The following is a 71,838-nucleotide window of genomic DNA, read 5'->3' on the forward strand; positions in this document are numbered from 1 at the left end:
TATTTCTAAGGCAATACATAAGTTGACCCCTCCACCACAAGAAAGCCCTTCAAACATTTGAAAACCAATATTGTATCTCAACTTAAATGTATTTCCTTATAGCATAAGGTCCCTTAACCTCCTCGCATTGAGTGGAGTTGCCAGATAACCTCACTCTCCTCATCCCTGCCCCCAAGGATGCTGCATGTCTTCATTGTCCCTCTGTGTGGCTTCTACACCAAACACAGGAGAACTGCTTTGACTGGACAGGGGAGAGGGTGGCAGGACACTTTCTACTTGTGATTTGAGAGGTGTCACTCCCTGTGGTCCCAAGGCACTCTCTGCTTCCTTTTGTATTATCTTATAATAACACTGTGCTTCTCAGATTGGCTTGAGCTGACTTCCGGGGAGGCTTTACTGCACACAGAGACAAGGAGGCGCAATCTCAGCTCACTGCAAGCTCCGCCTCCCGGGTTTATGCCATTCTCCTGCCTCAGCCTCCCGAGTAGCTGGGACTACAGGCGCCCGCCACCTCGACCGGCTAGTTTTTGTTTGTTTGTTTGTTTGTTTAGTAGAGACGGGGTTTCACCGTGTTAGCCAGGATGGTCTCGATCTGCTGACCTCGTGATCCGCCCGTCTCGGCCTCCCAAAGTGCTGGGATTACAGGCTTGAGCCACCGTGCCCGGCCCTCCCTTCCTTTCTTTTCTCTTCCCTTCCTTCCTTTCTCTCTGCCTTATTTTCAATTCCTCGCAAAATCTCCTGCTTCTAAAGTAAAATGGATGTCTGTTTATATATATACATATACATATATTTATATTTAGAATGTGTGCATGTGTGTATATATGTGTGTATGTATATATCTATCTAGATATTGATATCTACAAAATGGATTTTGCCTTTTTATCTTTTCCAAAAAATAAATACAAAATTATATGATACATATTGCTTGGCTATCTACTCTTTTCCACTTAATAAAATATTATGAACATCCCTCTGAGCTAATGCACAGACAGATCTAACTCATATTTTTAATAGCTATATAATATTCCATGGTGAGGCTGAACATATGTTCTTCAGCCATTCCCCTTGTCCAATTTTTTCCTGTCACTCTGAGCACTGCCACAATAAACAGCCTTCTGCATGCATCCTAATTTGTTAGAGCCTTTATGGCTCTATATGAGGTAGAGAGTCCCACTGAGATGCCTGGATGAAAGAGAACATGTATTCCTAATGCTCATATATCTTGCCTGATGACTTTCCCCAAAAGCGGCTGTGGCTTCCACCCTGTCTGAGAATGTCCATTACCCTGTGTTGATCAGGCTGGTGTTGATCCTTTGAATTTTTGCCAATCTTGTGGGTGAAAAATGACATTTTTACCACCTTAATCTCTTGGTATATTTTTTGTTTTCAACTATTTATTTTTAAATAAAATTTCCCCTCTGTCACTTGTCTATCCATATTGTTTGCTCACTTTATCAAGTTATTCATCTTTTTTTCTATCAGTTTATAGGTGCTCTTTAAATAAATAGAGAAAGTGACGCTTTGTGCATTGTCACTGTTTTTCCAACCAGATTATCATTTTTTTAATCCTTGATTACCAAGGACTTTTTAAAGTTTTTATGTAAGTGATTTTTGTTCTTCTTTTTCTTTAGAGTTTCTAAATCTCATGTCTTGTTTAAGAATGTCTTCTGCTGGCTAGAAGACAGCTATTCTAATTTTCTTCTAACTTTCTATTGTGTCAATTTCTTATTAGATATGTAATCAAACTGGAATTGATATGTTTATGGTGTATGTGTGTAGGACTGTGTGTATGTGTGTAAGACTGTGTGTATGCATGTGTAACAGAAGGATGAGGTAGGATCTAACTTCATTTTCTTCCAGATGTATAGCCAATTATGTCAACATAATATATCAAATAAATCACCCTAATCACACTGAGTTGAAATACCATTTTTTCACACACAAATTTCCCCAAATAAACTTGGATCTGTATCAGGACTTTCTAGTTTATTCCTCGGATTCCTCTCTTCTTGCATAATATACTGTTTTAATGACATAGCTTTTAAAAATATTATTTTATTTATTTTTGAGACAGGGTCTCACTCTTGTCACCCAGGGTAGAGTGCAGTGTCATGATCATGGCTCACTGCAGCTTCGACCTCCCTAGCTCAAGCAGTCCTCCCATCTCAGCCTCCCAAGTAGCTGAGACTATAGGTGCACACTATCAGGCCCAGTTAATTAAAAACAAAAAAATTTATGAGACAGGATGTCAGCATATTACCCTCCTAGCCTCCCAAAGTGCTGGGATTACAGGTGTGAGCCGCCACTCCCAGCTGTAACTACCGAGCTTAAAAATAATATTTAATATTGAGAAAGTCATCTTCTTCACTCTTCCTTTTCAAATTTTCTTGACTTTTCTTGGATATTAATTCTTCTATATAAACTTTAAATTAATTTTGCCCCATTGAAAAGACACAGCATTAGGCCTGGTGCATTGGCTCTTGCCTGTAATCACAGCAATTTGGGAGGCTGGGGCAAGAGGATCACTTGAGGCCAGGAGTTCAAGACCAGCCAGGGCAACATAGTGATAACCCCATCTCTACAAAAAATAAATTAAAAAATGAGCAGGGCATGGTGGTGTGTGCCTGTGGTCCTAGCTTGTTAAGAAGCTGAGGCAGGAGGATTTCTTGACCCCAGGAATTTGAGCCTGCAGTAAGCTATGACCGTACCACTGCACTCCAGCCTGGGCAACAGAGGGCGACTCTGTCTCTAAAAAGAAAAAAATAATTAAAAGAAAAAACATGGCATTGTAATTATAATTGCATTGAATTCACATATTAGTTTTAGAAGAATTCACGTTTCTATTCTTTCTTCCTGTGTAGGACAATAACATATGTCTAGAGTTAATTCAAACTATTATTTTTATTTATAAATGCATTTTCATACAATTTAAAAATATCAGCTCCTACCCTCAATTCAGTAAAACCATTATTATTGAATATTAAAAAATATATTTTTTCATTGTGGTATGGCATGTAACTCTTATACAGTTTTTAAAAATAAAATGAAAGACTTCAAAATATGTTTGCTACTTCTTTTCCATCATTATGGCAATGGAAAAATTAAAGAAATCCTGACTAAGCATTTTATATTGAAATTTATCAGATGATTGTTCACACCTTTTTCTGTCATTCAGCATTCAGCTCCTGTCTTAGTCTGTTTTTTGTTGTCTACAATAGAATACAGAAAATGGGTAATACATAAAGAATGAGAATTTACTTTTTACAATTATGGAAGAGGAGAAGTCCAGGTTGAGGGACTGCATCTGGTGAGGGCCTTCTTGCTGGTTAGGACTCTCTGCAGAGTCCCAAGGCAGTGCAGGGCATCACATGATGAGGGGGCTGAGTGTGCCAGTTCAGGTCTCTCTTCCTCTTCTTATAAACCCATGATAATTCATTCATCCATTACCCCACTTATCCATTAATCCATGAATGGATTAGTCCATTTATGAGGGCAGAGACCTCATGACCCAATCACCTGGTAAAAGTCCCACCTCTCAACACTGCCACATTGAGGATTAAGTTTCAATGTGGATTCTGGAGGAGATAAATATTCAAACCACAGCAGCTCCCATTCTTTAAGACACAGTTTAGCATGCAGTAGGTGCTTAATAAATGCTTGTTAAATTACCTGAAATAACTTTTCTGTTAGTAAAATCTAAGATCCTATTTATTTTTGATTCATATCAAAGCTATAATATCCATGAGGATAGGAAACATATCTCTGGTTCATAGTACTTGGCTACACAAGCAAAATATATTAATTTAATAAATGAACAAAAGTCATGCATGACCAAATATCAACTAGATCTTTTCTCTGAATTACTAAGTTTCATCCTTTACTAGTGAAAACGGTGTGATACTAAATGTGGGGTTTTATCTCTCTTGAATTGTATCTTATCAGTGCACTATAGCCCTCTGTCAAGATTGTTCTGAATTTTGTTCTTCCAATTTTGAGTGAGAAACAAACAGGTAAGCTGGACTTCTGGGTCTCCATCCAGAACATGGATAGAAATGTCCATCATGTCCTTCTTATCATGTTAAAATCCCAACCTGCTGCAGGGCTCCCATAAAGACATTTCTGTGTATCAAATGCTTTGGAGAATACCCTCCCCAAAGAAGTCCCATCTCTCCAGCTCTGATCCTTCTATTTCAATATGTCTAATTCCTCAACACCTGAAGACAGAGATGTTTCCAGTCCTATTTGCAGTAACCTAAAATCGTAGGACTTCCTGCAGGGATCCCTTTTCATTGTCCAGTGGATCATTCAATTAAAAGATGCTTCCCCTTCCCACATACCCTCAAGCCTCTTTCTTTGTTCATCTACATCCAGCCCCAAATGAAGTCAGCCACTTTCTTGCTGAATTTATAATTGATTCAGATGAAGAACCTAGGTAGTTTTTCTTTGCTAAGATGTTATTATATTAATCTGGGAGGATTAAGCGCTGAAATATCCTTTGTAATTAAGCTACTTTGCTCAGAACTGTATCCTTACAGAGTTCATGAAATAAGGTTCATGAACTTAGTTAATGAACCTAATTAATATCTAAGGTTCATAGGTTTTAACTTGACCCTATTAAGCCCTCTGAAGATTTATCAGGCTACAAGAGGCCATGTTATATAGCATCACCCACTGGTTTAAGAGTGGTATTTGCAATACACCTCTTGGCCATTATAATGATCAAAAATTCCAGTACTGGTAAATGTACAGTGAGGCAAGAATCCATAGACATGGGTGATATCATAGGGGAAGTTCTGGGAGGAAGTAAAAAAAGAAAGGAGACTCTTGAATTGTGAAAATATCACATAGTTCAGAGGATGGCCTTTAAAAAGTAAATTTAACACTTAATCTGGACAAGTCTTCAACTGAGTATGTTGATGAACTTTTTTTTTTTTTTTTCAGGGCATTCTACTTCTTGTTGTAAATTGAAGTCAATATTAGAACTAAATTGAAGTTTTCACTTTATAGCCAACTTTGCTAGAACACAGTTATGACATTTCCTTGACTAGTCCTCTGTGTTCTCTCAAAAATATTTCGCTCATCAACTTCCAAAGGATTGATTTTTGGGGGAGAAACCAAGGCAGTAACACTGCATGAAGCTCCAATTCATGACATTAGAAAGCTCATTAGGGAGAAAAGGTAAAAATTCTGCAAAGGTCTGGGTTGGAGAGGGGTTCGTTAATGAGTTAGGGTTCACCAACATCTTTGTTTCCCTTTTCTTCATGGTAACAGAGCTAGGGGATTTTTTCCCCAGTCCCCTTAACCGCTAGTTGGAGCCATATGACCGAGCTAAGGTCAATGGAACAAACGTGCCTGATAGCAATTGTGTGACTCCTCCAGGCCTATCCCGTGATTTTCTGCACTGCACACTCCTCTTATCTCTCTCCTTTCTACCAAATCTTGGAGGCTACATATTGAAGACGGCAGCATCGCAAGATGGAAGGACACTGGAGCCTTGAGTCAACATTTATAAGACAGACACCCAACTTGCCATGGATTGTGATATGAATGAGAAGTAAACAATTATTGCGCTGTCACTAAAATCTCACAGTTATTTGTCAGAGCCAGGTATGACCATATATGGTGCTACTTGCTCTAGCAACTCTAGAAATTGATAGCTTGAAATGACATGCTGCCATACTAAAAATGGAAATATGGAAATATTGCATAGCAGGTGAGGGCCCTGACATTAGGAGGCTGAAGATGATCATTGGTGTTATGATAATTGGTCAACTGGGCCTATGATATTGAGGATAGCAGGCCCCATGCTATCTACCACTGAGTCAGCGTGCCTAGGGGCATCTGTTAGAAATAAGCAAAGTAGCGGTGTGTTCTCTGCTATTGCCTGTATTTAACGAAGGAACACAAGGAAGAGAAAAGTGAAATAATTGACTGGTTTGCAAAGAGAAGTGAATGGGAACAAAGTTCGGAAAATTTAAGCCTAAAGGGAAGGAAAACACCAACTGCCTGTAGATCTCAGATAATAGAAGTAAATTGCAAAACTTTCCAGCAGCCAAGGCCCTCTTAGACTTAGCCAGGTGGAATGATTAGATTAAGGATGTGGCTTTTCCAGTCAACTCTTGTAGCATCAATGTAGCTGACTGCCCTTAGGGAAAGAGGCCTGGGGGAGAGGAAACAAATGAAAACAGTAGGTTTAGAAACTACAGCTAGGAAAAAACTCTGGGTGTGGTCACCGGCCCATGGAATGGACTAGAAGCAAATAGATGAGATTTTGCTAAGTGTTGAGGGACTATCATTGCCCAAAACCCCTACACGTCCAGACCTTCACCTGTGCCTTTGAGGTAGGAAGTGGGACTTGACTCCTGAGATGGGGCTTGAACACCAGACCAAACTGAGGACTAGCTAAAACAGGGGCGTGGCAGAAGGAACTTCCCATAAGACATGCCCATCAGGATGCCATGTCAATTTACCACTGTCATACCAGCACCCAGAAGTTACCACCCCTTTCCATGCAACGACCTGCAACTCAGAAGTCACCGTCCTTTTCCTAGAATTGTCTGTATAAACCACTCCTTAATTTGCATATAATTCAAAGTGGGTATACATATGACTGCAGAACTGCCTCTGAGCTGCTAATCTGGGCACACTGCCTGTGGGGTAGCCCTGCTCTGCAAGGAGCAGTCCCTCTGTTGCCGATGTGCACTGCCATTTCAATATAAGTTACTGTCTAACACCACCAGCTCTCCCTTGATTCTTTCCTAGGTGAAGCCAACAACCCTCCCAGGCTAAGCCCCAATTTGAGGGCTCACCTGTCCTGCGTCATCCTGACTTGTGGAGGTAAAAAACAACCTTGCTCCAAAAAGAAGTGGGCTGTGAGAAGTGAACAGCCCTCAGGAATGACTCATTCCCCAACATCCACTTTAGATGTGCACAAAGAGGGTGATACACGAGGAAGCACCTTCCAGAGGTCATGTCTAAGGTGTCATGGACAAGAGAATTCTTCCAGAGATCTGCATCAGGGCCTAAACAAGCAATTTTCCCCACCCCAGGGTTAGAGATCTTTACAACATCTGAGGGATCTCAACATTTCTGTAGATCAGTAGCAACTCTGTGTCTTTCATTCTTCCATTTTCTAAATGGGCATTTTGATTGTGATTATCAGATCCATATTCCTCCCATTTTATATGGGAGCTACAGGCTGACCTGACGAATAAGGATCACACAGAGAGCCTGGACTTTGATCTCAATGCAATGACCAGATGGGACTTTGAGTTGCCTCCATGGTGAGGGGTGAATGTGTTGTATGTGTGAAAACAAAGGAGCGAACAGGTATTTGGTGACCAGGAAGGTGAACTATGTGGAGAATGCTGGTACCCCCTGATCTGTGTTTCTTCTCTCCTTCCAGGACATATGGCTGCCTCTGTTTTAAAGTCCTCTTGCTGTTAGGTTGAGCCCAGTTTAGTGGGCTCTGGCCAATGGAATGTGGGTAAAAGTGCTGTATCCCACTTCCAGCCCAGTCCATAAAATTCTCCTATGCATGATCCTCCATTCTCTCTTCCATTTTGCAGCAACCTTAGGGGCCATTTGTTACAGATAATGGTATTACAAGATGGAAGAACCCTGGGTCCCTGAGTTATCATTTGGAAGAGAACTGCCTAACCCATATTGAATTGCAATGTGAGTGAGGAATAAGTTTTCATTGTATTAAAGATAACGGGGTGTGGGGATGGTTGCTACAGCAGCGATTGTTAACTTACACTAACATAAGGGTAGGGAATGCCTGTATTTAGAAAACACACCAGCTGGGCATGGTGGCTCATGCCTGTAATCCCAGCACTTTTAAGGTGGGTGGATCACCTGAGGTCAGGAGTTCTAGACCAGCTTGGCCAACATGGTGAAACCTCATCTCTACTACAAATACAAAAATTAGCTGGGCATGGTGGTGCACGCCTCTAGTCCCAGATACTTGGGAGGCTGAGGCAGGTGAATCACTTGAACCGGGAGGCAGAGATTGCAGTGAGCCAAGACTGTGCCACTGTACTCCAGCCTGAGTGACAGAGTGAGACCCTGTCTCAAAAGAAAAGAAAAGAAAAGAAAAAAGAAAAGAAGGCAGGGTATGGTGGCTCACGCCTGTAATCTCAGCACTTTGGGAGGCTGAGGTGGGCTGATCTTGAGATCAGGAGATCGAGACCATCCTTGCTAATAAGGAGAAACCCAGTCTCTACTAAAAATACAAAAAATTAGCCGGGTGTGGCGGTAGGCGACTGTAGTCCCAGCTATTCGGGAGGCTGAGGCAGGAGAATGGCGTGAACTCGGGAGGCAGAGCTTGCAGTGAGCCGAGATAGCACCACTGCACTCCAGCCTGGGTGACAGAGCGAGACTCTATTCCAAAAAAAACAAAAAAACAAAAAGCAAAAAGGAAGGAAGGAAGGGAGGGAAGGAAGAGAGGGAGGGAGGGAGAGAGGATGGAAGGAAGGAAGGAAGGAAGGAAGGAAGGAAGGAAGGAAGGAGAAAGAAAGAAGGAAAGAAAGAGAAATAAAAAATATGCCAATAGGAGAAGCTAACAGCGAAAGTCAAAGAAGTTTAGAAGGAGGACCAGAAGTATGTAGGATCAGATAAGCCAGAAAAGCGTCAAGAAGGAGCTGTCAATGGAGTTTGTGATGGGTAATTTTATGTGTGAACTTAGGCCACAGTCCCCAGATAGTTGGTCAAGCACTATTCTAGATGTTTCTAACATGAAGGTATTTTTTAGATGAGATTAACATTTACATCAGCAAACTTTGAATAAAGTGAATTACCTTCCATAATGTGATGGGTCTCATCCAATCAGTTAAGGGACTTAAGAGAAAAAAGATGTGGTCCCCTGATAAAGAGAGAATTCTGCTTCCAGACTGCCATTAAACTTGAGCTGCAACATCAGCTCTTTCCTGGGTCTCCAGCCTGTCAGTCTGCCCTGCACATTTTGGACTTGCCAGCCTCCATAACTGCATGAGCCAATTTCTTAAAATATTTATTTCTCTCTTTATCTATATAATCTTTCTCTATACACCTATATCTGTGGATATGGATATATATATAAAGAGATGCATACATAGCTATATACATATGTCCTATTGGTTCTGTTTCTTTGGAGAACCCTCACTAATGGTGTTAAATGCTACAAAATGGTTGAAGAAGTTGCAGGTTTTTGAGAAGGGTATTATATTTGGTAACTACGAGGAAGAGATCCCACCACCACGCCCGGCTAGTTTTTTTTTTTTTTTTGTATTTTTAGTAGACACGGGGTTTCACCTTGTTAGCCAGGATGGTCTCGATCTCCTGACCTCATGATCCACCTGCCTCGGCCTCCCAAAGTGCTGGGATTACAGGTGTGAACCACCTCTTTGCGTTTGAGTTATCATAGCAACAGCCCAGGATGCCCACACCCTTTAACACCACAGGGGCAGGGTTAGGCCATTTTTCCCACCAACTAAAGAAAGCTTGGATTAAAAGGAGGGTCATTTTTTATTTCTTTTTTTGTTTATGATGTAAGCTCTAATTTTATTTATTTTTTTCTTTTTGATATGTCATAGTTGTATATATTTAGGGATACATGTGATATTTTGAGGCATGTATGCAATGTGTAATGGCCAGACCAGGGTAACTGGGACATCCATCACTTCAAACATTTGTCTTTTCTTTGTGTTGGGAATACTCCAATTTTTCTCTTTCAGCTATTTCTGAAATACGCAATGAATTGTTGTTAACTCTAATTTCCCTACTGTAGTATCAAATACCTGTTCCTTCTATTTAGCTGTATTTCTGTACCCCTTAACCAACTTCTCTCCCTCTCCCCACCCACCTTCCTTCCCGGCCCCTGGTGACCACCATTCTACGCTCTACCTCCATGAGGTCCGTTTTTGTAGCTCCCTTATGTGAGTGAAATCATGCAGCATTTGTCTTTCTATACCTGGCTAATTTCACTTAACATAATGACCTCCAGTTCCATCCATGTTGTTGCAAATGACGGGGTTTCATTCTTCTTTATGGCTGAATAGTATTCCATTGTGTATACATGCCACATTTTCTTTATCTATTCATCTGCTGATGGACACTTAGATGGATTCCATATCTTGGCTATTCTGAATAGTGCTGCAATAAACATGGCAGTGTTATTGCAGCACATTTTCTTTATCTATTCATCTGCTGATGGACACTTAGATGGATTCCATATCTTGGCTATTCTGAATAGTGCTGCAATAAACATGGCAGTGTTTATTGCAGCACATTTTCTTTATCTATTCATCTGCTGATGGACACTTAGATGGATTCCATATCTTGGCTATTCTGAATAGTGCTGCAATAAACATGGCAGTGTTTATTGCAGCACATTTTCTTTATCTATTCATCTGCTGATGGACACTTAGATGGATTCCATATCTTGGCTATTCTGAATAGTGCTGCAATAAACATGGCAGTGTTTATTGCAGCACATTTTCTTTATCTATTCATCTGCTGATGGACACTTAGATGGATTCCATATCTTAGCTATTCTGAATAGTGCTGCAATAAACATGGCAGTGTTTATTGCAGCACATTTTCTTTATCTATTCATCTGCTGATGGACACTTAGATGGATTCCATATCTTGGCTATTCTGAATAGTGCTGCAATAAACATGGCAGTGTTTATTGCAGCACATTTTCTTTATCTATTCATCTGCTGATGGACACTTAGATGGATTCCATATCTTGGCTATTCTGAATAGTGCTGCAATAAACATGGCAGACGTCTCTTGGATATGCTGATTTCCTTTCCTTTGGGCATGTACCCAGCAGTGGTTGCTGGATCATTCAGTAGTCTATTTTTAGTTTTTTGAAGAACCTCCATACTGTTTTCCACAATGGCTGTACTACTTCACATGCCCACACTTTTTGTACTTTCGGTCAACAAATATTTGAGCACCCTCTGAGAGACAGTGTGGTGGACCGTGTCTTAGCACACAGGCATTGGGTTTAGCCTGCCTAGGTTCATATTCCAAGGTCTCCACTTACTAGCTCCGTGGTACTAAGGACATTATTTACCCTCTCCATACCTCAGTTTCCTCATCTGAAAAATGAAGGCAATAATACTGCTTACTTCATAGAGTGGACATGAAGATTAAATAAGTTAGCATACAGGTAACCTCCAAGGTAAATAAGTTAGCATACAGGTAACCTCCAAGGTGAGTATCTCCCTGGTGTTTACAAAACAGCTCTCCTGATCCATGCCCTAGTCCTGGGAGACTCAGATCATGTGGCAAACTCAGAATCCAGATACAGGTGACAGGAGCGCATGACTGTCACCAGGCAGGCAATGCCCTCTCTAAACCTCAGTCTCCTCATCTGTAAAATGGGCAGCACAGTCCCTGGGATACCTCCCTCAGGTGAGGTGTTGTGAAGTTCTGCTGAGATCATGGAGAGAAGGGACTTTGCAATCTGTAAACTTGCCATGGCAAAATGGAGATTAGAGAAAACACAGCATCACCCTGGCTGATCTGATGGGATCTACAGACAGGGGTGGCTGTCCTTGTCCTTTTCTCTACTCCAGGCTTAGGAGACACTTTCTCTTCCTCTTGGGTCTCACCTGCTTCACTTCAGCATTAAATAGGGCTTGGAGATGGGGAGATGGTGCCGACTGTGGCATCAGGAGAGACCAGGCTGACCTGTGCCACTTTGTGGTCCCGTTTCTCCCAGAACTTTTCTTCTTAAAACATTCATCCCACTTCTGCACTACTACTTGTTTCATTACCGGCTTTCCTAACCAGACTGGCCATGTGACATGTTCCTCACACTTCCAGAGCTTGGGGCAGAGGCTAGTCCCTTGTAGTGAAACCGATTTGATATGGTCTGGCTGCCCTGTTTGCTTTTGGTTGCTTGCTTTTTGTTTTTTTGGTGTTTTCTTTTTCTTTTTCTTTTTTTCCCTTTTTCCATGAAGCTGAAGGCTACATCACTGAACACTGAAACTTAAAACTTAACCTTCATTCGCTACTTGATAGGTAACATTCATAGGTCACCAAGGTAATGATCTCTTCAGTTGTTTTTTAGGAACTTGGACCAGCTCCTGTCCATCTCAAACTGGTGAGACCATTGGTCCTTCAACTGGGCAAGTGCCCCGAGAGGTGGCCTTTCAATGTCAGAGAGCCAAAAAACTCCACCCGTGGATCATGCTAACACTGCCATTTTCTGCATACATGTCCTATGAAATACCATGAGCTCAGACTACACTGGCATGGAATGAACCTGTTTCTTCATTTGTCCCCACTGCCAATCGCCTTTCCCCATGGCTTAGACCACTCTACTTCCCTAACCCATAAATATCCTTAAGTCTTACCTTCTGGGAGGTGGATTTCAGAGCTGTTCTCCTACCACCTCTCTTGGTGCCCTTGCCAATGAGTCTTTTCTCTTTTCTAAAATCCATGTCACCTGATTGATTTCCTGCAGGGGCAGCTTGTGGGGTGGGCAGAGCAGACCTAGACCTGGCCGGCAGCTGGGAGCTCAGTAAATGTTTGTTCAATCAATGAAAAATGACACGTGAGAATTCAGAGGGGCACGTATGACCAGTCTCAATTCCCTGCCTGCAGTCACTTTCCTTGGGTGTCACTAATTACCCCAGAGGCCCCTCCACCAACAAAATCACAGAATTTGATGGCCAGGTGCAGTGGCTCAGGCCTATAATCCCAGCACTTTGTGAGAATGAGGTGAGTGGACCACCTGAGGTCAGGAGTTCCAGACCAGCCTGCCCAACGTTTTTAGTCTCTACTAAAAATAAAAAAAAATAAAAATAAATAAAAATAAAAAAAATTAGCCAGGCGGGGTGGTGCATGCCTGTATTCCCAGCTTCTGGGGAGGCTGAGGCAGGAGAATCACTTGAACCCAGGACGGGGAGGTTGCAGTGAGCCGAGATTGCGCCACTGCACTCCAGCCTGGACGGCTAGAGCCTCAAAAAAATAAAAATGAAAAATAAATCACAGAATGTGGCGCACTGCAGGTCCAGTTCTCCCATGTAGAAAGCGGAAGCTTGGAGATGTGAACTGGATGCCCAAAGTCACTCAGCTTGGCAGAGGCAGAGCCAGGGTGCTCACAGGGTGGCCAACCTTCCACATCTGCCCTGGACGCGCGACTTTCAGCACTAAAATGTGCGGTCCCGGACGTCCTTCTCCCAGGTCCTCTACACCATCGATGGGTGAGGAAAAACGTGCAGGGCTAAAATTTGGGGTCCCCACCCCTGCCCCAGCCACGTGGCAGTCCCGATTGTGAAATTGACTAAGATCAAAGAGCTCTCCCAGTGAGTCCCCCATTGCAGTCACAGCGCGGGCAAGGAGGACGCGGCGGGGCCCGGGTTCGAGGCGGGGCTCTGGGGCTGCGGGGGCGCATGGGCGAGGCGGGGCGGGGCGGGGTTGGGGGGGTGCCCGCGGCTGCACAAAGGGGCCGGCCGCGGCAGTTTTGAAAATACCAAGGAAGTTGATCTGGGCCAGGGCCCAAGAAGTGACGAGGAGGGAGGGAGGCTTGTGAGCGAGGGAGGGAAGGAGGGAGAGGGAGAGGAGCAGGCGGGAGGGAGGAAGGGAGGACGCGCTGGGCGAGGGGCGGCGGCAGACCTCGCGGGGCCCCAGCGGGAAGCGCGGGCGGCGGCGGGATGCGCGCTCTGGGCGGCGGGGCGCGGCGCTAGGCGCCCGGCGGGGCGTCCCCAGGCTGCGACCCCGCGGGACCCTCCACTCCGCCCGCCGCCTCCGCAGCCCGCGCACCGGAGCATGAGTCCGGGCGGGAGCCCCACGGCCGCGGGCGGCGCCTAGGACGGCGATCCGCGCCCTGGAGAACCCGCCGGCTGCCCGGCTCCACTACAGCTCCAGCCGCCTGCAGCGGGGCCCTCCTGAGGCCCCGAAGGAAGGGACCATGAAAGGTAAGCGCGGCCGGTGGGGGGCAGCTCAGAGGGGGGCCGCCTGCACCCCTGCTCCACCCAGGGCCTGGGGGCGCCTTTTCTGCAGTCGAGGCTGAGAGGAGGGCAGGGCGCCTCTGGCTTTTCCCCTGCCTTTTTGGTCATCCTGCAAGACAGGACGGATCCCTGAAGACCGGAGGAAGCAAAGAGGAGAAGGGGGATGGGGACACTCACACACGCCCCTGCAGTCTTGTTCTCATCGGCCGTTGCTCTAACCTCACAAATAATTTTAAAGTCCAGAGAAGTTTCTGATCCCTTTAACCAGTAGGCGCAGAAAGGTATCACCAACCCAAATTTCCAGCAGTGTAAATTTCGACCCTGGGGACCCATCAGAGAGGCCCCTGCAGCCCCCGCCCCCCACCGAGCCTTTCAACCGGGGGCCGGGCTTAGGATTCTCCCCTAGGACCTCCAGCCCTTCCCCAAAAGAGACCTGCAGTGTCAGAGCCCCTCAGCCCAGGCCCTGCCCTTCCCAACCCCTGAACCCTGCCTGACCCACCCTCTGACCTCCTTGTGAGGAAGCTGCTGGGGAAGCCCCATGGGCCAGGACTGAGATCTCCCAGGGTGATGAGCCAGCACCAGGGTGGCCCTTGCCGCCAGTTCTTGGGATGGAAATAAGAACCAGACATGATCCCAAGTGGCCATTTCCAGGGCCTGGGTGTCTTTAGGCCCCTACTTGGTCTTCAAGGTCATTTTAAGGCTAGAGGAGAAGCAGGCTTTGGAGTCATGAGGTAGGGAAACTTTGAGGTTTTTAACGCCATTCCGGGTGTCTTTCAGTAATCCTCCTGTAACACCCCCGGCAGATGCTTGTGTTCCTAGCAGTGAGAACCTCACCACCTCATCCACTTATGGAAAGTAGAAACTGAAAAGGGCCTTTGAGATCATCTACAGGGCTCTCAGCCACACTCTCAGGTGCCACTGACAGGTATGGAGGTGGAAGAGGTGGGGTCAGAGCTCTCAGCCTACTTCAACCAGAGCAGCTGTTTGTCTCTTATATGTAGAACGGCCTGAGGGTTCATTGGAAGAAAGGGCTCCACCGACAAACTTCTGACCAGATGCAGCCTCCACATTGCATAGTTAGGGAAACTGAGGCCCAAGCAGGTAGGGTTGGCTTCATGGATTCGGCAACCAGTGCCATCCTACAAGGTCCCACACTTGGTTTAATGCTCTGCAGGTGCTATCTTAAACTTTTTAAAAATGTATTTTATTTTATTTTATTTTATTTTATTTTAGCGACAGGGACTCACTCTGTTGCCCAGGCTGGAGTGCAGTGGCATGATCATAGCTCACTGCAGCCTCAAACTTCTGGGCTTAAGTGATCCTCCCACCTCAGCCTCTCATGTAGCTGGGACTACAGGTGTGCACCACCATGTCTGGATTTTTTTTTTTGGTAGAGACGTTTAATAAGGTAGGCCTTATTATGTTGTAGGCCTTATTATGTTGCCCAGGTTGGTCTAAAACTTCTGACTCAAATGATCCTACCACCTCGGCCTCCTAAAGTGCTGGGATTACAGACTTGATCCACCATGCGGCCTGAAATTCTTACAATTTTTTAACAAGTCATCCCGTCCCACCAACACACAAACACACACATTTGCGTTTTACACTGGGCCCCACAAATTATGTGGCTGGTCCTGTGGACAGAAGTGAGTTGTTACGAATCACAGTTAGTCAGGGTGACTAGAGCCCAGGACTCCTGACTTCTAGTCTGGAATCCACCCTGCCTCTCTGTGGTTTCCTTCCCTCTGCCTCTGGGCACCTTTCTGTGCTTCCTGCTGGCCTCCCCAAGTCCTAGGCTGTGCGGCATGAGCCAAGCAAGTTTAATCAGCCCTAGGGAGCACCTGGCAGGCAGCGAGGGGAGCCTCACCCCAAGTCCTGCTCCTCACTGAGACACCTTTGCAAGCTGAACCCTCTGCAGTCAGCTGGCCCAGGGCAGACCATTACTGGAAGCCTCCAGAAAGGTCTTGGACCACATCTTACAAGGGGCCACACTGCCCTGAACCTTGATGATGGTGGTAAGATGTTTCACATTCTCAGTGGCTCCACCCCAATTCCAGACAAGCACTATAAGAGAACCAGACGGGCATGGTGACAGATACCTGTAATCCCAGCTACTCCGGAGCCTGAGGAGGGAGGATCACTTGAGCCTGAGAGTTTGAAGTATAATTAGCCGTGATTGCACCACTGCATTCCAGCTTGGGCAACAGAGTGAGACCCTGTCTGTAAAAAAATAAAATTGATTAAAAAAAAAAAAAAAGAGGCAGGGCCCAAATCCTGTGAAATAGAGAAGAAAAGAGCTGGTGTGAATGAATATTTAAAAGAAGGTGCCCGGCCGGGCGCGGTGGCTCAAGCCTGTAATCCCAGCACTTTGGGAGGCCGAGACGGGTGGATCACGAGGTCAGGAGATCGAGACCATCCTGGCTAACACAGCGAAACCCCGTCTCTACTAAAAAGAAATACAAAAAACTAGCCAGGGGCGGTGGCGGGCGCCTGTAGTTCCAGCTACTCGGGAGGCTGAGGCAGGAGATTGGCGTAAACCCGGGAGGCGGAGCTTGCAGTGAGCTGAGATCCGGCCTCTGCCCTCCAGCCTGGGTGACAGAGCAAGACTCCGTCTCAAAAAAAAAAAAAAAAAAAGAAGGTGCCTGAGGAGGACCCGCTGACACCACGTTGCGGAGTTCCAGGCTGTCCTTGTGCTGTGGGTTCCTATGCAGGAAGCCAAGCCCTGCCTCTCTCCTCCTTTCCCTTGGATCCCACAGCCTCTTCATGTGCGGGGCGTGATTCCTGTCTACGGAGGCCCTGAGGGCAGCGCTGGTGTGCTTTTCCTCCAGCCACCGGAAACCCCTCAGTGATGTCCCGTAACATCGCAGGGGCTGCCCGGGCTGCAGGGCTGGGGACTGACTTCCAGCAATTCCCTCCCTGGCAGCCGGGAAGAGCCGCCGCCTCTACCTGAGATGGAAACGGCAGGGCAGACAGCAAATATTTGTCTTTTGGGATCTGTGGGGTGTAAAGAATCAACATTTTTCTCACCCGAGTGGAAAACGTAAAGTGCCTGGCAGAGCAGGGCAGGCAGCCCCTTCCAGAGAGCCCTTTCCGTGCTCCTCCAAAGTCCACATCAATCTTCGAATTACATCTGTTGGCAAAGGATCATGCCCTGCTCACAATAAACACGTGATGTGATGTTGTATGGAGAAGGGGTGATGGTGGGGATGGTGATTAAGAAAACACGCTGGTTGGGCTCCCCGGCCCAGCAGTGGCCGAGTGCCAGGGCCCACTCTGCCAGCCAAGCCATTTCCACCTCCAGGCCCCTCCTGCCCCATGGCCAGCTGACTGGGCCTCCCAGGCCACCGCCTCTTTTGATCCAAGCTGGCACCTGGCCCTTCTCGCTCGTGGCCCTAAGGGGACACTCAGGTGCCACCAGCTCCTTGGTGACAGGCCCACCTTGGAGCTTCCCACTGGCTTGTCCAAGCCATTAGCAGCCACCCGTGGGGTTGTTTCCACACCTCCAGTGAGAAGGACCCGCCCCCAAGATGCCCAAGACACAGGATGGTGCATTGTGAAGACTGATTTGAGAGTCAAAAACATGTCTAGTCCTGGCACCATCATCTGCCCTCTTCAGCCCCGTTGTCCTCCTGGGTGGTCCCTGAGGCCCAAGAGCTCTGTGCCTGAGCACTACTTGGGGAGCGGAAGTGACTCAGTGGTGAGATGGCTGGAAGCGGGCCCACCATGTGGCCTCTTTGCCCCAAGAGACTTGTGCTTGGCTGCGGTGGCCAGGGCAGGGGGCAGCCCTGAGTTCCTCAGGAGTGGGAGGAAGAGCCCCTCCCTGCAGAATCAGAGAGCAGTGCCCACTTCATGTGGGCAAAGGGTGGAGGTGGGGAGAGGAGGGGCTGTGAAAATACAGAGATGCAATCCCAGGAGGAATCCACCCCGCACCGCTCGCCTGGCAGAGAGGAGAGGATCTCCACTCATGAGCGGCCAGGCTGGGGGTCCCAGAAAGCCTGACCTCCTTCCCCAGGGGCACTGGAAGGAGCCAGGGCTAGAAGAAAAGGAACTGATGTGGTGAAGGTGAAAAGAGCCACCAGATGACCTGAATGACGGGTCCAGGGAGCCCAGCAGCTCAGATGTTGGAGTTTAGCTCGAAACCCTTAAACATCCGCCCCACCCCCACCCCCGGCCAAAACAGTCATCTTGCCCTCTAGCTGGGGGTAAGCCTGATAACTGAAGACTCAGGTCCCAAGGCTCATTTGAGAGCGAGGAAAAAGCCTTCTGTTTCTCAGTAGGCTAGGTTGATGGACAGCTTGGCAGTTTCCATGAAGGACAGGCAGCTGTTCTGGGTGTTAGAATTGGTGCACAGTGTGGCATAGCTGGGCATGCCTCTCATACATGCACTGCCTATGTTTGATCATGTTTAATTTAGTGATGTGTGTGTGTGTGTGTGTGTGTGCGCGTGTGTAGAGTACTGAGTCCCAGGGTCAGGCCTAGCCCTGTTGCAGGCCAACTTTATCACTGGGATGAAGTCCCTGGTACTCCCTGGGGTCAGTCCCCTCATCCAGGTGGACCAGATGATCCCACAGGATGGTACCAGAGTGTAAGTTTCATGAGAGTGGGGTCTCTGTCTGTTCCTAGCACTTAGGGGTGTCCACTACATCTGTTCAGTGTGCACATCTATACTGTACCATGGTATCCTCAGAACCTCACACAGGCATTCCGTAAAGATGCAGAAAGATGCCTGTATTCAACAAACATCCATGGGACGACTGCCAGGTGCCAGGGTCTGTACGTCTATATATGTCTAAGGACTGAGGAAGCTACAAAGAGCTCAGATGCTGTCCCTTCTCTCAAGGAGCTTCTCTTTACTAGTACATGTAGGATTTGTGTCCAAGTCACTTAAAAAAACACTAACAGTGATAAGTGTCTTAAGGGAGGTCCCAGCGAGAGAGTTTGGGGGTGGGCTGGGCTCCTTTCCTGGCTTTCCTTCTTTGCTGCTGTTCTTCGAGATGCGTCCTGGGTTTCAGCCACAGACAGGCTCCTGGTTCTTGATGGCACCCATTCCCTGAACAATCTCTCCCAGCCTTGAAGATGTGACACGTGGGAGTCGGCAAATCTGACGGCACCAGATTTACTTCTCTGGGCTTCACAGCTGTATTTCCATCGGTGTCCTCAACGTCTCCAGGTAGAGACCTGCAGGCACCTTCTTCATGATTCAGATGAGATACCTTCCCTCCACCTGAACCCAAGCTAAAAAATGGGTTATTCTGGGATGTTGCCCCAGCCCACACTTTTCAGTCAGCCAACAAGTATGGAGTTCCTGCTTTCAGGGAGGAAGCACACTAGTTGGAAGGCAAGCCTGGGTGCTTTCTGCCCTCCCAGCAGAAACAAGATGTGCACACCTGAGACGAGAACCGAATCATCCAGGCAGATGCCACAAAAGAACGCATATGCCACAAAATGCACGGCATATACGGGAGATTGGATGAGAATCCAGGGACAGAAAGGGAGCATTTCAAGTTGGGCAGTTGAGAAAGGCTTCAGAGAGGAGCTGAAGGGTGGGGGAAGACTTGGATGGGGTCAGTGAAGAAGGCAGGAAGGAGTGCTGGGAAAAGCTGGACAGCAGGTCCGGGGGGAAGAGTGGTGGTGGGGGAGAGAGATGGCCTGCAGTTGAGGGAGCCCTAAGCCAGAGAGCACCTGAGTGCTCCATGAAGGACATGCGGTTGTGTCTGGTTGACATGGGAGAGCCCTGGGAGGGTTTGTCAGGAGAAGGCCTGTTTGCCACTTGCCCCTGGAGATATTCTCTCGTGAACTTAGCCCATGTTGGGAAACCTCTACTTTTAGAGAGTGGGAGGAAGAAAATGAGCTTGTAAAGGAGCCAAGAGGAGCAGTCAAGGACACAGGCAGAAAACCATGATGGTAATGTCATGGAAATTGAGAGGAGAAAGTTCCAAGGGGGAGGAAATGAACCCCCCTGTTGACTGCTGTTCAGCAGAGTTAGCTCAGGATTCGTGGATCAGAGAAGGCCAGGTTGCAAGGGCCAGAGGGGCAGGGTAGATCAGAAGCAAAGGCGCGGGAGGAGCTATGTCCTTAGAGTCGGAGGCAGGGCCCAGCTCAAAGGGTTTTCAAGGCAGGGATGACCCGTGCTCAATGGAAGGTGGAGGGACAGAAGAGGAGGCGTGGGGGGACTTGGGGACAGAGCAGTGGAATTGGGGGAGACTTGCTTTGAGAAGAAAGAATCTCTTTATCGGGAGGCAAGGGAAGGAGAAAAGATGGTTACAGACAAACTGCATTACTAGCAGCTGCATTTAACCTTTTTATAACACATTTATTATTTTTTTAAAAAACCAAAACATTCCGAAAAGGAGAAACATTCACTCACTTGAACTCCTACCCTTTAGAGATAATAAATGACAAAATGTAGATGAACATTCTTCAGAATTCATTCTGTGTATGTTTGCACAGATTTTTTTCATGTAGATAAGATTATACTATCCATGTTATTTTTGTTTTTATTTTATTTTATTTTATTTTGAGACAGTCTAACTCTGTGCCCAGGCTGGAGTGCAATGGTACCATCATAGTTTACTGTAGCCTTGACCTCCTGGGCTCAAGGATTCTCCCACCTCAGCCTCCCAAGTACCTGGGACTACAAGCAGGTGCCACCATGCCCAGCTAATTTTTGTATTTTTTGTAGAGATGAAGTCTAGCTATATTGCCCAGGCTGGTCTCAAGCTCCTGACCTCAAGCAATCCTCTCCTCAGCCTCCCGATTACTTGGGGTTTTTGTTGTTGGTGGTAGTTTTTAGTTGTTGCTTGTGTTTTTGTTTGTTTGTTTCTTTGCTTGAGACAGGGTCTTGCTCTGTTGCCCAAGCTGGAGGGTAGTGGCACTCTCATGGCGTAACGCAGCCTCGATCTCTTGGGCTCAAGCAATTGTCCTACCTCAACCTCCCAAGTAACTGGGACTACAGGTGTATGCCACCATGCCCAGCTAGTTTTTGTATTGTTTGGAGAGATGAGATTTCACCTTGTTGCCCAGGCTGATCTCAAACTCTTGGGTTCAAGTGATCCTCCTGCCTTAGCCTCCCAAAATGTTGGGATTACAGGCGTAAGCCACTGCACCCACCTTGCAGTATTTTTTAAAAATGGTTTCGTAACATCCCATAGTAAGACTCTGTGATAATTTATGTAACCAATCTCCTAGAGATGGGCATTTTAGCTATTTGCCTTTTCCCCCAGGTGTATCACAGCATGCAGTGATCACCTTTATACGTCCACCTTGGCCTAGTTGTATAATTATTCTCTTAACATGAAGTTCCTAGAAGAAGGATTACTGAGTCAAAGGGCACTCGCCCTTGCAGTATTGACAGAGGGTGCCAGGCTACTCAGAATGCACAAGAAGGCCTCTTTCCCCATCCCTCCCCTAGGCTGGGTTTGAAGTGTAGGCATCTGTACAGAGTTAGCGGATGATAAAGAAAGGAGTTGGAACCTCATGATCTTGATCCTTTCAGAAAAGGAGGGGGTGAGCTCATCTTTAGAGAATGAGGGGGACTGACCCCCGAGGAACCCAGGAATGGGAAGTGAGGCTCCAGACGGCAGGACTTGGTTGAAGCCAAATGTGTGCCGCCCTCTGACACTCTCCTGCAGTGCCGGGCTTCCCTAGTGCAGTGCGAAGAAAGCAGGCTGAGGATGGAAGTAACGGTGGCCAGGAGAGATAGCTACAGGCTCCAGGGGGCAGAAGCCAACCCTGGGGACTGGGCTGGTCTTGGAGCTCAGGGCGAATGAGAGCCTGGAGGAAGGAGAGCGAGGAAAGGCTTAGTGCACTGGGGATAAAGAAGGGAAGGGGCTTGAGATCAAGCGGATGGAACAGCGATAAGCCTTAAGCTCCAGAGGGCAGGCAAGATGTGTAGAGATGAGACAGTAAATCCCATGTCCAGGAGCCCTGAGTTTCAACAGAAAAGCTGCCTCCATTCAAGCTGATGGCAGGAGACAGAATGAAGAAATAATCCAATCCAGGTGATGTCATTATCCAGAGTCCCTCTGCCTGTGAACACAGGTCCCAGAATGAAAAGATACATTTATTTTTCAAGATCTGCAGGAAGTTCCATGGCCAAATAAGTCTGAGAAACATGGAATTAAACACAGATTTAAATGGGCTTATTACTTTTTTTGCAGCACTTTTCAAAATGTTTGCTGTGTGAATGTGAATCTCTAAGATGGCGATAGAGTATGCCATGTTTTCCACACTTACTTGATCAAATAATCCTTTTTCACAAATAATAATTTGAGACTAGTGTCCCATGGGATATGTTTTGAAAAACTGATTTCTTGTAAGTTGGAAATTGGTCCTGGGAGTGATAGGGGTTGGGAGATGACCATAAATGAGAGCATTCATTGGAATAGTATAGAAAAATAATCCTAATAAAAGTGACTGCTACTACTATTTTTAAGCACTTACTATGTGCCAGGTACTTTTCATATACATCTCATTGGATTTTCACAGCAGCTCACTGAAGCGGACCATCTCCCCACCATTTACGCATAAGGAACATGAAGCTCAGAGGAGGGAAGTGGGGTGCCCCTGCGAGACAGGCTAGGGTTTGCAGGATCAGAGGTGACAAGAGGGATCAAGACAACTGGTGATTCCCGGCCAGGCATGGTGGCTCACGCCTGTAATCCCAGCACTTTGGGAGACCCAGGGAAGAGGATCACTTGAGGCCAGGAATTTGAGAACAGCCTGGGCAACATAGTGAGACCTTGTCTCTACAAAAAATAAGCAAGATTAGCTGGGTGTGATAGTGCACACCTGTAGCCTCAGCTACTTGGGAGGCTGACGTGGGAGGATCATTAGAACCCAGGAGGTCCAGGCGGCACTGAGCTGTGATGGCACCACCGCACTCCAGCCTGGCCAACAGAGCAGGACCTTGTCTATAAAAAAAGAAAAGAAAAGAAAAGAAAAGAAAGCCGGTGATTCCCACCACTCCCATCCCTCTGAATTCATGGGGTTCAGGGGAGTCGGGGGAGTGCTGTGTACACAGAGGAGACCAGTGTGTAAGTAATGGGGCGAGAGCGCCTGTTGTGTTGGGTGAGTAGTCTGGATTCTTGTCTCAACTAGAGGCAGCACTAGGCTGCTAGCAGGTATTTAAAAATGGGTGGGCATTCAGGGTTGTCACAATGACCAGGAATTGCTACCGGCCTTTAGTGGGCAAGGCCAGGATCCTGAATGTCTGTGCAGAGTGGGCCGTGCCCATCTAATGAAGAATTGCACCACCTGGAATAGGGTTCTAGTTAGAAAAGTGGAGGGCAAAAAAGGAGAGGAAAGTTGTTTAGGTTAAAGAAGGTTTAGGATAAAGCAGGGATTTACCCACAACCTCTGTGGTTACCAAGAACAGACTGGGAGGCAGCCGAAGGGATTCAGGTGGAGGTGGCAGCAACCGGGAGAGAAGCCTGTCTCAGAGCAGCAGATGTGGTTTTAGGGATGCAGAAGCTTGAGGATGGGAACCAAAAAAGGGGCAAGTGCTGGAGGAGAGAAACTGGCCGAGCCACGGAAGCAGAAAAGGACAACTTGTTGAGCAGGAGGATCTGAAGGGAAAGGACCCACGTCTTGAGACCTGAGTGGGCAGGCGGATTCCCAACCAATTACAGACAAACCCACAAAGGAAGCCTGTGGAGAGGGGGTAGTGGCGGAAGGGCTCTAATGAAAACAATTTTGCAGCCTTACTTATAGCATTCTCCAACCTTAAACTATAGCTATTCTGCACTTTAAATACAGCATTGGCTCCAGAGAAGACTCTTAAATCTTTATTTTTACTGATCCAATTGGCTGTTTTGAAAACCCACTCTGTGAACCCTGTGGAAGATAATTATCAAAATATGTTCCTTGAAGTGCCCAAAGAAAGACCTTTTATTCAATTCCTCGAATCTCTCCCCCTTGTTGACTCAGATGGAAGAATGCAGTCCCAGAAAGGCGAAAGAGGGAACCAAGGACACATTTGTGGGCACCAAAAGAAAGCCGGCATCGGTGACCACAGTTGAGTTAGCAGTTGGTTAACAGGTCCGGGCTGTTTTCTACCCCCAAAGGGAGAGCTAAACCAAGCTCAACCCCAGTGGAATCAGTGACCGTGCTTAGCAATGTGCCAAGACATGCACCCTCCATCAAACTTGCTACGTGGCTCTGTGGGAGCAGAGGCTTAAAAAAAAAAAGGAATTTCTCCTTTTATGGCTGTCCTTCTTTCTGGAGTTTGAGATGGATATTGTGACCTAAGGGATGACAGGAAGAGAGGCCCTTTCAAATCTCTAGTGGTTGCCACTATTTTATGGGTCTGGGCTTGCAGCCTTGGCCTTGGCCTTCTCAGGCTATTTAACTTTTTTTCTAAGCACCCTGCCTATAATTCGGATAGTAATCGCTGCAATAAGATTGGGGCCTGGCTGTGCCTTTCACTAGGAAATCTATGGGGCTGGCTTCTTTGTGACAGGGACCATGGCCCTCCCTCACAGCAGCTGTGGTCCCTTGGGGTCTTGGGAACAGGGCAGACAGAAACTGGCTCACCAAGTCTCAGATGTTCATTTTCATGATTCCCATGCTGTCCCAAGTTTGTCCCCAGAGAGTTTTCCCATAGGTTTTTAGGTCCCAGCATCACCTTACCTTCTCCAGTGTCTTCTTCCAAGCCCACCCGCTCCTGCTAAAATAACCTTGCTCCTGGAAGATGAAGAAAGGAAGAGGAGAGAGAGAAAGAGAGAGGGAGAGAGAAAGAGAGAAGAGACAGAAGGCAACCAATGCTATTTCTGCCTTCCTACAAATGGAGCCTCTCTCCAGACACCTAGAGCCTATCATAACATGAAGATTTCATGACCCCTTCCAGACACCCAGCATGCTTCACACTCAGGCACTCCTCAATTTTCAGCATGTCAAGAGTCCTACATTTCTTTATACATGACACAAACAAGAACCAGTGCCTTACTTTAGAGAGTTATAGACATGTTACATACAGGTAGTATTGTAAGGCAATTAACTGGGACAACAATGGAAAAACATGACCCCCGCAAACAAGAGCCCTTGGAGCTTTAGGAGGAGAGTATGATGTCCTTTGTTCTGTTCTGAGAAGGGGAGGAGAAGCAGAGCCAACATTTTGCTCCTACCCATTCCTCCACCAGCTCATTCTTTTGCAGTTCAAACATCAGCCCTTGGTCTATAAATTTCGCCTTCACTGCTTCAAGCCTTGCACCCCAAATGCATCCATTGTCTCCAGCACTCCCTAGTCATGGAGAATCCTAAGAATAAACCAGATTTCAACCCTATTTTAAGTCATCAATCTTCATTTTTTAAAGACACATGAGCTCCTGATTAAAACAGCAGAGGATAACAGTTAACTGAAAACATAGGCCTTTGCAGAGGGTCAGAAAACACATCTTTATGCAACATCCACTATGTGATCAACCCTGTGCTGAAAGTCACTGAGGGGAGCTTTCCTGATTGCAGGGATGTAGCAAACTGCTAGGAATGTGACCTGTCAACTGATATCAGGCTTGTATGGAAAGGCCTTGTCCCAGTTCTGAGACCTTTCTGAGATGGGCATGTACAACTCTGCAGACACTCAAATGCGTGTTTGGATCCTGCCTCAGATTCTTGGATATTTAGGAGCCACTAACCAGCTTCCAGGCCACTTAACCTATCTGAGCCTTTGTAACATGATGGAGGTGTATTTGCAAATTCCCTTCCTACCCTCTCAGGCTGTGGTTCTCTATCCCTGAAACACCTTTGGAGAGCTGGTGCACCTAACACTAAGTCAGTTTGCCCTTGATGGCAGGAGAACAGGCGTAGAAGACGGAGAGGGGAAGGAAATTATTTTGCCATCTCTATTAACTCCGCTTGGCCTAGTTCAAGGAGGGACTACGGATGCTTGTCTAATCAGTCATCCTCTAATCAATCACTACTCTGGGGCCTCAGCCAGGGCTTTTTCATTCTTGATGTCTGTTTCTTCATCCATACATACTCTGATCAGAACAATCTTGGTATAACGTGAACATAATGAGCTTGTGCTTGCAAAGGGCTCGGCTTATAAGAGCCTCACAAATGCTTTGGATTATGTTCTTATTAAGTGAACGAGGCTACAGTGGTGAGTTACTACAACATTCCAGACATAGATGAGTCAGGGGTCCCCACGGTCCGGAGCTTAGTGCTGGAAGACAGGAAATCCAAGGGATTAGAGAGAGAAGACCTCTTTGGGGACTGGGGAGGGCTGTGAGTTATGGAGCTGAGATGTCAGTGGAGGGAAGATGGCCAAACATTCGTGGTCTCCCTAGTCTAGAGAGATCCGAGATCCTCACCGGAAGCTGCCACTTCCCTTCCCATGGGTCACTTGGTGCAGTACTGGAACGCCTTGTTAGCAATTTCCACTGGCTAACAGTTGCTAATTTGGGGGGCTATCCACTGGGAAAGCTGGTTATAACAAAGCTCTGTGTTTTTTGAGAGGGTGTTTGCTGAAGCCTGGTGTCAGCCTTGCTTGATTTAAGTCATCCCAGATTCCCCGCAAAGGCTATAAACAGTGAAGTGATGAAATTGGCCCTAGAGCCAGAACAGGGAGGAGGCCCAGTCATGGGGGAGGGCAGAGGAGCTCATCAAGGATGGGGAGAGATGAGGAACCGGGCCGAGGAGGTGGCTCTGCTCTAAGGGATGGAAGGAATACTACCCCACGGTAGCTCCGGGGCGGTGGTGAATACATCCCACAGCCCACAGCGTGGTTCTGACTGGGCTCTCTGGAGGTGAGAGGCCATGGCTAGTAGGGTGAGGTTTTGGTCAGACAGAAACAGAAGGTACCAAGGAATTCCCCTGCCTTGCCCCAGGCATTCATTTATGGGAAAGAGATCGTAATCCTGGTGACCGCCCAGGCCAGGCTTCCTTGTAAACTGTTGGCAGATTGATGACGGGACAGCTGCCCAAGGAGAGCTGAAAGTGATGCTTCTTAGGATATGCATGAAAAGGAACTTCTCATGCTTCCTTCCTTCTCCTGCTTTACCCTCCAAAGCTCTTGCCCGCACCCCCGCCGCCCCCACACACGCACGAGTGCCCCAGAAAGCAAACCTACCTGAAATCTCCTATTGTGGAGAGGAAAACCAGGATTCAGGAAGCTTTGCCACTGCCCAACTCTATGACTTGAGCCAGGCATTAAAAACCTCACACCACACATACACAGGTACATGCACATGCCCACTCATGGGCAAAAATGCACGTGCACACATGTGCAAGCACAGCATGCACGTATACTCACACATGCATCACACACACCCTCACACACATGTGCCCACATACAAAATTTAGTTTCCTCCCCTGTCAAATCAGGAAAAAATGTTCTCACTCTGTCTCTCGGGCTACTTGTAGGGATCAAATGGCGTAATAGATGTGAGAGCGCTTTCAAAGTCCTAAACCCCAGGTCTCCTTTGTCGCCCCAAATTAATTCAATCTCTGGGGGTGGAGCTCTGACTGACATTTATCCCTTGAACGCTCCCCAAAGAGCTCCAAGGCAGGCGTAGAATTGCTGGAAAGCATAATACCAAATCCTTCGTTGGTTTATTTGAAATTGTGTTTGTTGAGCCTTTCTCTGTGCCAACCACTGTGCTTGGGGTGTTGCATAAAGCAGAGAACAAAACAGATGGTCTCCGCCCTCAGAACTGAAGCACTGGGGAAGAGAGCTACCGCATGGACAGGAGAGGTGCATTCTTCTACGGGAGAGCACAGAGCATGTGAGGTGTGGGCAACAGGGACTTAACGCTAGTCTGGGAGCTCAAGAAAGTCTGCTGGGGAAGTGACGTTTAAGCCATGCATGAAGGCCAAGCAGAGGACATTCATGGCCATGATGGTAGCATCTGTAATTTGGGGTCACCCTCAGTCACCTCCCTACTGAGTCCATTCGGAGCTGCCTTTGCTTACCAACAGCGCCTTGCCAACTGCTTCTCAGCGCCTATGTTAATCACAATGGCTGTGGCATGGCATTTGGGCCTCAGGTGCTCACAGGTCTAGGATGCGACTCAAGATGACCATGACCATCAGTCATGGTCAGGAGCCCCTGGAGCTCCGCAGCTCATTCATGTGCCACCCTCTTCTTGTCTACCCACTGCCCTTGACCTTGCAGTTGCAGAAGCAAGATCTCTTAGCACTTTGTGGAACCTTTGCTCATTACCTCAAGGTGGTCATAGGTATGGCAGAAAAGATTTCCGAGTTCACATCTTGGCTTCACCACTTCTATTCTGTGGGCTGCTAAGCAACATTCTAAACTTCGCTGAACCTCAGTCTTTTTGTCCATAAATGTGATTCTCTGGACTGTAAAATTTATAAGGTGTTGTAAAGATTGCCTTGAGGCAAAACCCAGCACTTTATTGCATTAAAAACAAAAAGGAAAAAAAGCAAAACTTGAAGCTTCTACTTCTAGTATTACCAACTTAAAATATTCTCGGGCTATAAAATGTAGGCATTAAATAAACTACAGACATACTGCTAAGTGCATAGCTAAAGATGAAAGAAGCAGGGAATCCTTAAGGACCCCCAAAAACAAGCAAATAAAGAGAGAAAGAGAGAGAGAGGGAAGAGAGAGAGACAGAGAGAAAGAAAGGAGGGAGGGAGGGATAGAAAGAAAGTGAGGGAGAGGGAAGACAGAAAGAGGGAGGGAGAGAAAGAGTGAGAGGGAGGAGAGAGAAAAAGGATGAGAGAGAGGAGGGAGGGAGGGAGGGAGGGAGAGAGAAGGAAAGGAGGGAGGAAAGTAGGGAAGAAAGGAAAGGAAAGAAAGGGAAGGAAAGGAAGGAAGAAAGGGAAGCAAAGAAGTAAGGAAAGGAGGGAGGAAAGAAGGGAAAGAAGGAAGGAAGGAAGAAGGAAGGAAGGAAGGAAGGAAGGAGGAAGGAAGGAAGGAAGGAAGGAAGGAAGGAAGGAAAAGGCCAGGTCTTACTTACAAGGAGTGGGAGGTGAAGGGTGTCTGGGGAACTAGAGGAATCTTCTGAGTGAGGGATACATCATTTAGGTCTTAGTTAGGTAACGTATTGTCCCAGGGAATAAGCACCGAATCAGCCTCTGACAGGAGACCTGTTCCGCCCAAGGCCCCTTGACACTTGGTGGGTCCTGGGGGAGATTGTGTGAGGCAGGGATCTGCGCCCATCCTGTCTCCTCCTCCCTCTGGCCTTCTCCTCCCTCTGGCCTCCTCCTCTGCACAGCCTCCTCCCAGCTATACTGGAGGCAGAGTCTTGGTGGGGACTATGCTGGGGCCAGATTCAGCCTTGTCCCTGGAGAAGAGGAATTCTGCTTCGGTGACCAAGTGTTGGGGAATAGAAGGACACTAAGCCATAGCAAGCAGCCAGCTCTTATTTCTCCTTACTCCACCTCCAGGGGTTTCAACAAGCTGTAGAGAGAGCAGGCACTGTGCTGGCCCATCTGTCTTTCCCAGCGTTTGGGAAATGGGGAGCTCTCCTTACCCAGAGGGGCAGGACATCCCAGCTCCTCAGCCACCTGACTCCTACGTCCACCCCCTTTTTGCAGCTTCCATCAGGCCACCTGGAGCTCAGTGAGCTGGCTCAGGGGTAGAGGTGGGCACGGGACGTGGGGACTGGTAAATAAAAGGGGCTGCTGGAGAGGGCTGGGATGGCTCTGGATCTGACAGCACTGGTTCCGTTACAGTGAGGTCGGCCGGTGGCGATGGAGATGCCTTGTGCGTTACAGAAGAGGACCTGGTGGGTGATGACGAGGACATGCCGAGCTTCCCGTGCACCCAGAAGGGTAAGGACTCTGGGCTGCCCCTGATCTCCACTGTGGGCTGAGAGATACCTGTCTCCATCCCCAAGCCAGTGAGAGATGTGTCGCTTTAGGTGGTTTCAAAAGCCTGGGTGTCCTTTCCGCACTGCTTCCTGGATGGTTAAAGGGCAGAGTTCATGGCCCTGGGGGTGCAGTACCAATGAAGTCAAAGGAGTTTAGAATTTTTTTCTTAAAGAAATGGTTTTGCTGTGTCACCCAGGCTGGTATGAGTGGTACAACCATAGATCACTGCAGCCTCAAATTCCTGGGCTCAAGTGATCCTCCCACCTCAGCCTCCCAAATAGCTGTGACCATAGGCACACACCACCATGCCTGGATGAAGTTTTTTATTTTTTGTAGATACAGTGGTCTTGCTATGTTGCCCAGGCTGGTCTCAAACTCCTGGTCTCAAGTGATCAGCCCGTCTCAGCCTCCGAAATTGCTGGGTTTACAGGTGTGAGCCACTGCGCTTGGCCTGAAATCAAAGCTTGACACAAGTGCCACCTGTCTCCTGGGCTCCTCCTGAGACCCATCAGGGATGTCTGCCATCTCCCAGAGCTACATACCCTGTCCCTGGGGCCTGTCTTCTAGCTGGCCCAGAGTTGTCCCCTTCATCGTGTCCCATGCTACCTGAACCGCTGTTTGGAACGGGGCCTATCAGTGCTTTGGTGCAGATTAGAGCAGTTGTTCTCAACCTTGGCTCTTCATTACAATCACCCGTGGATGCATGAGACCAACCCTTGGAAATTCCTGTTTGTTTGGCCTGGAGTGGGATCTGGGCATCAGGATTTTTAAGCATCCTAGTACTCAGAATGTGTGGCTACAGTTGAATTCACCTTAGAAATTTGCAGCTGGGCCATCACTGCATTCCCACTGGGTGTTGGCCACCTGCTTGCATATTCAGGAACATCTGGCTCGCTCCTTCCTCCATACCAGTAACTCCACTGGTAGACTGTGGCTATTTGTTTGGTTTCCAGTAGAACTTCTGGTTCCCTGAAAAGTTTGGGGACTGGTAACCAACATTCTGGTTTGCCAGAGACTGAGGGGATTCCCAGGGTTTGGGGCTTTCCATTTTCTTTTTTGTTTTTTAAAATAGAGATGGGATCTTGCTAGGTTGCCCAGGCTGGCCTCAAACTCCTCAGGTCAAGTGATCCCCCTGTCTCAGCCTCCTAAAGTGCTGGGATTACAGGCATGAGCCACTGCACCCTGCAGACTCAGTTTTAAAACCTAGACAATCTTAGCAAACCAGGATGATTTGCACCATGCTGAGGAGCTCCCGCGACAGGAGACGTTCAGTGCTAAAACCCAGAAGGTCCTGGGTGAGCCCAGACAAGTTGGTCACTCAGTGGGGTCTCAGGCTGGCTGCTCATCTTGTGGGTCATCAGTAGGACCAATGGAGAGGGGAGAGGTGTTTCCCCTCCCCATGGGCCAAATGACGATGCCATGGAGAGAGGATGATGGTAGTGATGGGAGCTGTTCTTTGAAGTCCTGACTCGGTCTCCTGCATTCCAGAAAGCGCCAGCACCTAGAGAAAGGCGGTAGGACAGGTAGAGAATGAGGGTCGAGAACAACTCCCCTTCTGAGCCTGGTTTAAATGTGATGACACAGGCCAGAGCAGGAATATGCAACTGACCCTTCAGCTCTGGCCTGGGCCACTGGCCTAAGCCATTGTCTCCTTGTGTCCCCTACAGGCCGGCCAGGGCCCCGCTGTAGCCGCTGCCAGAAGAACCTGTCTTTGCACACATCAGTGAGGATTCTTTACCTCTTCCTGGCCCTGCTCCTGGTGGCTGTGGCTGTGTTGGCCTCTCTGGGTGAGTCCAGGGCTTGCCCACCCCGGGCTGTAGTGGGGTGTCTGGTCAGGGATCCAGCACCAAAAGCTCCCCTGCAAAGACAAACACTTCATATCTGTATCCCAGGCCCAGAGCCAGCATCTTCCTGGCTAGGGGATCTCTATGCCTAATCCAAACTGCAGACACTAACAACTGACGAGCTCTGTGGCCTTGAGGAAGGCACCCGCCTCTGGGGACCCCTGCTTTCCCAGTGGTGTAATGAGATGATACAACCAGGTCAGTGCTTCTCAGTTTAAGCTCCAGGTTAGAGCCACCTTGGAGCTTTAAAGAATATCGACGTAGGCCGGGCGCGGTGGCTCACGCCTGTAATCCCAGCACTTTGGGAGGCCGAGACGGGCGGATCACAAGGTCAGGAGATCGAGACCATCCTGGCTAATATGGTGAAACCCCATCTCTACTAAAAAATACAAAAAACTAGCTGGGCGAGGTGGCGGGCGCTTGTAGTCCCAGCTACTCGGGAGGCTGAGGCAGGAGAATGGGGTGAACCCGGGAGGCAGAGCTTGCAGTGAGCTGAGATCCGGCCACTGCACTCCAGCCCGGGTGACAGAGCGAGACTCCGTCTCAAAAAAAAAAAAAAAGAATATCGATGTCTGGGCCTCACCCCAATCGTGGAATTAATTCGGTATCTTTCAACTCTCCTGATGGTTCCGTTGTTCACCCAGGATTGAGATCACTGGATTGAGTGACTTCTAAGCCCCCTTTCATGGTCTATGTGGGTGTTTCTCAAAGTGAGGCTGGATGCCTACCTGCAGCAATTTCACCTCCAGTATTTGTTAAAATGCAAATTCCTGGGTCTCCCTCAGCCAGACCTGCTGAGACCAAGGAATCTGGGGGGTCCTGCAGGTGAGACCCAGGGATCTGAGGTTTGGTTCTTCTCATACACATTAGGGTTTGTAGTAGTTGACCTAGGTCACAGCACACAGCCAGAGGTAGGTCACTTCTGCCTTCCAGATGCTGACAGATTGTGGTAAACTGGTTACAACAAATGTGGTGTTTGTAATCCCATTTCACTAAGAGTGCTAAGAGTGCAATCCCATTCCACACTTAGCTTCAAACTTTGAAAATCCAGGCTCTGGTAGATTTGTTTGTTCCAATCTACTAGATTTTAGAAACAAAGCCGGGAGTAGGGAGAGGCAGTCGAGGCTCCGAGGGGGCGCCCCTGCTCTCGTGCAGACCCTGAGCCTGAGCACATCCCTAAGGAGAGGCGCCTCATCCTGGCCCTGGCTGGAGATATTCAGTTACCAGCCTTCTTAGCTTGAAGGCAAGAGGCCAGCATACTAATGATTTGAATAGACACAAGTCGTCTTCCAGTAATCCGAAGGCATTAATTAATCCAACACAAGCCGAGCACCTGCTCTGTGCCAGGCACTGGGAACAATGAGTTGCATCAATTACATTTCACCATCAAGGGGCGTGGTTCTTCCCTCTTGTCAGGGGATATTGGACTCCCTTGGAAAGCATTTAAAAATACTAGTGCCAGAGTATCCTCCTCCACTCTCTCCAGATGAATTAAATCAAAATCTCTGGGTAGGACCCAGGCCTTAGTCATTTATAAACCCCCTCCAGGGTTCCAATGTACAGCTAGATTCAAGGACCAAGTGTTTCAGAACTTCCCAAGCCCCTCACCGCCTGTCTCTGCTAAATCAATTCGCAGGGTTTGGCCTTTCAGAAAGTGGCCAAAATCCCAGGCCAGAAGAGGGAAGGAGCCACGGTCTGCCTATCAGAGGCCGCAAACTTGCTGTCAGAGAACTCGTCAAGATTTCTGGCCACCCCTTTTAAGGCCTCAGCTCACAGCACCCAAGGGACCTGGGGCCATTATCAAAGCTCCAAGAACCGTAGGGTCGGGCCCAGAGAAGAGCGTAGGCACTAAAGAATTTCCGAGAGGACGACAGAATGTGAGACACTGTTACATGCATAACGTCCATGAGTCAGCCTGGCAGACCGGAGCGGGAGGCTGGCCCTACTCCTCGTGGGAGGGAACAGTCCTGGGGAGGGGACAGGATTTGCCCCAAGATCCAGAGTAAATGGACAGAGGATCAGAAGAACCGGGGTGAGGAGGGCATGTTTGTGAACCATGGGAGAACTTTGGGTTTCCTTTGTTGTTTTTGCCTCCAGCTTGGGTATCCCAAGTCCCTAGATCAGTATTGGCACCATCCTGGCCTAAATGGCAGGTGCCCAATAATATCTGTTGAAAGAATGACTATAGATTGGTAAAGCATGTGTGTGTGTGTATATGGTGTGTGTGTGCGTGTGTGAATAGACTGGTCAATGCTTTACAACCAGGATTGTGACCAAAGTCCAGAGGATTGGGAAAATCAGTCAGCAGACACTACAAACCAACTCTGTTCATTTTAATCAAGTATTTTTTTTTTAAATCAAGAGCATACAGGGGGCCAAGAACTATATTCTATACTAGGCAGTATACTGCTTAGTAAAACACAGACCCAGCCTTCATGGAGTTTATAATCTAGAGCTGATTATGGCCATATTTTTCTGTAAAAGGCTACATAGTAAATATTTTAGGCATTTCAGGTTACATACGATCTTTGTCACAACCAGACTTATCGCAGAGCAAAAGCAGCCACAAGCAGTCTGTAAATGAATAGGGGTGGCAACTCCTGTAAATCAGGCATTGGACTGGATTTCACCTGCAGGCCGTAATTTGCCACCCCCTGGTTTAGAGCAGTGATCTCTAAACTTTTTTGACCGTGCATCCCATCAGTGAAAAATTCATTTGAAATACATCCAAAAATTTACATGGATTGATGAATGGGTGAAAGAGATGGATGAATATAAAATAAATACGGAAAAATGCTACTTGTAGAATCTAGGTGATAGGCACATAGGTCTTCACTGTACAAGTCCTTTTATTGTTTGAGAAATTTTTAAATTAAATGTTGGAAAAGAAAAATTCTATAGAGTCACACCTCCAAAATACACCTACTTATTTAAAAGTGATATATAAGTACTATTTGCCATATTGTCTACATTATAAACATAATTTTATAAGGATGAAGAAAAATCATGTCTAAAAAGTAAGTAAAATGGCTTAAAAAGAAATTTATAATTATTATTTTTTATTTATTTTTTATTTTTTTATTTTTGAGACGGAGTCTCGCTCTGTCGCCCAGGCTGGAGTGCAGTGGCCAGATCTCAGCTCACTGCAAGCTCTGCCCCCCGGGTTTACGCCATTCTCCTGCCTCAGCCTCCCGAGTAGCTGGGACTACAGGCGCCTGCCACCTCGCCCGGCTAGTTTTTTGTATTTTTTAGTAGAGACGGGGTTTCACCGTATTAGCCAGGATGGTCTCGATCTCCTGACCTTATGATCCGCCCGTCTCGGCCTCCCAAAGTGCTGGGATTACAGGCTTGAGCCACCGCTCCCGGCCAGAAATTTATAATTATTAAGCATGAAATGCACAATGAAGAAATAAGCAAGGCCAGGTGCAGTGGCTCATGTCTGTAACCCCAGCACCTTGGGAGGCCAAGGTGGGAGGATCACTTGACCTCAGGATTTCGAGGCCAGCCTGGGCAACACAGTGAGACCCCACTCATTTCAATTTTTAAAAAATTGAAAATTGACTGGGCATGGTGGCATATGCCAGTAGTCCCGACCACTTAGGAGGCTGGGCTGGGATAATCACTTGAGCCCAGGAGATTGAGGCTGCAGTGAGCCATGATCACACCACTGCACTCCAGCCTGGGTGACAGAGCAAGACTCCGTCTCACAAAAAAAAAAGAAAAAAGAAATGAACAGATGAATGAATTACATGGAGTGGAGTGAGCCTTGGCTGTTGGCTTGGAAGTAGACTTAATGAAGCATAGGAATAGGAATCAAAGTCACCCAGTCTCTCTGTATCTTTGTTCATCTATGCATGAAATCTTAATTGTAGGGAGGCTCAAATGGAATAATAACTATTATAAACTGTAAAGTGCTTGTCTCATGTAACAGCATGTGCTTATTCCCAAACTCTCTCAACATGTCGCTGTTACTAATTAAGTAAATCTCTTGACAGCTCTGAGGTGTACAATATTAACTGGAGCCTGGAGATTCCAAATAATTTGAAAGCATAGAATTTTGGCGCTGATGAGAGCCTCAGAGTCATCAAGCTCCACATTTCTGTTTTATGTGTGATTGAATTGAGCTCAGGAAAGGGTAACTGACTTGCCCAAAGTCACCCAACAAATGGTGATGTAAACTAGGACTAGAAGCTGTGTTACTCAGTGCTCTTGGTGGTGCTAATTCTTTCCGCTTGTACTTGCTCTTAAGAGGATCTGTGGGAAACATCTTGCTGAGCCCTTCCTCACTACCAGGCCCATTCAGGCACCCACTGGAAAAAGCCAGGCGTCCTGCTACTGCCAAGACGTGCTCTAACCACTGGCCAACATGGCCCCCTTAGTAGAGTGCAAGGCTGCCCGTGGGCTATAAATTGGTATAACATTTTCTGGGCAGCAGTTTGGCAGCTTGTATCAAGGACTTCAAAAATATTAATACCCTTGGGTCCCATAATTCTACTTTAAGCAATTTATCCCAAGAGAATTATCGTATACACACAACCATCATATATAAGGATTATTTCCAGAATTAAGCGTTACTTATATTTATATATCAAGTTTTATTTATGAGCTCAGAAGAGGAGGTACTTTAAGTGTCCCCAACAGTAGGGGATTCATACCTAATTGCTGTATTATTTATATAGAGTGCCATGCAGATACCAAAAGTAATGATTTTCAAGTGATTTAACCCTGGATGGAAAAAATATCCATGACATGATACCGATAAAGCAACATCAAAGAAAACAGACGAGATGTTCAGAACATCCCAGTTTTGCTTTTGTTACCTAAGAAAGTACAACAGTTCCTGCTTATCTGCAGTTTCAGTTACCCGAGGTCAATCGGCAACATCACAGCTTGATGATCCCCCTTCTGACATATGGTCAAGGTCAGTAGTAGCCCAACACTAAGTCACGATGCCTATGTCATTCACCTCACTGCATCTCTTCACATAGGCATGGTGTCATCTCATGTCAGCACAAGAAGAAGGGTGAGTATGGTACAATAAGATATTCTCAGAGACCATATTTACATAACTTTTATTATAGCATATTGTTCTAATAGTTCTATTTTATTAGTAGCTGTTGTTAATCTCTTACTAGGCCTAATATATAAATTAAACCTTATCTGAGGTAAAATGTGGGGTGTGGGGTATGGGGTGAGTGATTATGTTTCTACAGGGCCTTGTGGCAAACTCTGGCCATAAGAAGTATCTTCCCTAACCGCCGTGAAGAAGCCTGAGAGGAGAAGGGTGAAAGGTTTTGGTTGCAGAGGGGCTGATAAAGATGCCTTCTCAAGGAATGACTGCTGTTTCTCTGAGCTTAGACCCTGCCCCAGCTTCTCATCTGTTTTCCCTACAGTTTTTAGAAAAGTGGACTCTCTCTCCGAAGACATCTCCTTGACCCAGTCTATTTATGACAAGAAACTTGTGTTAATGCAGAAAAATCTCCAGGGCCTGGGTAAGTAGATGAGCTGATGACTGTGATGCAGTGATCATCAGGGTAGGGCAAGGGTGCCCTCCCCATGCCACAGTGCCCCAGTGCCAAGCAACCTTTACCAGCCTTCTAGGCACAGAGGACATCCCCGCCTCCCTGCTCCCTCCCTAGCCGGTTCTCCATCCCCTGGAGGAGGGCTGCTACTCTGGGATACTCCCAGGACTGGAGCAGGGGATTCTGGGTGGAGCACAGATCTAGCCAGAGTCTACAGGCAGAGAAGGAAACCAAAGATCGTCCATTCCCAAAATGGCCTCATGCATCTGAAATGATGAGAGTTTCAAGACCTTGCAAAACCTCCTGCCAGGTCAACCCTTTCCTCGCCATTGTCTTAAGCTGTGCCACAATTCTTTTCTTTTTTCTTTTTTTAAAATATGTGCCATCTATTTGTTTATTTCTATAATTTGAACTCTTGTTATGGATTAAGGGATCCATGTGCAGGTTTGTTACTTGGTTATATTGTGTCACACTGAGGTTTGGGGCAGGAATGATCACATCACCCAGGTAGTGAGCCTAGGTACCCGGTAGCTGGTTTTTCAGTCCATAGTCCCTCCCCCATCCCCCAGCTAGTATGCCCCAGTGTCTATTGTTGCCATCTTCATGTCTACATGTATTCAGTCTTTTTTTTTTTTTTTTTTTGAGATGGAGTCTTGCTCTGTCACGTAGGCTGGAGTGCAGTGGTGCGATCTTGGCTCACTGCAAGCTCTGCCTCCCGGGTTCACACCATTCTCCTGTCTCAGCCTCCCGAGTAGCTGGGACTACAGGCGCCTGCTACCTCGCCCGGCTAATTTTTTGTATTTTTAGTAGAGACGGGGTTTCACCATGTTAGCCAGGATGGTCTCCATCTCCTGACCTTGTGATCTGCCCTCCTCGGCCTCCCAAAGTGCTGAGATTACAGGTGTGAGCCACCGCACCCAGGGTCTACATATATTCAATCTTGCTCCCACTTATAAGTGAGAGCATGTGGTCTTTGGTTTTCTGTTCTTCTGTTAATTTGCTTAGGTCATGCCACAATTCTTGATGTTGTTTATCCCCTGCTTTAACCTGGAACAATCTAAGAGGGAATGAGACAGAAGAAGCAACGATAGAAGTGTTTACAGGGCTCTTCTTCTCTGACTCAAAGAGAAGGTTCTGGTCTGGCACCAATATACGTGGCTATTTGCCAAGCCACTTCTCTGTGCCTCGTTCCTCTTGAGTCACAAGTCAAAAATCCCTGTGCCACCTTCTCTGCAAATTTATTATTGTAAGAGGATTGAATAAGATAACAGATATACAAATATTGGGAGAAATTTTTAAATCAAGTTTAAATGGGAAGTTCCTGGTCGCCTAAGAAAAATTAAGAAGATATATTCTTGAAAATTTGGTGGTGAGGAGGAGAAAACGTCCTAAATGACTTCAGATCAGAGTCAAGACAGTTGGTAAAAGTGAGATTCCATAGAGGTGGCAAGGCTTTTCCAAGAAGGGATTCATAACAGGACTTCAGGAAGGAAGCAGGTTTGGGAAGCTACTTACCAATTCCTTATGCTCTGAAATATTTAATGTAAAGAGGAAGCGTAGTACCATGGTCCTTCAGCAACTCAAACTATTGTCCCTTTCCCCTAAAGATCCGAAAGCCCTGAACAACTGCTCTTTCTGCCATGAAGCTGGGCAGCTGGGGCCAGAGATCCGAAAACTGCAAGAGGAGCTGGAGGGAATTCAGAAGCTGCTTCTGGCTCAGGAGGTGCAGCTGGACCAGACCTTGCAGGCGCAGGAGGTGCTCTCCACCACCAGCAGGCAGATCTCCCAGGAGATGGGCAGTTGCTCCTTCTCCATCCACCAGGTTAACCAGTCTCTGGGGCTCTTCCTGGCCCAGGTGAGAGGCTGGCAGGCCACCACAGCTGGCCTGGACCTCTCTCTGAAGGACCTCACCCAGGAGTGCTACGATGTCAAGGCTGCAGTGCACCAGATCAACTTCACCGTGGGGCAGACTTCCGAGTGGATCCATGGGATCCAGCGGAAGACGGATGAGGAGACCCTGACCCTCCAGAAGATTGTCACCGACTGGCAGAACTACACCCGGCTCTTCAGTGGCCTGCGTACCACCTCCACCAAGACCGGAGAGGCAGTCAAGAACATCCAGGCCACCCTGGGGGCCTCCTCACAGCGCATCAGCCAGAACTCCGAGAGCATGCATGACCTGGTACTCCAGGTCATGGGCTTGCAGCTGCAGCTGGATAACATCTCGTCCTTCCTGGATGACCATGAGGAGAACATGCATGATCTTCAGTACCACACCCACTACGCCCAGAACCGCACCGTGGAGAGGTTTGAGTCTCTGGAAGGACGCATGGCTTCTCATGAGATTGAAATTGGCACCATCTTCACCAACATCAATGCCACTGACAGCCACGTGCACAGCATGCTGAAGTACCTGGATGACGTGCGGCTCTCCTGCACGCTGGGCTTCCACACCCATGCCGAGGAGCTCTACTACCTGAACAAGTCAGTCTCCATCATGCTGGGCACCACAGACCTGCTCCGAGAGCGCTTCAGCCTGCTCAGTGCCCGGCTGGACCTCAACGTCCGGAACCTCTCCATGATCGTGGAGGAGATGAAGGCGGTGGACACGCAGCATGGAGAAATCCTTCGCAACGTCACCATCCTACGAGGTAAGAGCTGGGTCCAGGTAGGGCTGCTACAAAGCTTCCACTGAGGCTTGGTGATCTTGCTGGACACAGAAGTACCTGGTTTTAGGCAAAGTACTAGTGGGCTAACACAATCCTATAGCAAATGCCTAGAGCAATAGGCAGCTTTAAGAAATGTCCTTGCATTAGCCAGGCATGGTGGTGTGTACCTATACTCCTAGCTGCTTGGGAAGCTGAGGCAGAAGGATCACTTGAGCCCAGGAGGTCGAGGCTACAGTGAGCTATGATTGCACCACTGCAGCCTGGGAGACAGAGTGAGTCCTCTTCTGAAAAAAAAAAAAAAGAGAGAGAAAAGGAAAAAAAAAAGGAAAAGAATATCCTTGCAAACCTCTTTTGTAAAGATATTATGGCTTCTAACTTTGCCTATTACAGAAATCTGGACTTTTATATTTAGATTTGTTTAACCATGTCCTAATAGAGAAATAAGCAGATCTTGTGTTTTGAAAACTGTCTCCTCTTTTTTTCTCCCTTCCCACCCCCTCATTAATGCTCCCAACCACCCAGCCCTCTGCCCGGGAGGCTGTCACTCTGACACACTCTTCTACTCTCATCTGCCTCATGTCTTCCATATTTATCAAGGTTCTCCAGAGAAACAGAATCAATAGTGTATGAGAGAGACAGAGAGATCCACAGAAACAGAATCAATAGTGTAGAGAGAGAGAGAGAGATAGACCCAGAGAAACAGAATCAATAGTGTATAGAGATGATAGATAGATAGATCCAGAGAAACAGAATCAATAGTGTATAGAGATAGATAGATAGATAGATAGATAGATAGATCCAGAGAAACAGAATCAATAGGAGAGAGAGAGAGAGAGAAGTGATAGAAATAGAGATGATAGATAGAGATGAGTTAGATAGATGATAGATATAGATAGGTAGGTAGATAGATAGATAGATAGATAGATAGATAATGATAGAGATAGATGGATAGATGGATATTATAAGGTATTGGCTCCTGTAATTAGAAAGGCTGGCAAGTCCAAAATCTGCAGAGCTGATGTTCCAGTTTGAAGACCATCAGGCAGGAAGAATTCCCTCTTACTTGGGGGAGGCTCAGCTCTTTGTTCTATTCAGGCCTTCAACTGATTAGATGAGGCCGCCTACACGAGGGAGGGCAATCTGCTTGACACAGGCTACCTATTTAAATGTGAATCTTATCCTAAAGCACCCTCACAAGAAAGGCCCCAGAATTATATTTGACCAAGTATCCGACCTAGTCAAAGTGACACATAAAATTAACCATCACAAGCCCACCCCTTGTCAACTTGGCACCTGTACACATCTCCTTAAACCACACTTAATCTCCAAATAAAGACAACAGTAAGGTCATAATTCCACCTAATGTGATACAACTCTCCTGTGTACAACCAAAAACACACACACACTTTCCCCTGAAGAGGAGTTAAAGTGCTTGAGTGAATTTTATTCTTTTGCTTATACCCTGTAACTTAAATAATATGATGGAAAGTTAACAATATTTAACTATACTATAAAGTAGATACATGTTATTTCACACAATAAGGGAATAAGAGAAGACAGAAAACAAAATTGTTGGCTATACACACACACACAGACATATTCATTAAAAAAATAAGGAAGATTGATTACATTCAGAATGTCCGAATGGAGAAATAAAATAAAATACAAGGAGGACGTACCGTAACCATGACAGTCCTTGTTGCTGTCATTGGTCACATGGTTGTAGCTGGTATTCCTCACCACCTTCTTCCACTCCCCATTCTGTATTCCCTTTGTCTTCAGCAAGCCCCTCATCTGGTCCTGGCTCTTTACCTGCTGGGGTGATCTAAACCTTCCCCCCTGAAGGGTCTGGACTATAGTATTTCTACGTGGGTGGGATTGTTGAATATTCCATTGACCTTAATCACAGGGCTTGGTAATACTATGGGACACCCCACAGGATCTCCTGTATTCCAGACATCCGCTTCCTTACTTCCATCGTGGAGTAGTAGTCCAATTTCCCCTTGGCAGTCAGGATCCAGTCACCCACACCAGCACAGAAACTCTCTGTTTTGCTTGTTGATTCAGAGGCATGAGGAGCCCAAAGTGGCCAGGCCTTAACTTCCTGTTCAATGGAATCATGGTTGTGTCACCTGGTGGCAGCATTCCTCCCTTTGGAACTAGACCTCTATCTCAGCAGAACATAAGATCATAGGAAGAGGAAGCAAAAATTTTCTAGTGGGTCACCAGTATGAGAATAAGAGTGCCACTGCCATTAACTCCCCTTGGTTTCTGGACCTGTGAGTCTGACTTTGGGAGAAACACCGCTACATATTGGATGCTGATTGAGAGCATATACAGCCTCCTGGAGAACCATTCCTAAGCCCCGCAAGGTACTGCCACCTAGCTGGTGCTGTAACTGAGTCTTCAAAAGGCCATTCCACTGTTTTATCAAGCCAGCTGCCTCAGGATGGTGGGAACATGATAAGACCAGTGAATTCCATGCCACATTACCACACTTTGTCTGCTGTGAAGTGAGCTCCTCAGTCAGGAGCAACGCTGTGTGAATACCGTGACTGTGGATAAGGCATTCTGTGAGTCTACGGAGGGTAGTTTTGACAGAAGCATTGTGTACAGGGAAGGCAAATCTACATCCAGGGCAAGCGTCTATTCTGGTAAAAATATTGCCTTTTCCATGATGGAAATGATCCAGTGTAATCAACCTGCCACCAGGTAGCTGGCAGATTACCCCGGGGAATCGTGCCATGTCAGAGACTCAGTGTTGGTTTCTGCTGCAGCAGAGTGGGCATTAGCAGTGCCTGTAGCTGGGTCAGCCTTGGTGAGTGGAAGTCCATGTTGCTAAGCCCATGGATAACTTCCATCCCTGCCACCATGCACACTTTGCTCATGAGCCCATTGGGCAATGACAGTGGTGGCTGGAGAAGGATGCTGCCTGGTATCCACAGAACAGGTCATGCTATCTACCTGATTATTAAATCCTCTCTTGCTGGGGTCACCCTTTGGTGAGGATTCACATAGGATGCAAATATCTTCAGTATTTTTGCCTCTTCGGAGAGGCCTGTCCACAGACCTCTTCCGTAAATCTTCTTGTCACCAGTTTTTCAATCGTGTTCCTTCCACGTCCCTGACCATCCAGCCAAACAATTGGCCGCAGCCCATGGATCAGTATATAGTCACACATCTGACCATTTCTCCTTCCAAGTAAAATGAACAATCAGGTTCACAGCCCAAAGATCTACCCACTGGGAGGCTTTCCCTTTCCCACTCTCCTTCAGGGATGTCTCAGGAAGGGGCTGCAGGGCTGCAGTTGTCCACTTTCAGGTGGTACCTACATATCCTGCAGAACCATCTGTAAACGAGGCCTGAATCTTCTGTTCCTCCATCAGTTGATCATATAGAACTCCCCATGAGGTCACAGGTGCAGGATGGGAGAGAGAAGATAGGATAGCAGGAGCGGGACCTCTGGGCATTTGGGCCACTTCTTTATGTAACTTACGTGTGCCTTCAGGGCCTGCTCAGGCCAGATCACATGTATATACCACTTCCATTTGATGATGGAGTATTGCTCTGCACACCCAACTTTATGGATTAGTGGATCAGCTACCACCCAGTTCATGATTGGTGACTCAGACCACTGGTCACTTGGTGGCCCATGGTTAAGTGTTTAGTCTCCACCAAGACTGAGTAGAAGGTCAAGAGCTGTTTCCGAAAAGGAGAGTGATTATCTGTGGAGAATGGGAGGGCTGCTTCAAAATCCTAAGGGATCATGCTGTGATTCACCTACAGGGGACTGCCAAGGGCTCCACGCAGCATCCTTATCTGCCACTGACTCCTCAAGCACCACTGGATCTGCTGGGTCCTATGGCCCAGGCAGCAAAGCAGCTTGCATGGCAGCCTGGACCTGTGGCAGAGCCTTCGCCTGCTCTGGGCCCCACTCAAACAGGAAGCTTTTCAGGTCACTTGGCAAATGAGTAGAAATACACACTCCAATGATGAATATGTTACCTCCAAAGTCCAAATCAGCCCACTAGGCATTGTGCCTTCTTTTTGGTTTTAGGAGGGGCCTGATGCAACAACTAATCCTTCACCTTAGAAGGGATATCTGTCTCCACATACCCATACCACCCAACCTCTGGAAATTTCACTGAGATGGAAGGCTGTCGAATTTTCATCAAATTTATTTCCTGTCCCCTGACATGGTAACGGAAATCTTCCCACAGTATTTCACCTAAAATATGTATGTGCATGACCTCTAGGGCACAATGTTCCAGGGAAGGGCATTAGTAAATAGTTCTTATGGTTCAGCCCCTGGCGGATGTGTGGTTTCATTGAGTTCAACCTAAGAACAAAGGCAATTTAAAGCTTTCCTGATTACAATGCCCATTTACAAACTTTGTTTCATTTCAGCCTCAGACAACCCTTGCATGGTGAACAAGGCAGATGTTGGTGACTCTATTTATAGAAAAGTAATCTGAGGATAGGGTAGGGAGTTTAAAGGAATAAGCACAGGGTTACTCTGATTTAAAATCCTGACCGCTCCCCAATGCTCTGAAATGTACACAATCCAGTGCCCATGCAGGAAAGGAGATGCTCAGAGCATGAGTTTGTAGATGCCAACAAGACATTTCTGCTCAGGTCCTGCTAAGCTGTAGGGTGTGGGGCAGGGAGTGGGGAAGAAGGAGATGGCGCCAAAAGTGTTGACAGGGGAACCGTTCTAAGTGTAACCAATAGTACTCTTGAAAATTTACATTTGCTCCTGTCCTAGTCATGCATGGAGTTTTCATGTGTGGAGTTCCATGACTAGGAGTCCTAGTCATGCGTGGAGAGCAAAACGGGGCATCTGTTTGAGCTACACCTGAGTCTCGGTTCAACGTCTGCACATTTGTTTAAATTGTTCTACTGGCCAGCCTCTCTCTGGTTGTTAAAGTCACCACATGTAAAATCTCTCACATCTGAAAGCAAATTTCAGGGACACAATGCACATCTCTTTCTCTTGTTAAAGTCACCACATGTAAAATCTCTCACATCTGAAAGCAAATTTCAGGAACACAATGCACATCTCTTTCTCTGGGGACCTGGTCACTCACTCATTCATTCATCCAGAGACAGGCACAAACAGGCTGGGACACAGGAGCTGGCAATGAGGTCTCCACCTGGCCGGAGCTGAGTGGCTATCTGGAATAAAAGGAGGGATTGCAGTGGCGGGAGCTGTGTGGAAGGTGCCAGGTCCTGATGGAAGAGTTGGAACTCTGAGACTGCACAGGCAAGAAGCCTGTCTTCTGATGTGCTCTGGAACTTTAGGCAGAATCACTTCATCCCTCCAGGGCTCTGCTTCATTCACTTGTAAATGAAGGGGTAAGACCAGCTGATTTCTGAGATTCCAGCTCTAATTAATTCTAAGCCCCCATTTACTCAACAGAAAGACTGTGGTACTTTCATAGTGTTTGTGCCTCTCGTAAAATATTTATCTCCTCCTACTGTGTAGGGTAATTTCAGTGTCTGTGCTAGACAGTGTCCATGCTAGGACTATCATTTGGGAATTGTAGACTAAAACCATCATAACTTATTAGCTAAATGACCTGGGGAGGGGCTTTTGGCTACTTTCTTTCTTTTTTTTGTAGAGACAGGGTCTCACTCTGTTGCCTAGACTGGTCTCAAACTCTTGGGCTCAAGCAATCCTCCCACCTTTGGCCTCCCAAAGTGCTGGGATTACAGGCATGAGCCATCACACCCAGCCACACTTTGAACTCAGTTTCTTCGTCTGCAAATAGAAATATTAATGCTTTTCCTGCCTGTATCCCATAGGGTAATTGTGAGGATCAGTGTTCACAATGGGTGTGAACAAGTTCCTGTAAAATATGAAAGGGTGCCCTGCATAAAGGATTATTATGATGATAAATTGCTTGGAGACCTAGGCTCCTTGTGTTACTCATCGAGGACCCAGCAGAGTGCTTGGCTCTTGGAAAGTACAAGAAATGTTTGCTCGGTGAACAAATAAATGAAAGTGTGAACAAAAGGCAGAAGCCCAAGATGGGCAAGATACAAAGGGATTCAATCTGCAAATGTGTTCTATAAGCACCACCCTCCATCCTACTTCCATGCTGAAGTGTTCAGGAGTTTACATGTGAAGGAGGAAAAAGCAGACTGTCATGTCATTCTGCTGTTCAGGCCCAAGGAGCAACCTGGGGAGGTGACAGTGAAGAGGGTTTGGTGGCCCTGACACAGTTTTTGTTCTCTCAGCCCTGTGATGCTGCTAAAAACTCCACTCAGCTTCTCAACCTAATAGCTGCAGCGTTTTGTTGGTTTCTAAGCCTCTCTGCCCAAACCAATCACAAATCCACAAATGCCTGGAGAGGAAAAGATGTCAGGCTGACTTCAACGGGGCCTCTCTTCTCCGGGATCTTGGCCCTTGGTATCCCTCCAAAGCCTCCAGAAGGATGTTTTGGTCTTTCTCTAACCGCTCTGTTTGTTCTCCGTGGGAGGTTGAATCTGTCCTAAACTAGTCCATCGTAAGCAGAAGTAGAAGCCCCGGGCATGTTTTTAACAGCCCTCAGTTGGCAACAAGCAGCTTTGAGAGTCCCTGAGCCAGGCCAATATTCTCATGGAGCAGAGGGGAGCCTGAGCCCAAGCCACCCACTTTGCTAATATGAGAGCTGGGACTCAAACACTGGGCGTCCAATGTCCACGCCAATGTGCCTCCTACAGCACCAGGCCAATCCCTCCAGAGGCACCCCTTTGTTTTATTTTCTTCTGTCCTTGTAAGAAAGCCAGTTGCCTCTGACCATAAGATATACTATGGGTTCCTCCTGGGCCATGTACTGCCCCTCCCATGGGTGGGTAGTGCTGATGCCCAAGACACTGGGCACTCTGCTCACCCCACCCCCTCCTCCCTATCCCAAGCGCAGACCACAGAGCCAGCCACTCCATGGTCCCAGACGTGAGGTCAGCTGTGGCTGGACCCTAATGAGCCTGGAGAGCCTGATTACAGCCTGTGGCTTCCTGAGTAATCATGGCCGCCCCCCTCCACCGGACTCCAGGTTGTGCCGGTCCCTCTCCTTCCCACGCACCTCAGCCACTGCTGCCCGTCTTCCCTGGTGGCCTGAAGTGCCTTCCCTCAGCTCAGAGCAGCCACTAGCCCTTCTCTAGCCCTTCTCTCCTCTGCCCCTCACCCCTGCCTTGTTACTGTAAGATCAGTGGCACCCCGGCCTGGAGGGGCCTTGGTCAGCCTTTGTCCATATTCCTTGCCCCCACACTAACTACTAAACTACAGTTGTTGACTTCTTCCCTAACCAGACCAGGTCACGCCTGCTGTCAGTCCTCTGCCTGCATGACTCATGGCTGGCCTGGAGGGCAGGTGGGGCCCTGCTCACCTAAGGAAGGCAGCCTTCTGAGTCCTCTTTTCAGTCAGCGGGGACCCCGAAGCACTCTTTAGAAAAAGGCTCTGGAGTCCTCGTCCTCCAGGCAGCGCCTAGGATTGCAGCCTCTCTCTCCTCCAGGCAGCACCCAGGTCTGTAGGCCCCAGCAGTGCTGGGAGTGGCACAGGAGCCAAGGTATCAGTGTAGGGGAAGGAGCTTGGGTCTCAGAGCCTCTCGGGCCTGGACTGGAATCCTGACCCCAGCACTGTGGTCTTCAGCACGTGGCCAACTGCTGCACCTGCCCTGTCATCTGTAAAATGGAGCAACAGCCTCCTGCCTGGGACATAGCAGACACTCAGTTGATGAAGTTGGCAAATGTCAGTGCTCTCACGTCCCTCCCTTCTCCACCCTGTGGGAGATTCGAGAAGGCACGGAGCAGGCAGAGAGTGAGCAGGGCTGACTATGGCACACCAGTACCGAGCAGCTCCCTCCACCAGCCGTGACACGGGCAGCGAGGGAGGCTTCTGTCGGCACCATAGGCACCTGTTAGTAGCCCACGCGGAGGCCCACAAGATGTAGACAGGCCCCCAATAACATCGTCCACTCTATCTTTTCACGGCCGCTGCCTGGAACACCTCCCACCCCCATCTGGGTTCTCAGAGATGGCGTCAGCAGCAGCAGCTGTGGCTTAGGGGTGCATATAGAGAGGGAGGGAACCCTTCTCCCTGCATCCTCCCTCCACTCACGCTAGGCTGCAGCTCCTGGGCAATGAAGGGAATGATATGACCGAGGCTTCTGCACAGACATCCACCAGGAGCATGTGGATGCTTGGGCCTCCACACCTAGGGAAAGGCTCTCCAGAGCTTCCCAGGAAAGAGGAGCTGGAGGGGGCTGGTGGGGAGGAGGGAGTGTTTTTTCTCCTTTGCTGCTGGCATAGAATCCCTTAGAAATCACAGATACAGGCCAGGTGGGATGGCTCATGCCTGCAGTCCCAAAACTTTGGGAGGCCAAGGCAGAAGAATCACTTGAGCCCAGGAGTTTGAGACCAGCCTGGGCAACATAGTGAGACCCCATCTCTGCCAAAAAAATAAAAAAATGAGTTGGCCTGGTGGCATGTGCCTGTTGGAGGATCATTTGGGCCCAGGAGTTCAAGGGTGTAGTGAGCTGTGATTGTGCCACTGCATTCCAGCCACAATAGAGCAAGACCCTGTCTCTGAAAAAGAAAGAAATCCTCAAGCTGGCTGCTGTGTTCTTAGGGACCAGGGAGGAGAGGTTGTCTGCCAAAGATGGTGGCATAGAAAGGAATGGAGTTCCGGAAGAAGGTGAGGGGGCCCCAGCTGTGTGTGGGTGCAGGGCAGGGTGTCCTTGTACCAACAAGTCTTCTCAGGCTTTTCCTGAGCCAAGGCTAGAGATGGGGATTGTGAACTTGTCCACCCAGAAGGTGAGAGTGGAGAGAATGGAGCACCAGGGAGCAGGAGACCAGCCCTGGGGGAGAAGTGAGCCCAGGAGGAGTCGGGGCAGAGGGAGGAGGCGAGTGCCCACCCCGACAGGGAGGAGAGAGTGGCAGGATAAGGGGTCACGGAGCTGCAGGGCCCTTGGAAGCTGAGTGAGCACATGATCTTGTGGATGAAATCTGAGTTTTGGAACAGGACAGTGTTGCCAGTGTTGCCACACCACCGACAGCTTTGGGGGGCCTCTCCACCTCTGTATGGCTCTCTGCTTTTCCAAACCTCAGCTGGCCCAGGCGCCAGGAGCAGAGGTGGGGTGAAGACAGACGCTATGGCTCTGCTGGTTCCCTGCAGGTCCTGCCAGGGTCGGGAGGTGGCTCCTGTGCAGGCATCAGCCTGGGCCCGTGGCACTCTGGCTGACAAGCTGCCAGGGGCTCCTGCAGGCCAAGGGCAGCTCCTGCAGGCCAAGGGCATCTCCCTCCCGGCTTCTCTGAGGCCAGGCTGCTGCCACTGCTGCTGGTCACCCTTCATCGTTGGCTAACTCAACAATGGAATCTCAGCCGTGCTGCTGGCAGGCCACGTGAGCCATGCAGGGCCACATCCCCATGGCGGGAGGTGGGCAAGGGCAGGTGGTGTCAGGGAACTGACTGGAAGGTTTTTATTGGCTCTGGTGGGGCTGGCTCTGTCTGGGCTTTGGTTTCCAGTTTAGGTCATAATAGAGGACGTATTCACTGACTCTGCTCCACTTAGAAACACTCTGGGAAGAAAACAGAGAAGGGCACAGCAGAGGGCTCAGGTAGCATCAGCCAGGATGAAGGGGCCTGTGCCACAGAACTGGATACGGCAATGGAGGGCTCCCAGCTCCCAGCATGCAGAATCCCTTCCCCCGAGAGGCCCACTTTCTGCCTTGTGTCCTCAGGGTTGGCACAGCTATGAGGGGTGGAGACTCTCAGACCCACACAGCCAGAAGGAGGTGAGGTCATCAGACCCCTGTCCTGGGCGCTAGATAGGGCTCTTTAAGGAAGGGCCGTATCTTCATCTTGGCATCTCCCACAGGCCCTCATGCAGAGCCAGACTCGAAGGAGGGTCCACGGCTGCTTGGTGAATCACCCTGTTCGAGCACATACTGAGTTTTCCTGACTGCATGCCAGGCTCTCTGTGTCCAGGGCTGGGATGTGAGCCGTGGCTCCTGCCGTCTTCCTGGGGCTGCACAGTCTAGCAGGGCCCGCCAGATAGTATCCAGTGTTTGCTTTCACTGTGTGGTGACTTCTCTTTCTATGTGTCAATGAAAAGACTCACAATGCAGTAGCCTTAAGAGCTCGGTGAAGAGGCTGGGTGATCAGGGTGGGCTTCCTGGAGGTACTCACCTTTCTCTGGGCTGTCACTGTGCCTGCTTACTCACACTGGGACACACCTATTTCTCATGCCGCACTTTCTTGGTTTTCTCCTCCACATGACTTGACTCCAACCCTGTTCCCAAATGTCTGAGAAGTCATGGGGGTGGGGTAGGGGTGAATACAGTGGTCAAAGACCGTGCATGAGAAGGTCAGACTGGCCTCAGAGCAGGACAGGCAATCCTGGACAACCTTGGCCCCTTCTCGAAGCTGACCAGCCCCTCGGTCCCTAACCTCATTGTGTGTGTGGAGCTATCGGCAAGCCTTGCAGTGAGAAGTGAGTGTCTGCTGGGCTTGTCCAACCCTCAGGCTGTCGCCGTGCCCGCTCCGCTCGTGGGCGAGCCTCGGGTGGGGAGCCCCTCAAAGACTGACCTCTCCCATCTTCTCTCCAACCTCAGGTGCCCCTGGCCCTCCAGGACCAAGAGGACTCAAAGGAGATATGGGCGTGAAAGGGCCTGCTGGTGGCAGAGGCCCGAAAGGAGACCCCGGCAGCTTGGGCCCCCCAGGATCCCAGGGTCCTCAGGGGCAACCCGGAGAAGCCGGGCCTGTGGGAGAGAGGGGCCCTGTTGGCCCTCGAGGGTTCCCAGGCCTCAAAGGCTCAAAGGGCAGCTTTGGAACAGGAGGGCCAAGAGGACAGCCAGGCCCAAAAGGGGACATAGGGCCCCCAGGGCCAGAAGGGCCTCCAGGGTCTCCAGGGCCCTCAGGGCCTCAGGGAAAACCGGGGATCGCAGGGAAGACAGGGTCACCAGGCCAGCGGGGAGCCATGGGGCCTAAGGGTGAACCAGGGATCCAGGGTCCCCCTGGTCTCCCCGGGCCTCCAGGCCCACCAGGAAGCCAGAGCTTCTACTGAGGAGGGCTGGGGTGGAGACACTGTCACACAGAATGCCTGAGGGGCACAGAGCAGATCCAGGCCCCAGAAAGGCTCACCTACAGACAGTTGTGGTCCTCTGATTCCAATGAGGGGGTTCCCCAGGGCTGACCCTGCAGCTTTGGGCTCCCCCTTAGTAACTGTACCATAGGAAGGCAGCCCCTACTCACACATGCATGCACACACGCACACAAACGCATGCACACATACACATGCATGCACACATGCACACAGGCACACATACATGCACACATACACATGCATGCACACGCACACATGCAGAACATCCAGGCACACACATGCACGCATACACATGCATGCAGACACACACACATGCACGCACGTGCACACGTACACATGCAGGCACACATGCACACACATGTGTACAGGCACACACATGCACACACACACATATGCGCGCACAAACACATATATACACATGCACATAGACAGATTTTTTGCTGGCCAGGTGGGCCAACTGGGTTTCCCTGGCTGGGCAGGAGGAGAGGGCAGAGGAAGACGCCCCTCTCCTGTGACTGAGCCCGCCAGGGAGGCAGCTACCTCGGGAGGAAGATCTCACATCTGTCTCTGGGCACCCATGCTGACCAGCAGTTTCCCAGGGCTCCCCGGGGTTAAAAAGCCCCAAGGAAACCTTTGCGGGTGGGCGTTACTGCCAAAACTCCAGAGGCAAAGTGGACCTGGCAACCCCAGACCCTCCCCACAAGCAAGGGAACAGCATACCCGGGAGCTGTCCCTGTCTGTCACAGCACAGTGGGGCCACGAGGCCGACATTCTCTGGCCTTGCACACAGCGCTCCCTGAGAGTTCAACATTTATTTCTTTACATGTCCAGAAAATTCCTCAATTCATCCTTGCCTCTGCCCTTCAGGAGCAGCCTAGAAGGAATCCAAGCAGGAGTTTCATCTGCACGGTGGCACTCTGTAGGCCCTGGAACATTGGGCCTGAGTGGAGATGGGAGACAGAGGCAGGCCAGAAGGTTCTCTACGCACAGCTGCCTCCCTTGCTGTCCCTGAGGCTGGCCTGCCCCATTCTCCAAGGGAGTTCCTCTGGAGTGGTGGGGAGGAACAAGCCGTAGAAGGGCCAACCCCTTGCAACAGGGCAGCTGTCACCTCCTGCACCCAGCTCTCCTGAGCACAGCTGCGTGCTGACATTGTCCCACCAGGACCCACAATGGCCCGAGCCCTCTTTTCATGGGCAGCCAGCTGGGCTAGGAGTGGGAAGGGCCTGGACACCCACGGAGGCCCCCCGTGTCATCCCTCCTTGGCACCCACCAACTTCCTGCACACACTGGCAGAGAGGGGCGCTGGGAAGTCACCCCGCAGGGTGGAGGTCTCCTGTTGGCTACACTTGCTCTAAAGCTGCTTTGCCTTTATGTTCAAACAGATTCAGACCCCCCGTCCCACCCAGGGTGAGGGCATAGAGTTTCTCCTTCCCAACACAGACCCAGAGAACAGCCCTTCCCTGCCCAAAGCCTTTCTGCACCTTCCTGACTGTCCTGGATGTGCAACTGGTTTGCACCGCACACCCCATGGCCATGTAACTCTCCTGTCCACATATGATAATACCATGCTGCGTAGTATTACTGACTCAGTAAACAGCTATTTCCAGGAGTGAGGTGTCTTTGAGTCCTTTCTGCCTGACTTGAGGGTATGATGCCTTCAGGGCTGCATTCCAGGTGAGCCTCTGAAGGAGAACCAGTGACAAGGGTCCCCCAGAAATTCAATCTCACTGTGGAGTTGGGTCTAATCTCATTTTAGAAACACTGAGTTCGGCCAGGGACGTAGAGCGTCTGAGGGAATTACTTGGAGCGAGCAGGAACAGAGCGGGAAATGGTAAGGCCCGTGCATCTTGCAGCTTGACCCTGGAGCTCTTTGGCTAAAACAAGATTAGAAAACGGGGCAGGCCTGGACATGTGAGTGACACCTCCTGCTTCTGGCTTTTGTCTCCAAGACAAGGAGATAGAACAGGAAAGGAGGCAGAGACCAGGCCAGACCTGCCCCAAGGGGTAGGGTCTGCGGATTACGGAAGAAGACAGCCGGATCCTCTGTGAGTCGGCACAGCAGCTTCACTTACTGACAAAATAGATGTGACCTAGTGCAAGCCTGGGGCCCTGTTTTTTGTTTTTGGGTTTTTTTTTTTTTTGGTGGGTTGGTGCTCAGTTGAGGAAGTGAGTAAAAGGGCAGGGGAGTGAGGATGGGGCCAAACATGGCCGCCTCACATGGACCTCACTGCTTCCTCTGTAGTGTGTAGCATGAGGTTCCTCCTCCCCACTGACACCTGAGATGTCCGCAGCACCTGACAATATTCAGCACACCATAAACATCAGCCATTGTCACGGTGGTCCTTATTATATGGGTGAAGAGCCTCCTGGGCCACAGTGGGTGTGCTGCGTGCTCCTCTGCAGGTGAGTGGCCAGCACACCAGCCCCTGCAAGTCTCATTTCACACTCCCTGAACTGTGAGAGCTGGGAGGGATCTGGGAGACGGGGTCTGAGGCTCAAGTCTTACTTCTCATGGGACAAACCAAGGACTGAGAGTAGTTGAGGGGTTTGCTGCACATCTGGGGCTGGAACTCTGGTCTGGTATCTCTGGCTAGTGGTAGATCCAGTTCTCAGACTACTTTCCTATTGGTGAGGGTCCACAGGAGGCCTCTTACCACATATTTCTTGGGAAGTGTTCCTGCCCCAGTGAAGTCTGAAGCCACATTGAGTGGTAACAGCCAGTAGAATTTCAGTCCCCAGATTAGAAGCCGAGCCTTCACCATTGGGATGATTTTAATCCCCACCAGACTTGCAAAGCCCTGAAGTCACTCCTGGGCCTTCCTTTTTTTTTTTTTTTTTTTTTTTTGAGAGGGAGTCTTGTGGTGTCACCAGGCTGGAGTGCAGTGGCATTATCTTGGCTCACTGCAACCTCTGCCTCCTGGGTTCAAGCGATTCTCCTGCCTACTCTCCAGCCTCCTGAGTAGCTGGGACTACAGGCATGTGCCAACATGCCCAGCTAATTTTTGTATTTTTAGTAGAGACAGGGCTTCACCATGTTGTCCAGGATGGTCTTGATCTCTTGACCTCATGATCCACCCACCTCGGCCTCCTAAAGTACTGGGATTACAGGAGTGAGCCACCGCGCCAGGCTGCCTGGGCTCCTTCTAAGGAGAGCAGGGGCTTTTTGGAAGCCACAGACCTGGCCCATGTCCTTTGAGTGCCTCTAAAAACCCCAGGCCGGCTCACTCATTTCACCCCAGCGACCTTACTACCTCTCCAACCCAGGCAGGACAGGGGACTGGGCAAGCCTTCTGCCCTCCCTCCAACTCATCCCTAGCCAGGGCTGAACTGACAACTTCTGCTGCGCCAGCCCTGGATACACCTGTCAAAACACAGCCACGGGAGAGGAGAGCAGAGAGCTGAAAAACATGGTCTGACCACAGCGAACTTTCCAGCAGGGCTGGGCTAGGCTGGGCTGGCAAGCCTTGACCTGTGGGTGGTGTGCTGAGTAGCCTGGCTGGGGATTGTTTGACCTGCAGGAGCACAGGCCCTTTGTTTTGCTTGCTTTCTCCTGTCTTGCCCTTTTGTTTTCTTTTGAACACTTCCAAGTGCAAGACTCTGTACTTGGTGTGGAGGGTGGTATACACAGACTGGTGCAGTGCAAGCAGGCAGGAGTCCCTCAAAATGCAGATTGCCGGGCTGGGTGTGATGGCTCATGCCTGTAATCCCAGGACTTTGGGAGGCCATGGCGGGTGCATCACTTGAGGTCAGGAGTTCAAGACCAGCCTGGCCAACATGGTGAAACCCCATCTCTACTAAAAATACAAAAATTAGCTGGGCAGGGTGGTGTGCACCTGTAATCCCAGCTACTCAGGAGGCTATGGCAGGAGAATTGCTTGAACCCAGGAAGCGAAGGTTGCAGTAAGCTGAGATTGTACCACTGTACTCCAGCCTGGGCAATGCAGTGAGACGCCATCTCTAAATAAATGAATAAATAAATAAATGTAGATTGTGGGCCTCCATCCCAGAAACTCTGATTCAGAATCAGGGATGCAGTGGGATGGGAGGAATGGGGCGGGACGGGGTGTGGGGAGGCCGGGGCAGAATGTTTATTTCGCCCAGTTTCCCACGGATTCTGACGCCCCATATAAAACTTGAGAGCCACAGGTGCAGGAGATATAGAAAAATATTGGCTTTTTGGATTTATATATATAATCTCAATTAATCTTCACAAGTAAAGTGTGTTTGCATTTTATAGATCAGAAAGCAAGGCTCAGAAAAGCTAACTCATTCACTCAAGGCCACATAGATGTTAAGTGATTTTGAACCCAGGATTTTTAGAAGCCGCTATACTGAGCTACTTCTTATAGAAAGATGGGATTGGAAATTAGATGAGACCTGTGTTTCCATCTGAGATTGCTGAGATCCACAGAATCAACTTGCTCAAGGTCCCAGAGCCAGCTAGTGACAAAGCTGTGGCAAGGTTTCACACTGAGGGCTGCTGGGTTTCCCCGTTCCAGCTGCCTCGTTACTAACATTACCAGCGAGAGCAGTGCAGGAGATGGCAGCAGGAGTGTGCTTCTGGCTGGGAGAGTTGGCAGCTTCTCAAAGGAAACCAGGTGCTGACCTCAGCCAGGCCCCCTGACTTCCCAAAGGCCTTTTCCCTAAGCAAAAGGTCTCCAAAATAGGTGTCCAATGAAATCCCCTGAAGTGAGGAACTAACTATTAAATATTAGAACATCTCAAGGTGTTTCATCTATTCTAGGTCACACTTCGTTTTCACATAATCGGATATGATATAAAGCCAGCCATAAAGCCCAGGATGACCAAGAATATAATTTGAGAATGAATTTGTTTACTATCCTTAATGGTAAGCATCACCTTAAGTGCATATTATGCCTTGAGACACTAGCCAATTATGATACATGAAAATAATTTATAAATAAATAAATTTACCTATATTAGGAAGATGATTTAAATTTCTATTTTACTAATGGGGGATGTGATTAAAATATTTGAACACCACTGCTCAAACCCAACTCTGTTGCTTCCAACACTGCCTTTTGATAAAACAGAGCTCCCCATAGGGAAAGGGAAAAAGGGAATATCCACATGATTTTACCCAGATGTGTAATATGATGGTTTCTTCTTCTTCTGAACCGCCGGACAAGCTTGTTCCCCAAGTTTACAACTTGGGACTTGCTTGTTCCCCATCATCCATCATCGTCATTATTTCAGCTTCACAGGCTTCCCTTCTTTCAGACGTAGACACATTTAAAACCTTAACAGGCAGTGTGTGGATCCCACTGAATTCCTTCACTCATTCAACAAATAGCTATTGAATTGCAACTAGCTGCCCCATACTGTACTACCTACAGAAAAGGCTAGTTCCAGATTCACCTTAGCTTCCTGTTCAGGGCCACTTTCCAAACTACCACACAGAGAAGTGGAGCCCAAACAGAGCCATGGTCTCATGGGAAGAAGAAACGGTGCCTGGAGTTTGAGGCTGCCAAGGCAGCTGGAATTGGATGGGGTACGGTGCTGTGCACAGAAGAGGCTCAGATATCTGCACAGACTTCCCCTTGAGTGACGTATCAGCTCGAATCTGTGGGGCAAAAATCTGTGAGCGGACTAGAGATGCTGAAGGGTATACAGCAGTGGGGAATTGTGGAGGTCTGACCAGCTAGGCCTTACTAAACAGCACCTTGCATTCAGTTGAGACACCAGAAAGTCCATAGCTTAAAAGTAAAACCACTGTAGTTCTAGAGTAAGAGCTATTCTAGACTACAGTAACAAAGCCAAAAACAGCATCTCTCTCTCAATAACTGATAGAATAAATAAACAGAAAATCAGTAAGGATATAGAAGACATAACTGTCGGCCAATCTGACCTAATAATATGGGAGAAACACTGCACCAGCTGTGGGTGAAGATCGTTTTTTCAAGGGCAGATAAAATATTTACCAAGGTAGAACATGATGTGAGCCATGAAACAAGCCTCAACAAATGTAAAAGAATTCAGATCACGGAGAGTATGTTTTATGACCACATGGCATTTAATTAGAAATAAGCACAGAAAGATACTACTGTTTTCAAATAATTGGAAATGAAATAGCACACTTCTAGTTGCTCATGAATCAAATAAAAAAATCACAAGTGAAATTAGAAAATATTTTGAACTACATGAAAATGAAGACATATGAAATTGGTGTGATACAGCTAAAGTAGAGTATGGAGGGAAAATTATGACATTAAACATTTGTATTAGAAAACAAGAAAGCTCTCAAATCAATGACCTAAACTTTAACCTTAAAGTTTAATACAGGAAGAACAAATTGAACCCAAAATAAACAGAAGAAAAGATATAATAAAGATAAGAATTTAAAGAAAAAGCAAATAGAAAAATATAGAGAAAAATTTATGAAACCAAATATTGATTCATTGGGATCAACAAATGAATAAGTCTTTAGTCAGACTAATCAGAAATAAAAGAGGGAAGACAGAGATTATCAAGAGTGAGACCATCACCACAAATCCTAGACATTAAAAGGCTAGTAACAGAATATTATGAACAACTTTATGTCAATAAAGTTGACAACTTACATGAAAATGGACAAAGTTCTTAAAGAACACAAACTACCACAGCTCACTCAAGAAGAAATAATGTGAATAGCTCCATTGCTATTAATATAACTATGAAATAAATGAACTTTATAGGTAAAAGCCTTCCCACAAAACAACTCCACACCCAAATGGGCTCACTGATGAATTCTGCCAAACATTTAAGGAACAAATAATACAAATTCTACACAAAGTCTTCCAGAAAATAGAAGAGGAGGAAACACTTCCAAACTTCTTCTGAGTCTAGCATTACCCTAATAGCAAAACCTGATACAAATTGCAATAAAATAAAGCCATTACAAGAAAAGGAAATTATAAACCAATATCCTTCATAAATATAGAAGTAAAAGCTTTAAACACAATTTTAGCCAATCAAATGCAGCAATATTTAAGATGGATAATATATCATAAGTGAGATTTATTGCAGGATAAGCCTTGTAGTTGTTTTAATGCTCAAAAATCAATGTAGGCCGGATGTGGTGGCTCGCACCTGTAATCCCAGCACTTTGGGAGGCTGAGGCAGGCAGATCGCCTGAGCTCAGGAGTTCGAGACCACCCTGGGCAACATGGTGAAACCCCGTCTCTACTAAAATACAAAAAATTAGCCAGGCGTAGTGGCTCACAGCTATAGTTCCAGCTACTTGGGAGGCTGAGGCATGAGAATCACTTGAGCCCAGGAGGCAGAGGTTGCAGTAAGCTGAGATCGTACCACTGCACTCCAGCTTGGGCTACAGAGTGAGACTCTATCTCAAAAAATAAATAAATAAATAAATAAATGTAATTCATCACATTAGTAAAAATAAACTAATACAATCATCTCTGTATATACAGAAAAAGCATTTTAAAAAATTCAAAATTTATTTACATGAAAGAAAAAACTCACAGAGAAACAAGAATAGGGTGAACTTTTCTCAGTCTGATAAAGGGCACCCCCCAAAACTGTTATAGTTAATATTATACTTAATGGTGAAAGACTTAATGTTTTTCCCTAAGATCAGAAAGGAGGTAACACGTATGCTTCTACCACTTTTATTTAACCATGCTTTGGTGATCCTAACCAATGCAATAAAGAAAGTAAAAGAAAAAAGGAAGGTATCTAGATTGAAAAGGAAGAAAGAAATCGAACTATCTTTGAAGACAGCTTGATTATCTGTGTAAAAGTTCCCCAAAACTTACTAAAAAAGCTACTAGCAGTAATGAGTGAGTAAGCAAGGCTGCAGAACACAAGGTCAATACACAAATAATAATTTCCATATACTAGCAAGGCAGAATTTGAAATTGAAATTAAAAAGCAATAACACAATGGTATCAAAAATGTGGAATGGTAATAAATTTGGAAAAGATGTATAACTTCAAATTTAGAAGACTGAAAATTATAAAACTATTACTCTAAGATTTTAGGGAAGATCCAAATAAATGTAGATATATACCGTGTTTATGAACCAAAGACTCAAGATTGTTACAATCTGAATTTTCTCTATATCAATATATATATTCAATGTAATTCTAAGAAAAATTCCATCCAGTTTTTTTTTGTAGAAATTGATTAGCTGATTCTAAAGTTTATCTGGAAATGCGAAGGACCTAGGAGAGCCAAAACAATTCTTTAAAAGACGAACCAACTTGGAAGACTAACACTACCCAATTTCAAGACTTCTTATAAAGCTGTAATAATCAAGACAATGTAGTGTTATTACAGAGAGATACTTATAGGACAATGGAACAGATGGGAAATTTAGAAATGGATCTGCATACATATTGTCAATCAGTTTTCAACAAGGGTGCCAAAATAATTTGATGGGGAAAGGATAATCTTCACAACAAATGGTACTGGAACAATTGTATAGAAATGATATGAACCTTGATTCTTACCTCACAACATACATAAAATTAACTAAAAATGGATATACCTAAATGTAAAAGGCAGCACCATAAAACTTCTAGAATAAACAACAGAAAAAAAACCTATTCAGTTAGGCAAATATTTCTTAAATATGACATGGAAAGCACAAAGATGGACTATAAAAGATTTTTATATAGGTAAAAGCTGAGCAAGTTCATCAGCAGTAGACCTGCACACACACAGACAATAAAAAGAAGTGCTAAGGGAAGATCTTCAGGCTGAAAGGAAATAGGGAATTATATCAGTTAGAAAGTTGGGTTCTGCACACCCTTCCCCAGTGAAAGATGCCAGAAATGGTAAGTATATGAATATAAAATAATTTTTCTTTCCTCATTAGTGTAGTGGTGAAAATAAAGACACTTTTTTATTTCTTAATTTCTCTAAAACATGTGTTGTTAACGGGAGAATCATCATTGTGGGGTTTATGACATACGAAGGCAAAATGAGCAGTAACAGTAGCACAATGAAAGCGAAGTAGATAAGTGGAATATCTTGTATCATATTCACTTCTGATAATTCAAAAATATTAATGCAAGGTAGGCTATGATAAATTAAGAATGTATATTATAGTTTTTAGAGCAACCCTGTATCAACAACAACAACAACAAAATTTACTCTCTCAGGAAGTGATAGGTCAAATAGACTAAAAAAATATCTATTACATTTGAAAAGATATGAATTAGGTTAACTATCTTAACATTATTGACATTTACAGAAGAAAATAACCAACAACTCCACAACATACATTATTTTCAAGAGCACATCAGATATTAACCAAAATAGACCATATGCTGAGCCATAATATAAGTCTGGATGCATTTCAAAAAGACTTAAATTGCACAGATAATACTCTCTCCACATGGAAATAAATTAGAAATCAGTAAATGAGAGATACATGTAAAATCCACAAGTACTTGTTACAGCAGCACATAGACTAATACTGGAATGATGCAGAGATTAGCCTGACCCTTGTACAAGGATGACATGCAAATTCATGAAGTCTTCCTTTTTTTTTTTAATCCACAAGTTTGTAGCAATTAAAAATAAAAACCTCTAAATAACCATAGATCAGAAAGAAAAAATATCACAGAGAAAATTAGAAAATATTTTGAACTGGGTAGTATTGCAAACATAACACACCAAAATATGTTGGATGCAGATAAAGCAATGCTTAGGAAATTTAGAGTTTTAAATGAGTATAGAAGAAAATAAAGACTTAAAACTTACTGATACATGTTTCCACTTTAATAAGATAGAAAGAGAAAAGAAATTTAAACCCAAAATAAATTGAAGGTAGAAAACAATATTAAAGCCAGAATCAATAAAACAGAAGAAAGAAAATAAGGAAAACAAACACGATCAAAAGTTACTTCTTTGAAAAGATAAATAAAATTAAGGAACCCCTAGATAAACTGATCAAGACAAAAAGGGAAGAAATAAAATATTAGTAATGAAAAAGGGAACATCACTATAGAATCAACAGACAGTGAAGGATAACAAAGAAATATTTTGAACAAGGGTATACCATCAAACTCAATAACCTAGATGAGATGGGCAAATTCTTTGAAAGATAAAAATTACAGAAACTAATACAAAAAGAAAATCTCCATTAATATTTTAAAAATTCAATTCATAGTTTAAAACTTTTTCCTAAAGAAAACTCCAAGTCCAGTTGGTTTAATTACTGATTTATTTCAAACATTTAAGAAATAAATAATGCCAACATTAAACAAACTCTTTCAAAAGAGTACGAAACCAGTAAGGTATAAGAAAATAAAATCATAGACAAATAATCCTCAGGAATATAAATGCAAAAATTCTTAACAAATTGAATTAGCAGCCACCAAATCAAATTTAGTTATCATAAAAAAGATAATGTACCATGGTTAAGTGGGGCTTACCACAAGAATGCTAGCTTAGTTTAACATTTTGAAAATCAATCAATATAGTTTATCATGTGTACAGAGTTAAGGAGAAAAATAATTTTATCATCTCAATAACTACAGAAAAAATAATTGTTAAAATTTAATATTTTATAATTAAAACTCTCAGCAACCTAGGAATCAAAGGAAACTTTAAACTTAAACAAAGCCTCTTAAAAATCCTTTAATTAACATCACACTTAAAGGTGAAAGACCAAATGCTTTCTCTCCAAAATCAAGAACAAAGCAAGAGTATTGACTCTCACCACTTACAGCCAACATTGTACTGGAGGCCCTATCCTGTGAAATAAGGCAAGTAAAGTTGGAAAAGAAGAAGTAAAATTTTCTCTACTTACAAATAAAGAAATTCCCGAGGAACTTACAAAAAAACTCACTTTTAATAAAACATAAACTTTGATCAAAGCCTACAAGGTCAATATACAACAGTTAATTGTATATATACTAGCTACAAAAAAATTTAAAAAATGAAATTCAAGAACTGTCACTTACATGATCAGCAAAGAACATAAAATACTTGGTAACAAATTTGACAAAATTTGTTTAATATCTCTACATATAGACTGGGTGCAGTGGCTCATTCCCATAATCCCAAAATTTTGGAAAGCTGAGGCAGGAGGCTCACTTGAGGCCAGGAGTTTACAACTTGCCTGACAACATAACGAGACTTCATCTCTTAAAAAAAAAAAAAGAAAAAATAGCCAAGTGTGGTGGCATGCACCTGTAGCCCCAGCTATTCTGGAGGCTGAGACAAGAGGATTGCTTGAGCCCACAATGTCAAGGCTCCAGTAAGCCAAAATCATGCCACTTCATTCCAGCCTGGATAACAGGCTGAGATCCTGTCTTAAAAAATAAAATAAACAAATCTCTACATATAAACTTGAAAAGCATTGCTGAAAGAAATTTTTAAAAGCCAGACTAAATGGAGAGATATACCATGTTCATGGATGATATATCTCTATACCCAAATTGATCTATAGTCAATGTAATCCCAAACAAAATTCCAGCATGTGTTATTTTGATTTTTGTTTCCTTGGTAGAAATTGAGAAGCTGATGATAAAATGTACATGAAAATGCAGAGGACATATAATAGTAACAGCAAAATAAAACAAAAATATCTTGAAAAAAAGAACCAATTTGGAGGACTTACATTGCTGGTTACTATAAAGATATTATAATCAAGACAGTGTGGTATTGATGTCAAGATAGGCAGATAGTCAAATGGAACAGAACAGAGTCAGAAATGAATTTAATAATAAATAGTCAATTACATTTTTACAAAGGCACCAGAAGAAATGAATGGGGAAACATTCTTAAAAAATGGTGCTGGAACAATTGGATATCCATATGGGGAAAAATACATCTTGATGTTTACCTCATCACATACACAAAAATTAATTTGAGATGGATCACCACCTAAATATAAAAGTTAAAACCACAGAGTCTCTAGATAAAGGAAAACACTATCATGAACTTGGAATGACAGAGATTTCTTAGCTAAAACAAGAAAAGCCTTAACCATAAAAAATTGATAAGCTGTACTTTATCAAAATTAAAATCTGCTTATTAATAGGTCTATTTAAGTAAATGATAAGGTATGTTACACATTAGGAGAAAATATTTGACAAATAATTTATAAATACAATATGTAAATATCTCTTGCATCTCAATAAGAAGAAGATAGTCCACAAAAACAGGTGAAATGTTTAAACAGATACTTCATAGAAGAATATGTAGCATGTGTAAGGATGGTCAACATTAACACCTATTGGCCGGGCGTGGTGGCTCAAGCCTGTAATCCCAGCACTTTGGGAGGCCGAGATGGGCAGATCACGAGGTCAGGAGATCGAGACCATCCTGGCTAACACGGTGAAACCTCGTCTCTACTAAAAAATACAAAAAACTAGCCGGATAAGGTGGCGGGCGCCTGTAGTCCCAGCTACTCCTGAGGCTGAGGCAGGAGAATGGCGTGAACCCAGGAGGTGGAGCTTGCAGTGAGCCGAAATCCAGTCACTGCACTCCAGCCTGGGCGACAGAGCGAGACTCTGTCTCAAAGAAAAAAAAAAAAAAACATTAACACCTATCAAATGATCAAGGAAATGCAAATTAAAACCACCACACTCATAATAGAATAGTTAAAATTAAGAAAACCACACCAAGTGTTGGCAAGGATATAAAGCAACTGAAACTCTCATACGCTGTTATAGGGAATGTAAAATTATGTAACCACTTTGTTTTTTTCCTTTGGTTTTCCTCTTCCCTTCTTTTCACAGGTGTTGATAGATAACTACTTTGAAAAACAGTTTGATCGTCTCTTGAAAAGTTAAACAAACACCTTCATATAGTCTAGCCATTCTACTCCTAGGAATTTACCCAAGAGAAATAAAAACATAGATCCAAAAAATTATTGTACAAGAATATTCACAGATTTGTTTATAATTAGCCAGAAATGAAAAAAAAAATGTCAATCATCAGGAGAATGGATAAACAAGTTGTGGCACATCCACAGTCAAAAGGAATAAATAACATTAGACTCAAAAATATGGATGAATCTCAAAAAAAAATTATGCTGAGAGAAGCCATACAAAAAAAGGGTACAACATGTGTAATTCCATTTATGTAAAATTCTAGAACAGGCAAAACCAATATAAAGTGGTAGAAATGAGATTGTAACCTGGGGCAGAAGTGGGTGTAATTGACTGTAAAGAAGCATAAGGAAATCTTCTGAGGTGAGAGAAATGTTCTATATCTTGATTAGGGGTGGTGGTTACACACACAGGTGTGTGCATTTGTCAAGACTTGCCAAATTATGCCCAATAATATGTGTATCTTTTTTGTATGTAAACTATACATTATAAAATCATAAAACTAATTTAAAAACAACTAGAATATAATATTTTACTCACTAGAATAATTAAAATTACAGACATAAAATGTCAAATATTAGGATTTTCCTGGTAGGAGTATGAAATGGTAGAACTTTTTTGGAAAACTGTTTGGCTTCTTATGAAGGTAAACACCCATCTACCAGATGACTCAGCATTTCCACTTCTAGGTATTTGCCCAAGAGAAAGAAAAACATAGTCTACAAAAACACTTGTACAAAAACACTCATACCAACTTCACTTGTATTTGCCCCAAACTGGAAACAGCCCATATATCCATCAACAGGAGAATGGGTAAGTAAATCGTGGTATTTTCATGAAATGTGACACTATGAAGAAAGAGGAGGAGGAGAACAAGGAAGAGGAGGAAGAAGAAGAAAAACAGGAAGGAGAATGACAACAAAATATAAGCAACGACATGAAAAAAGCTCAAAAACAATGTAATGAAGAAAAGAACCTAGACATAAAGAGAATCACATAGCATGATTCCATTTATGTTAAATTTTATAAAAGGCAAAGCTATTCTGTGATGCTAAAAATAAAAATAGTCCTTGCTTCACGTTGTGCAGGGAAGAGAAAGAGCTGATAGAAAAAGCATACGTTTCTGCTGTCATGAAAACGGTCTCTATGTTAATAGATGTGTGATTTAGACAGGTATCTACATTTGGTAAAACTTATCAAACAACACACATGATCTGTGCATTTCACTGAATATAAAGTAAAACTCAACTTTAAAAAAAGTCTAGAAATAGAAATTAACTTCCTAATGCTCATGAGCCAAAAAAGAAGCAATAAAAATTAGTTTAAATAAAAATAGAAAACATTTTCAAACTATTTTATAATGAAAATAAGTAGAGGAATGTGACTGAGGCAGCAACTGGAGAGAAAATTAATAGCCTTAAACATCTATATTAGAAACAAAAGTCTGGGTACTGTGGCCCACGCCTGTAATCCCAGCACTCTGGAAGGCTAAGGCAGGAGGATGACTTGAGGCCAGAGTTCTAGACTAGCCTGTGTAACATAGGGAGATCCTATCTCTACAAAAAATAATAATAATTAGCTAGGCATGGCGGTACATACCTATAGTCCCAGCTACTTGGGAGGCTGAGGGAGGAGTTCAAGGTTACAGTGGGCTATGATTGTGCCACTGTACTCCAGCCTGGGCAACAAAGCAAGGCTGTGTCTTAAAAAAAAAAAAAAAAAAAGGGAACTAAGTATTCAACTTAAGAAGTTTGGCCAGATGCAATGTCACCTATAGTCTCAGCTACTCAAGAGGCTGAAGTGGGAGGATCTGCTTGAGCCCAGGAATTTTAGGCTGCAGTGAGTTCTGATAGCATCTGTGAATAGTAACTATACCCCAGTCTGGGCAACATAGTGAGACCCTTCTCTAAAAAAAAAAAATTAATTAATGTAAAGAAAAAAAGTTTAAAGAAGTGTACCAGAACACATACAAAGAAAGTAGAAAGGAAATAATAAAGGGTAGAAATCAGTGAAAAGGAAAGTTTAGAATGGAGAAGACCATGAAAGCCAAAAGTTCCACACCCTCTTCTTTAGGAAACAACAAACCCTATGCAATATTGATCAAGAAAATGAAAAAAGACATCAGTACAGAATATTAGCAATGGAAAAGGTGACATTAAAAGGAAATGTTATGAAAATTTGATGCCAATAATTTTGAAAACTTAGATGAAACAAACTAATTCATAGGAAAACATAACTCACTGAAACTGACTTAAGAAGTAGAAAACCTGAATAGGTCTGAAACCATTCAAGAAATTGAATCAGTGGTTTTAAATATTCCCACAAGGAAAACACCAGGTCCACACAGAAAGACCTACAAGCAAATTCTACCAAAACACTCAAAGAAGTCAAAATTCCAATCCAACACAAACTCTTCCTGAGAACTGAAAAAAATAGAGCTCATCCCCTAACTTAATTTATGAGGACAGAAAATCCTGTTATCCAAAGCAGAAAAGAAAATACCTAAATAGATGCAGAAAGGGCACTTAGTAAATTAAGCATCCATTTACAGTTTTTGAAAAGTCTTTTCAAACTAGGAACAAAAGGGAACTTTTAGATCTAATAAATAGTATGTACCCGAAATGCTCACATCTTTCAGAAAGCTGAAGCAGTGAAGTATTCCATTTAAAAGAACCAGACATGGCTGGGCACGGCGGCTCACGCCTGTAATCCCAGCACTTTGGGAGGCAGAGGCAGGTGGATCACGAGGTCAGGAGATCAAGACCATCCTGGCTAACATGGTGAAACCCCGTCTCTACCAAAAATCAAAAAATTAGCCGGGTGTGGTGGCGAGTGCCTGTAGTCCTAGCTACTCGGGAGGCTGAGGCAGGAGAATGGCGTGAACCTGGGAGGCAGAGCTTGCAGTGAGCCGAGATCGTGTCACTGTGCTCCAGCCTGGGCAACGGAGCGACACTCCGTCTCAAAAAGAAAACAAACAAAACAAACAAACAAAAAGAGAACCAGACATGACGTGCCCCCTGTTATGATGCAATGGAAAGTACACACCACCACCTATGAAGTTGACTTGTCAAAAAAAGAAAGAAAACAAAAGAAAATTACCCTAAGTGTAATCAAGCCTCTAGACCTATCTTCAGTTTAGAGGCAAGAGCTCCAAAGAAAGAAACATGTTAAACAACTCAGTTTTTATGACTGGGGAGGTGCTGCCCAGTCAAACCCTGTAAAATCCAGTTTCTCCAACAAATAAACACATGAGGTGGGGGGGGGGGGGAATGAGAACACAGGATATTAAAGATTAAAAGAGACTTAAAGTTAATCCTCAAAAGTTTATTGAAAAAAGAGGACTTAAGAGACACATAACCATATGCAATGTGCGGACTGTGTTTGAATCTTAATTAAACAAACCAACTTATAAATAAAAGTGGTTTTTTTTGAGACAATCATAGAAATTTGAATGAAGATTTTATTACTAGATTATGTTAAGAAATTATTGTTGCTGGGTGTGGTGGCTCGTGTCTGTAACCCCAGCACTTTGAGAGGCTGAGGTGGGAGAATTCCTTGACCCCAGGAGTTAGAGATTAGCCTGGGCAACATAAGGAGACCCCTTCTCTATAAAAAAGGAAAAAATTAGCCAGGTGTGGAGGCACACACCTGTAGTAGTCCCAGCTACTTAGGAGGCTGAGGTAGGAGGACTGCTTGACCCTGGGGGGTCGAGGCTGCAGTGAGCTGTGATTGTGCCACTGCACTCCAGCCTGAGCGACAGGTAAGACTCTGTCTCTTAAAAAAAAATACATACATACATACATATCTAGGTATACATATGCAAACTTTAAAGATAAAAAATAATAATACTACAAACAAGTATTTTAGTAAGAAACAAGGAAGACACAAGGCTTCTCGGTTCACTATTATGGGGCCTCCTGGGGGGCCAGGCTGCTGGTTCAACCGTCTACACTGCACTTCCCTGGCTTCCACATGTACCATTTATCTCTCCCTTGTTCTTTATTGCTCTAGGCTTAAATCCTGTCCATCCTGCAAACCCAGCTCAGATGCTGCCTATAGCAGGTAGCTGTTGTGTTAGTTTACGAATATCCACACCCTCTTCTTCAGGTAACAACACGCCTATTTTCTGTTTATCTTCAACTTTTATTTTAAGTTCAGGGTACATGTGCAGGATGTGCAGGTTTGTTACATAGGTAAACATGTACCGTGGTGGTTTGCTGCACAGATCAACCCATCACCTAGGTATCAAGCCCAGCATCCATTAGCTGTTCTTCCTGAGGCTCTCCCTCTCCCCACCCACCCCTTGACAGGCCCCAGTGTGAACAACAATCCTATTTTCTTTTGGATAAACACCTTTAATAACTTCATATGGTTCAAATGGGGCTGACCTCACCAACCACTTTCCCCCAGGGGTGGGCAGGTGAGTCAGGTCTGACCAATGATAATATCACCTTGATTGCAGGAACAGGCTTTTTACCCAGGCTGAACCAATTAGCCAAAGAGTGTTCACTCCCAGAATTTTGCTGGAAGTATTAGAAAAGAGGCACTTTGTCTTCTCTGGGTTGATAATTTAGAAGACTGAAAGCCTGGAGTTGTTGTGGCCATTTGTCTGAATAGGAGAGAAGACCCTACCTCAGAAAGAAACCACCATAAGAAAGTAGAGAAACAGAGCCTGATGCCAATATTAGAGTTTCTGAATATAGCCATACTTCCCCTGCTCTAGCCAGTCTCCTTCCTCAATCTTGCAGTATATTCATTAATAAAAGGCCCTGGGTGAAAGGAGAGATAGAAAGAGAGAATAAGAAGGAGAGGAAGGAGAGAGAGAGAATGAGAGTGAGAAAGAGAGAAAGGCAGAGAGAAAAATGAAGGAAGGCAGGAAGAGAATGCATTGTCTTTAGAATCAACAACAAGACAAAAGTCTGTCTGCATTCACCACTTATTCAATACTGAACTGGAGGTCTTATAAATTTCAATAAAGAAACATAAATGGTAAAAGGCACAGAAGGACTGACTCTCTGGTGTCTGGCCCCAGAGGGGCAGAGGATACTTAACTTAGAAAAAGAAAAGCAGGCCGGGCACGGTGACCAACGCCTGTACTCCCAGCACTTTGGGAGGCCAAGGCAGGTGGATCACCTGAGGTCAGGAGTTTGAGACCAGCCTGGCCAACATAGTGAAACCCATTTCTACTAAAAATACAAAAATTAGCTGGGTGTAGGCAGGCACCTGTAATCCCAGCTACTCGGGAGGCTGAGGTGGGAGAATTGCTTGAACCCGAGAGGCGGAGGTTGCAGTGAGCTGAGATCGCGCCACTGCACTCCAGCCTGAGTGACAAGAGTGAAACTCCACCTCAAAAAAGAAAATGAAAATCAAGGAAGAACTAGGAATCTGATGGTTTCTTTAGTAACCAAGAGGAAGAACATTCTGGACAGGAATAGTAGGAGCTATTCCAAGAAACTTTCAACTATTCAAAAATATTTATTAAATGTCTCCTGTTGGCCGGGCGCGGTGGCTCAAGCCTGTAATCCCAACACTTTGGGAGGCTGAGACGGGCGGATCACGAGGTCAGGAGATCGAGACCATCCTGGCTAACACGGTGAAACCCCGTCTCTACTAAAAAAAAAAAATACAAAAAACTAGCCGGGCGTGGTGACGGGCGCCTGTAGTCCCAGCTACTCGGGAGGCTGAGGCAGGAGAATAGCGGGAACCCGGGAGGTGGAGCTTGCAGTGAGCTGAGATCTGGCCACTGCACTCCAGCCTGGGCGACAGAGCGAGACTCTGTCTCAAAAAAAAAAAAAAAAGTCTCCTGTATTTCGAGTATTCTAATGAAAAATGATAAACAGAACTGGATTATGTAACCAGTCTGTCCCTGTAATTAGTGGCCTCTGTATGGTTTGTACTCTACAATTATTTTCATCTTTGGGAAGGAATGATTTGTTGTATTCATGAAAGATGGTCAGTGATGACTTATGATGGGGAAGGAGGGGAAAAGTGAATAGAAAGCAACAGATAAATATAAAGGAAAAAAGCTAGAAGTCCTTGATATTAGCAAAAAAAAAAAAAAAATCTGCCAGATGCAGTGATTCACACCTGTAATCCCAGCACTTTGGGAGGCTGAGGTAGGAGGATTGTTTGGGTGCAGATGTTCAAGGCTAGCCTGGGCAACACAGTGAGAGTCTGTCTCTACAGAAAATCAAAAAAAGGCATGGTGGTGTGTGCCTATAGTCCCAGCTACTTGGGAGGCTGAGGCAAAAGGATTACGTGAGTCTGGGAGGTAGAGGTCAGGGGTAGGGAGAGAGCAAAATTTCGGAGCCTCTGAGACCTAGAGAGAAAACGGGAACATACAAGATTTAACAGTGAATATGGCTATAGGGGCATTCAGGAAAGAATCCCTTAATCCAGTATTTTTCAGACTTGCTTAGGAAGGGAGCTCTTAGCTGCAACTTTAAACATCTAAAGTAGATTAGGGAGGGCCACACAGGGGGCTTTTAGGGTTCTGACAATATTTTATTTTTTGACCTGGGTGAAAGTTACACACGTATTGGCTTTATAATTATTTTTCAACTGTACATACATGCGTGTGTTTTTGTTCTTTTCTAAAAGTATGATATATTTCACAGTGTTTTATAAGAAGGGGCTGGGGAGCTCTGTGTTTAAAGAGGCTCTCGGCCGGGCGCGGTGGCTCAAGCCTGTAATCCCAGCACTTTGGGAGGCTGAAACGGGCGGATCACGAGGTCAGGAGATGGAGACCATCCTGGCTAACACGGTGAAACCCCGTCTCTACTAAAAATACAAAAACTAGCCGGGCGAGGTGGCGGGCGCCTGTAGTCCCAGCTACTCGGGAGGCTGAGGCAGGAGAATGGCGTAAACCTGGGAGGTGGAGCTTGCAGTGAGCTGAGATCCGGCCACTGCGCTCCAGTCCGGGTGACCGAGCAAGACTCCGCCTCAAAAAAAAAAAAAAAATAAAAATAAAGAGGCTCTCTGTAGCAACCCTCAGGGCACCTACTTAGAACCTGGAATTCCATGGGAAATATCCTGAAAATGTTAGTGACCACAGCAAGTCAATCAGAACAGGCCTGAAAATCCAAAGCGGAGTCTGGGAAGAGTGTGTGTGTCCAGGCAGCCTAAAAGCATCCCGAGAAGTGAGATTTGATAAACCAGTTCCGGAAGTGTCCATAGGAAATGAAGCCACTAGGCCGGGCGCGGTGGCTCAAGCCTGTAATCCTAGCACTTTGGGAGGCCGAGACGGGCGGATCACGAGGTCAGGAGATCGAGACCATCCTGACTAACACGGTGAAACCCCGTCTCTACTAAAAACTACCAAAAACTAGCCGGGCGAGGTGGCGGCGCCTGTAGTCCCAGCTACTCGGGAGGCTGAGGCAGGAGAATGGCGTGAACCCGGGAGGCGGAGCTTGCAGTGAGCTGAGATCCGGCCACAGCACTCCAGCCTGGGTGACAGCGCGAGACTCCGTCTCAAAAAAAAAAAAAAAAAAAAAAAAAAAGGAAATGAAGCCACTATCTGGGTCCGGGGTCTAAGGACCCCCAGTTTCGACAGAAGGGCGGACTTGCGGAGACAGTGGGAACTACTTTTGTTTCTCAAGAACCTGGAATGCTGAGAGTCAAAGGGCTTTATTCCAGGCTGGGGGTGAAGTTAACACGGAAGAGGAATGAGGAAGGGAAACAGGGGCGGCTGATGAAAAGCGTGATTATCCTGAGCCGGTTCCAAGCTAAGCCAGTGACCCAACACAATGCTGGGAATGCACTGAGCTGTGACCCACTCATATCTCATAACTTCCCCACAGCACAGAGGGCAGATCTGGGTGGGAGGACAGGATTACCAAGGTCCCGTCTTTGAAAACACAAGTGCTGTTGTGTTTGGATGTGGGTATGTGAGCATCAAGAAAACACCTAATTGCTCTAGAATCTGGGAACTGCGTGTTTGGGGATGGCCCAGCTGGGTCCTCACAGGGCCCCAGGTCCTCGCAGAACCTAGTGGGATGGGAGGCCTGGTGCTCTCTCAGCTGTGCTTACCCTGGGCCGGACCTAGCAGAGGATCCTGGGCCCATCCCAAAGACCAGTGTGGACCAGAGAGGCGGTTTATGTACTTATCATGAGCACAACTTCCTTCTAGGCTGGGCACAATGGCTCGAGCTGGTAATCTTAGCACTTTGGGAAGCTGACC

At 46.2% G+C, this 71,838-nt stretch overlaps 1 protein-coding gene and 1 non-coding gene across 3 annotated transcripts; both read left to right on the forward strand.

Annotated features, from left to right (window-relative positions):
* Nucleotides 1-13,574: 13,574 nt before the first annotated feature.
* On the forward strand, nucleotides 13,575-52,459 carry SCARA3 (scavenger receptor class A member 3). 2 transcript variants are annotated; one of them, XM_033229349.1, is made up of 7 exons: nucleotides 13,575-13,916; nucleotides 18,962-19,119; nucleotides 29,592-29,690; nucleotides 31,397-31,516; nucleotides 36,967-37,065; nucleotides 38,703-39,746; nucleotides 50,360-52,459. In XM_033229349.1, the coding sequence occupies exons 3-7, from the start codon at nucleotides 29,663-29,665 to the stop codon at nucleotides 50,809-50,811; spliced, it is 1,743 nt and encodes a 580-aa protein (XP_033085240.1). In that variant the 5' UTR covers nucleotides 13,575-13,916; nucleotides 18,962-19,119; nucleotides 29,592-29,662; the 3' UTR covers nucleotides 50,812-52,459. The 2 variants fall into 2 exon arrangements, with proteins under 2 accessions (XP_033085240.1, XP_033085235.1); XM_033229344.1 differs by lacking the exon at nucleotides 18,962-19,119.
* Nucleotides 52,460-60,262: 7,803 nt separating this feature from the next.
* On the forward strand, nucleotides 60,263-60,366 carry LOC117096029. Its single transcript, XR_004442318.1, has one exon. It is a non-coding gene; the product is annotated as a U6 spliceosomal RNA (small nuclear RNA).
* The last annotated feature ends 11,472 nt before the right edge of the window (nucleotides 60,367-71,838 follow it).

This window comes from Trachypithecus francoisi, unplaced genomic scaffold (genome assembly GCF_009764315.1).
Source record: "Trachypithecus francoisi isolate TF-2019V2 unplaced genomic scaffold, Tfra_2.0 Contig01440, whole genome shotgun sequence".
Taxonomy (NCBI): domain Eukaryota; kingdom Metazoa; phylum Chordata; class Mammalia; order Primates; family Cercopithecidae; genus Trachypithecus; species Trachypithecus francoisi.

Bases quoted from the DNA above. Each gene is read 5' to 3' on its own strand.
- SCARA3 (XM_033229344.1), top strand. The intron at 29,691-31,396 runs GTAAGGACTCTG...TGTCCCCTACAG, and splicing joins CTTCCCGTGCACCCAGAAGG to GCCGGCCAGGGCCCCGCTGT. The intron at 31,517-36,966 runs GTGAGTCCAGGG...TTTTCCCTACAG, and splicing joins GGCTGTGTTGGCCTCTCTGG to TTTTTAGAAAAGTGGACTCT.